At 39.4% G+C, this 57,106-nt stretch overlaps 2 protein-coding genes across 4 annotated transcripts; both read right to left on the bottom strand.

Annotated features, from left to right (window-relative positions):
* Window positions 1-9,626: 9,626 nt before the first annotated feature.
* LOC139639332 (putative defense protein 3) lies at window positions 9,627-11,777 on the bottom strand. Its single transcript, XM_071513420.1, is given in 4 exon segments — window positions 9,627-9,638; window positions 9,801-9,913; window positions 10,953-11,153; window positions 11,768-11,777. Coding segments are annotated over 4 exon segments (336 nt in total).
* Window positions 11,778-19,111: 7,334 nt separating this feature from the next.
* LOC139639441 (pikachurin) lies at window positions 19,112-56,811 on the bottom strand. Of its 3 annotated transcripts, XM_071513533.1 has the most exons (27): window positions 56,702-56,811; window positions 52,529-52,530; window positions 50,582-50,691; window positions 46,923-47,009; window positions 46,393-46,419; window positions 45,965-46,082; window positions 45,315-45,450; window positions 41,829-41,995; window positions 37,800-37,874; window positions 36,314-36,426; window positions 35,786-36,039; window positions 33,136-33,323; window positions 31,434-31,534; window positions 31,248-31,348; window positions 30,299-30,443; window positions 29,572-29,761; window positions 26,878-27,003; window positions 25,376-25,619; window positions 25,069-25,180; window positions 24,102-24,218; window positions 23,478-23,658; window positions 22,130-22,153; window positions 21,789-21,867; window positions 21,237-21,380; window positions 19,764-19,847; window positions 19,363-19,466; window positions 19,112-19,263 (listed from the first exon to the last, which is right to left on the bottom strand). In XM_071513533.1, the coding sequence occupies exons 1-27, from the start codon at window positions 56,809-56,811 to the stop codon at window positions 19,112-19,114; spliced, it is 3,291 nt and encodes a 1,096-aa protein (XP_071369634.1). The 3 variants fall into 3 exon arrangements, with proteins under 3 accessions (XP_071369634.1, XP_071369650.1, XP_071369641.1); XM_071513549.1 differs by lacking the exons at window positions 37,800-37,874; window positions 52,529-52,530 and having other exon boundaries at window positions 56,706-56,811; XM_071513540.1 differs by lacking the exons at window positions 37,800-37,874; window positions 52,529-52,530 and having other exon boundaries at window positions 56,694-56,811.
* Window positions 56,812-57,106: the final 295 nt, after the last annotated feature.

Genomic DNA, 57,106 nt, shown 5'->3' on the forward strand with positions numbered 1-57,106 from the left:
GTCTTTGCACTGAGCTCAATGCAGTGGAGATGTACCTGCTTCAGATGCGATGAAATTAAGGTCTACAAACATCAAGATTTAATTTATTGATCCTTTTCAAAGCCAAACTTTGTCCTTTTGGAAATCCCCACCAAGAACCATCCATTCAACAATATTTGCTAATTAGGAAGGACAAGGTGATCTCCACTCTGCATTAGTGATGAGATATGAGCTGCCAAGTCCATATGTAGAGAAAGTCTTTCAGAGCCAAGCTGCTAACCAAAATGCAGCCAAAATGGCACACATTGTTTTATAATATAAAACGTTACCCGTTGTTCAGCGTTACATTTTTCGAAAAATCTTTAATGTGATAAAATGCAACAAATCTGAAAGAAAGGCTCTTGGCTAATGACTTAAATAATTTTACATTGTAAATTTCACTTTAGTATATAAGCATTAGAAATTGTCCAGTTAAAAACCTGCTGTTGGAGACGCCAATTTGCCCACCATAATCAGAACCATAAGCGCTGTTAGGAGATACCATATGAAGTCCACAGCTGTTCACATACTGTTATCTCCAACGTACTTTAGAAGCAACATCCATTTTGTTATTCCCTTCTGATCTGCATGCAGTTCAAAACTTGTCTTGCACAGATAGTCTCCAACTGTCTCCTGTTTGATAGTTGAATTGCTGACAGTCTTCTCTCCTCTATGTTAGATCCCAGGACGGAGGCACTCCACTGTAGATTAACTGTACATTGTCAACGTCCATCCGCTCAGCGTTAGCCTGCAGCCTCTTCACCCGTCACACCAGCTGTGTTCCCGCTCTGATTCAGTGGCCTCACTCTGATTATCTTGCCAACTACTGACTCTTTTCCTCTCATCTCTCTCTTAGTCGCTCTCTCTCTCTCTGTGTCTCTCCCTTACTGTCCTGTTATGTTCTCTGTTGCTCTCTGTCTCCCCCTCCCCCTTGTCGTACACTCTCTCTCTCTCTCTCTCTCTCTCTCCCACCCTCCATCCACCCCTCATGCAATATGGCCCAGCCCTGAGCTCTAACCCGTTAACTACTAGATTCTTATGTAACAGACATGATGGTCTCACTACCAGTACTAACAGCCAGTTTAGCTCAGACATGTAACAGACTCTATAAACTCGACATGCACACAATGATGTGCACGTATTTCAACTTCCATGTCTATTGATTTCTGCCTGTCAGCAACTCATTTAAAGCAGTCATTGACAAGCCGACTGGTGCATGCATATGCATGCAAGCACACATGCACATACATGCATGAACATTATGCCGACGCATGCATGTATACGCATACATATGTACATACACACACACACACACACACAAGCGTGCACACACAGACACACATAGGGAACTTATGTAATATTCTTGTCGGTAAATTTGAGGTTCCCATTCTCCAGTGAATTTCAAAAAATCTCAAGAAAGGACACAAAGACAGGGAGAATTGGAGGCAAAACAAATAACACTGTAGAGGGATTGAGCTGTAATGCAATCATCTTTATTATGTACTGTAACTGGAGCACATGGCGTCAAAACCTTGACTTGTATTGGCTTAAACGATGCACAATGTGGATCTGAGAGAAGCAGGGAAATTGGCTACAATAAGTGGATCTCAGTAAGGAGTGCTGCAAATTTCCTCACGGTCGGTTACGGGAGGCATTGGGGAAAAAGTTCTGGGAAAAGCATTGATCTGAATGATATTCTTATGACTCCCAGCAGTACACAGGTTGAATGAACCCAAAGTGCTGCATCTTCACTTCACTACTTTTTATGGTGCTAGATAGAGAGATGAAGGGAAGAGAGAGAGGAGAGGAATGCAGAGCTTAGACAGAGATGTCAACTAAGCCCCCACAGCAAGGGATAGCCTTAATCTGTACATTGTGCATGCATGTGGATCACTGTTTGCTCTGTGTGAAATAAGACCTTATGATACTGTGCATGTGTGTGCGTGTATGTGTTTTCTGTGTCTGCCTGCATGCATGTTTGTGCACATATGTGTGTATGTGTATATACAGTATGTCCATGTGTTTATGTATGTATGTATTTGTGCATATTTATGTGCACGACATGAGCAGATGTTTTCAGGGATTACAGTTGTAGGCTTCCGCTGGCCTTGTTGACCTTATCATAGATGTACGTTAATGTTTGCATGTCAGTACAACAGGGGAATCTACAATTCAGCAGGGCATCAGTTGTTACAGGAGAAGACAATATGATATTATATACTATTTCCCATTTTCAATTAGTTTCAGCTAATTTCCAAACCAATTAAAACCAATTAAATTCAATATTTCTGATAAATAGAGCCTAAATATGCCCACTGTGCAAGCTAACTATCCTGAAAATGAATTCAAAATTAAACATAAAATCAGTTAAAACTATTGAGAATCCCAAATAATGGTAAACAATATAAACTTGTTTACCACTGTTAAAACAAAATACTACAAAATTAAAAATTAAAAAACACAAAGAAATTGAGCACTTCAGTGAGGGGAGTAACCTTTTTTTTATTAAAGACATCAGGTCAAATCTGATGTTGATTTGCTGTGCAGTACATTGTGTGACAACAAGGTCACTTGTGATGTTAATACCATCTGTGTGTGCAACAAGCCTGAGCCTGGATGAGGAGGATGACTTGCTTCTTTCATCTTTCTCTAATCCCTCGCCAACTCTCATGTACTGAACAGGATGGCAGCTCCCTCAGATGTAAGCAGCAGGCAGCGGTAGAAAAAGTACATAATGCTTTACTTGAAGAGAAATACAAATACCTCAATACAAAGCAGCAATCTGATAAAATGTCTAGATTAAAGTACTGAGTGTAATTAAGCATCAAAAGAAAACATACTTGTGTAGGGTACAATGTATTTGTATTTTAGCAAGACGAATCAAAGTTTATATGAACAGCACATTTGATATGCAACGAAACTCAGTATGTTTTACATAAAACAATTAGAGCATAACTCAGAAAAACCTGACATCAAAATACATATCACATAGAGAAAATGTAATGAAATATACTGAACCTTTCCCCCAGAACATGCACACACACATACGTCCACACACACACACACACACACACACACACACACACACACACAAGCCAACATACAGTATATACAGAGGGATAAAACCTAGTCAAAGGCTTTAGAGAAGAGGAAAGTTTTTCGCCTTCTTTTAAATTAAGTAAGAGTTGGGGCACCTCAGGTCCCCTAGCAGGCTATTCCAACAACTTGGAAACATAATGCTAAAAGCAGCTCATCAACTCTTGATTTAATCCGTGGAAAAAACTAAGAGGCTAGTGTCAGAAGACCTGAGGGACCTAGTTGGTTCATATCTTGTGAGCCAGACAGAAATGTATTGTGGGGTCAGGCCATTTAGAGCTTTGCAGACAAGCAGCAGAATCTTTAACTCTAATGCACTGAAAGCCAGTGCAGCGATGTCAGAACAGGTATAATGTGTTCAGCTCTTCATGTCCAAGCCAAGACTCTTGCTACAACTTTCTGAATAAGCTCCACATTTTTTTTTTTTGGCTGACTGGAAAAAAGGGATATCACTGCAGTCTAATCTCCTTGGAATAAACACATGCAGAAGTTTTTCTGACTCTGAAAACTTCCGATGTTAGAAAAATTTTTGAAATGACAGAAATCTGTTTTAGTGATGCTATTTATGTGAGTTTGTAAGTTGAGATCAGCATCCATAATCACGCCAAGGTTTCTAATATGCTCACTGCGCTTCAGAGACAGGGAATCGAAATAAGCACCTAAAACAACTTAAGTCGTATCTTTGCTTTGCTGAAGAAAATTCTAGGACATCCACAGGTTTATATCCTAGTCAATCAGTGAGCTAACAGGACTTGAATTCCCAGTAGACGAAGATAAAAAAAAGTTCTGAATCGTCTGCATAATTATGATAACGAATAAAGTTTCTATTACATAATCAAGAGGGAGCATGTCCCAAATGAGTAATAGGGGCAGCAGAATTAACCTTTGTGAAACACCACACATCATATCAATATTTTCAATTTTTTTATCTGCAACATTTTTGTTTAAAATAATAAATATAAATGTCTGATACCATACAATAGTGATTCAACCTATACCCAGGTCATGAACACTCACATTTTCTGCTCCTCTTCAGGAAGTGATGAGGAAGTGCATTTTACGTTTCTGGAAGCAGCCACAGCAATTTGTTTTGAATAAACAGAAGAAGGGCTGGGTGGTTAGCATCAGTTAAGCCACCATGGCAGACAAAGAAAAAGCGCTGCCTACAGAAACTCAAACTTCATCAACACAAAATCCAAGAGAAAAGAAACAGATTAATCGCTCAGATGAAGGTAAGCGTGAAAAAAAGGAAAGCAACCGTCTCTGAGCCAAAACCACAGTGAACATCAGCATTGCCTTTTCAAAATGAAAATCAGATGCAGATGTGGCTCTTTTCTTTTGGACTGGCAGGTTTTGCTGTCATTTAACAGCCTCAGTCTACATGTGTCTTCTATTGTTATGTTGGGCCAGCGCCTACACTGAGTGCAAAACACCAAAGCAATGACCACTTATCACCAAAGGTGTTGCCAAAATCAAGAAAAACAAGACTCTGACTCGGAAAAAAAGAGAAATTCCTGCACTTCAGACTCAATATTAACACATCAATTAAAATATTTAACCTCTCGATTAAAAATAAAATCCATATTTGTCATTGTTTTCTCTTCATTCTCATGTTTTCTCGACTGGAAAAACTCACTATCGCTCTCTTATCCTTCTCTGGGGGTTCCCGCAAGTCATTCTGGGAAACATAGGAAATCTCTAACTGGAGTAGAAGTAGATCAGGCAGGTTGTAAGAAATTGCAACAGCAAAAATGTAAATAACACTTCATAAAGTAACTCCTGGAATGCACTGAACATCGGAAATTGATGATATCTAACAGTAAGAGTATCGGAGAGTGGAATTTTCCTTTAAAATGTCATGATCAACTCAAAGGCTGTGCTCAGGTCCAACAGTACTAACTTGAAACATTCCATCTTTCATGCAATAACCTTTGTAAGGAAACCAAAAGAGACGAGTGGCGCAGATTGTTCTGGCTGAAAGTTGGTTGTCTGACGTTGATCTACTTTACATTGAAAGCTGTAAAGTAAACAGGTCAAACATATTTAGGAGGTGATTATACATTTTTTTTTGCAGTACCTCTTATCTGTCAAAATAATAGATTCTGTAGATGAACATAGAATATTTGCTTTGAAAGGTAGTAGAGTAGAAATATGAAGTTCCCTAAACCCCTAGGATCCTAAAGTGTACTTAGGATAGTTTCCACGAACATTTTGTCATTCTTTCACTTTTCTCAACTTCTCAATTTGTTCTTTGGTGTGATCAAAATGTGTTTGGAAGCGTGTCTGAAGGCACACACACTGAAGAGGTTTCTACTGGAATAAACTTGTGTAAGGTTTTTTTTCCCATGGAACAAAACGTGTTCAGTCCATCGATCAGTCTACCGGTGCTCTCTCACCTCAGATTTATACTCACTCGACTCAGTGTTGTCTCGCATAGCTTTGCAACTGCAGGGGTTAATCAATGTGTAACAAAAACAATTTTTTGCTGATGAATATTTTAATTACAACTACACTGAGCTAGCAAAGTTGTTTTGCATAAGAGGTGTGCAATTTAGTGAAGTATTACGTAATTTCAATCAGGAAGACTACTTATCATTCATTCATGCTTCCCTTTACCCAATCAGAGTTGGTGAACACTTTCCCTCTTTTTCCAGAGAACCAATCAGAGTTAGCCGTCACTTCCCTCTCTTTTTCAAAGAGCCAATCGTCTAAGTGACGGGAGTATATACACGTCACCTTCTATGCTACTGTCCTTCTCTCAGATCTATGCCGTATGCTGCTGTCATTCCAGTTGCTGTGCTTACCTTCGTCCCTCCACCACCCCATCACCACCAATGTCCAGGCTCCAGAGGAACTCCCCAGGAACTCCTACGTCTATCCCGGATGTACTCCTAACTTCACGAATGGGAGGAGTTCCTGCATGGAGCTTACGCCAAAGTTTACATCTTGTTTCATGTCATGAATAAACTTTTTCATTTGAGCATTCATCCTAGTCTCTCCTGATTGAATTAAGTTTGGGCAATGCTAATGAAACATTTTGGCTAACAGGCTACTATGATACTAAAATACAGCTAACCTACCGGAGTGTAGCAATATAGCAGAGTGGATCTCTCCTTCTTGATAATACATAATGATGTGGTTATCCTGATTATTCCAGACTGTAGTAATTTCTGCTACTACAGCAACATTTGATGCTGCACACTGAGCTAGGCACTGTGGGACTGGACAGCATGTGGAGCACAAGTCTATCCTGCACATTTTGCAGGAAATTATACCCCAGGACAAATAGAACAAACACAGACAGAGCACACATAGAATTCACACAATACACATAGAATTAAACAATTTTCACAGCAATGGTCTCATTTTTCTACAGTCATTATACTATTAAAATGAATCTGAGAATTATATATTGAGGTATATGTTCTACTCGTAGGGGCTTTAAGTCCCAGAGTGCCAGGCTCAAGGGCTTCAATCCACACCATCTACACAAATGACCTTGTCTCTATGGAAAATACATCACTGGTGTGGCATTCACAGAGGAAGGCCTGCATGGTGGAGGACAGTATTCCACAGGTCAATGAGATAATTACTATTGGACAGTGTTGGCCCTGGTGCTTAAGTTCCAGGCTTGAATCCCTTGGTTAAAGATTCGGGGCTTTTGGCCCACAGTGGAAAGAGACTAATTAGTATCGAGTGGTGTTGGCCTGTGACCGGGGGTACAGGCCCAGGGCCATGAGTCAACTGGAGAGATCAATACTCTCCCACAACAGGGCAAAGAGGTAAGGGATCCTGTACAGTGAGCCGGTCATCATCACACAATAAGCCCCAACAGGATGACTATCAGGTCTTGATTGTCCTGAAGTGGCTTATTTTGCAAAAATGACCGGATCACTCCACATTATCCTGCTTAATACATGGCTTCTTACCAAAGACAATCATCTGAAACAAAATATTGATTTAAAATTATTTTATTACAAGCCAAATAATAAGCCAAAGCTTCCACCAAAAAGCAGTAAGAAGAAACAGACAGACTGGCTTTAGGGGTTGATTGTAGCAAAAACAAATTTGTTTCTTCAATTTATTCAGCTTTATCAACATTGTAGATTTGTATGATGACTTCTTTGAAAAATCAGCTACCTTTTATACTTTACACTGAGTTTTTCTTAAGATATTTCCATTCATTTATACCTTGCATCTTTCAGAAACAAATAGCTCCAACAGCTGCTGCTGTACTAAACCAGGACAGATCCATATGTTGGAGACGGGACGAGGGACTTCCACCACTGAACTAGACTTGGCTTTGTAACATGACTGCATTTGTGGTCAGAGTAAGAAGGATTACAACTCCACTAACCCTAAGCCTGTAATGTAAATGCATGATCTCATATTCAGCAAACTGCTATACTGAAAAATGGACAGAAAAACAAACAGATTGACCGGGAGACAAAAGATAATGTAATAAATCAAACAGGGATCACAGTCCCCTGATTTATGTCTTTACATTAAGCATGTGTCACTGTTTCATGTTACCAAGTATTTTAACTGTAGTTTTTTTGATTCTCTTCAGGGGAACTTATCAAAGACCCTTATTGAAAGACATTATATAAAACACACTTTTACTTAAGCAGAATTCTAACTGGAGCACTTCTAATCAGTCTGCTGTTTATCTGTCCGCCAATATACTCCAATTGAAGGATTTGAATATGGACATTCTCAAAGAGAATTGCAGTTGATTTTGAAGTTTAACTCTTGTATTACCCTCTTCTTGTGATTGCTCCAGGTGTAATGTGTGTGTGTGTGTTCCACATTGTGTCATCAAATTGTACACACAGTTCCCTCTTCAGACAGCTGAAAATCTAATGAGACATGACCTACCTGTGTCATTAAAAGGACTATTACTTATAGTTTCACTTAAATGTGTATGTGCGTTAAGGGGGCAGGGGGATTTCTATCAATGGTTTGCAGTTTATCAGCCTGGTTAGCAAATTTGTATGCAGGTAAATAAAAACAAAGCATTCATCTCATTCTTTTTGTAGTCATTCCTCTGGTTTAGGGCAGTGATGTTACGAGGCGAGCCGGCATATGGGGCAGAGAAATGCGAGTAAAGGAGGAAATGATGGATGTGGGAAGCGGACTTTAAAATTCGCAGAAACGTCAGCGGCACATGTAATGCCTGCGTTAAGCCTCTTTATCATCCCCAGGGTTTCTGTTGACCATACCATACTGGAAATCTAGGTTACAGATCGCATGATGTGGAAAAATCAGGGCATAATATGCGCTTAGTTAAATGGAATGAATTTTAGTCGGGGCCAACCACCAGACTAGGACTCTGGGTCTCCCACCTCTCTCTCTCTCTCTCTCTCTCTCTCTCTCTCTCTCTCTCTCTCTCTCTCTCTCATTGTCTTTCTCTCTCTATTTCTTCCTCTCTCTGAAATTAAATGGAGGCGCAATTAAACTGATGTCTTTTGTTATTGTGAGGAGGGATTAACCTAATGTATATTCACCAGATATATAAAATGTTGCATATAACATAACATGAAAGAGCAAACTTGCTGAATGCTCTACAATCAATCATATTTCAAGATACAAATACTATAATACCAATAACTAACACAAACACGAAGAGTACTAAACCATCTTGCAAAAACCTACATGTTCTCACAGCTTGGCATAAAGGGATTTTTTGTGTAAATTATGTACAGCAAGGGAATAGGAGGCTATAGCTCAGTGTTAGAAAATCTTTATGGTCTAGTATTAAATATCTCAAGGGTGGGAGTGACTCACCAGAATGACTAACCATGTCTCCTTGAATTTATTTATTATGCTTAGAAACTTTAACTTTATTTAATATAAGATGTCTCAGTGCTGAAAGGATTTAAGGTCTGAGAAGGTGCCCTAGTTTCTCTCCTCAGGGACGCCCCTGGGTTTCGCTACAGATTCAGTGCGACAGAACACATACTGTAAAAGCAGTGGACAAGACTGCATAATATTTTCAAAGCTTGAGGTACATTCATAATTTATGTCTGTGGTGGGTGGAAGCATACAGTAGGTCCATTGTTCAAGGGGACAGAGTGCTAATTATATCTATGAAGTCTAATGGCCCCATGAATCTGTACTACTCATCTAGGGGCTCCAAAGTTTTTGGGCTCTACAGTAAAATCTTAAAAATCCCTTCCAGTAGCAAGTTGCTACTAGTTACTACAAGTAATGCATCAAAAGCAGTGAACAGGGGATTAATTAACTAACACAATAGAAAGCATCTTAAAAGAAGATGTGCAATGAAGATCATTATTGCAATTCATGGGACTATGACAAATCCTTACAGGTTACCCTTAATTTTGTACAGTTTGTTCACTTTATTTTCCAAAACTAATGAGCCATAAAAGTTAAGGTACAAAAGGAGTGCCCACAGTCAAATAAGTTTCAGTGTGTTTAATAGTAACAGTCAGAGGCAAATACATTTCAGGAATTGTTTTCTGCTGACTAAGGCCAACACTTTTTAAATGTGTTTATCTCAGCACCTGTGACGTCACAATACACATGGCGAGGAGATGCAGAGGTTTTCCTTCAGCCAATCCAACGTCTCCTACCGCAGCCAGACCAAACCCTCACTCCTGCTAACACTTGAGCAGTTAAAATGCCAGCCACGTAAAGTAGAAAACTGGAAAGTAAACGAGACACACTTCAAGCAGTTTGGCGTCTGGAGGAGGGAGGTGCCAGCTCCCCAGCGTGTTGGTGCTTTAGCTCCTGGTCCGAGCCTCCAGCAGCACACCGCTGTAATCTGGCCCATTCTGGTCTGTGGGGGAGAACACAGTGGTCTCACTACTGATCCGACACAATCCCCAAATCAATTAAAAGATTCGGTTTCACCTTTTTTGAGAATGTTCTTATGTTCTAAACTATCCAGTATCCTAAATGACTTGTCACGCATGAACATTTTGTGACTTAAAATATTCATGTGTCCTCATGAAAGTACAACAATTACAGCCTCTAAACTAATATCACTGAAAATAGTAGTAATTTTATATTTACAGACCAAACACACTATATGCTTTATAATGTTAATGACTTTTTTAAACTCTTTAGTTTCACTAATTAAAAGAAAAAGACATTCACCAGAAGAGGCAGGCATGTGTATAGATAAAGTCCAAAGGGGACACAAGCCCTTTCCCCTTTGCCTCGCCCTGGTACGTCAATACTCTGTCCTCATAATGTATCTGCTTTGAAATATTAAGGCCCTGGAGTCATTAAAGATTTTAATCATTTCTGATTTTTTTACTCTTTGACATTGATAGCAGGAGGCAAGGATGACAGTGGAAGTTTAAGAGCTCCAGTGACCTCTGTGTTTCCCAGAGTGGGATTAATAAAGCACTACTATTACCACTACTACATCCAGCAAAGATGTGACTGAGGAGCCCACAATCTTTCACTGTTAAACTCAATTTAGGCACTGGTGTCTATTACTGCACATATAGTAGCTGTACAATGGTTCTGCAAGGTGCACATTACTGATCTAATCATGTCTTTTATGTAATTTACAAAGTATTTTACAAAGATGCATATACATGATGAGTCAACTGTAAAAAAATAAATAAATAAAAAAATAAAAAAAATACTGTGATAAATTTTATGGATTTTGAATTCCTGTTTAATTCTTTGTGAAGTGAAAAAGTTGTTTTCAAGCACTTTGTAAATGTTCTAATCATGAATTCATAATGTAATACAATACTTATTACTCTATATGACTATATATTCCTGTATACTGATAATAATAATTTTGGTTTTTTTGTTTTTTTTACTTATCTCTAAATGGTATCACAGATTGATGTCATGGCCTGGCTGAAATGTCCTGGTGTTGGTGAGGACAGTGCAGGGTGCTCGTGAAGGCAGTGGCTGCACCCCATGATGGGGCACCATGTCCTCACAGACAGAGCAGGGCGCCCCGGTGGGATAGCCACCAACAAAACAGAGCACATGAAGCATAACCAAACCAGGCAACACAGCTCCATCAGGTTGGATCAAATTAAGCAAGTGCCCTGAAAGCAACAACATGAAAAAAACATGGTGGGATGATGAGAAGAACATGGACAGAACTGAGCCAAAAGATGCCCTTTTGAAAAATACTGTTGTTGAGTCACCCAACCAAAAAACTTAAATTTTCTCCAACTATTAGTTTTTAACTTTTATCACCCATGAATCTGACTTCCTGAAAAAATATATACTGATATTCATGCATTTTGTGGCAAAACAAAGGCAGCTTTTCTTTTCCACCGACAACAGCAAAACATTGTAATTATTCTAACTCATCTCATGCTGTGAAGGTAATTGTGACCAAGGGAAGTTGGATAACACTTTCTATAAAGATTGCATAATTAACTGGTCAAAAGGAAACATTACAGTCCCAAAAGTATGCTATTATAAGGTACTATAACATAGCAGTACTACAGTGAAAACATCTGTATTGAGCTGTAATATACCTTCATCTTATGGCAGTATAGCCATACATTAGAGAGCATGAGTATTACAAATATGTAGAGATATAGTATGTTTATATCACTGTTCCCATAAAACACTATGGCTACTTAATAGATTGAGTGTAGGAAGCAATACTTTAATATCAATACTGATTTAAAAATTTTGAAAGTGTTACACATATCCATGTTCTAAACAAGAATAATAGTAATCAAATTTGCATTTAAGATGACTTTAGCATCTTCTGGGTCTGATTCAGTACTTAACAGAAAAGGTTTTCTGAGGAAAAATCACTTCTCTAAGTTCATGGCCATGTAATCTTTTATGCCTAAGGGATTAGTCTCTCTTTTTCTATGTCACAGAGTATTTTATCATTTCTAGGCCATAAGAGGAGTTGATTGTGTCTTCACATCTCCTTAAACTCGTTCTAAATCTCTTGGATATTATACTGTTGGATAAAAGGAGTTGTCAAATAACAAAGTAAGAATGAAGACGTGACAAAAAAGAAGAACAGAATGTTTCTTTGAGATCCTCTAATACTTTGGGAAAAGGTAATGAAGTATAAAATAACTTAATGGTTAATAACTCAGAACAAATCCTCGGAGCCAAAAAAAAAAAGGTTTGTCTCTCAGTTCTACACAATGCATCTCTGGTGTCTTATATTGTATGTATAATTTATTTTATCAAAAATACACTTGGGTGTCAAGTTGACACTAAGAGGCAAAAGCGGACTGTTCTTTTTGCTCTTCTAAAAATAGAGCCAGACACCTTAGTGCTGAGTGGTTAATATACTTACCTGAGAATATCTTATTACCTGACCATATAGGTCTGAAACCCAGCTCAAGCTATGCTCTCTCTCTCTCTCTCTCTCTCTCTCTCTCTCTCTCTCTCTCTCTCTTCCTCTCTCTCTCTCTCTCTCTTCCTTTCTCTCTCTCTCTCTCTCTCTCTCTCTCTCTCTCTCTCTCTCTCTCTCTCTCTCAGTTCTCAAGGAGGATAGACTGAACTCACCTTTAACAACAAAAGGATAATGATAAAAAATTGTTGTGGTTTCCAGAGTGTCGTGTGTAGCTCTGAGATCAGACTGTTGCTGGTCAGTGGAATCAGATCATTTCAAAGCTTTTTGCAGACTGACTTCTTCCCTGTTGAGTAATAACATTATCCTCCAGCCTATTAATGAATCATTGATGGGGCACCAAGCTAACTGCTCATTCAGTCCTACTACATTAGCTTTGGAACATAGTGTTCTGTTATAAATAAAGTTTATGATAACAACAACATTACAGCAATATAAATACATGTGATGAACAAGTTATTTTTTTAACATTTCAATTAACACTTGCTAAAAGGGACCCGTGCATCAGGTGTGACTGTGACCTGTGTTTTATTGTCATGAGAGAACATGCTGCTAATTGAAAAAATGCAATCTAGTATGCTTGTTATAAATGAGATTTGCTTACTGTTATAAAAAGCCTTGGAGTGCATTTTATAACAATGATTGACAACATAGCCATGTTGCTACAGCATGTTTTTGAAGTAGGTAACGCAAAAATGTAGTCATTTATGGTTTTAATCAATCCATTTTATGAAGCACTTTGAGTTGCATTCTATGAATGGTGCTATATAAATAAACGTATTAATATTAAAAGTATGAATTACTTTTAATAAAGAATAACTTTGCAAAGTAACTAGTTACTTTTTAAGGTAAGTAACAAAGTAATCACTTTAAAAAGTACCTTTTCGCAACACTGGTCATAAGGTCTGTGCCTGGTCTTGCAAAAGCATGGTATCAAACAGGAAGTAAATGCTCTTGAATGATATTCAGATAAGATACTGGCCAGTGGAAAGAGACTAGGGTGCAGTCTAAAGCAATGAAAGCTATTGAACTAAAACAAATCTCTATTTGGCGGTGCTCAACTGTATCCAGCCCTAAATATGTTATCATAGGTAGAGATTACAAATCCAATAGTCATCCCATCTTGTTTGGTGGTGTTTCAACATTAACAGCAGCAGTCCCCTATCTTGTCTATGAGTAAAGACAGAAAAAACAAGTTAAGCATGTTGATGGCCCGCTCCGCTCCAGCAGTGTGTACCAAGACAAATGTCCAGGTATCTTGGTGTCACCTACTACTGGAGTTGGCCTTTACATTATTTTCCTTCCGTCACTTAGATTTAAAGCTTGTAGCCTCTGAGTGAGAAAAGTAGCTTGGCACAGAGACACAAGAGCCACAAGATGATGCAAAGAGTGCAAATTTCTGCTCTACTCCATCTCTCCCACTACAGCTGACTTATCACTTCTTCCCTTAGAGCAATAGCAAAGCAACAGCCATGCAATATGTGGTGCATATGAAATGCTTCACACCTTTATTCTATCTCTAGGCAGCAGATATACTATAGTATGTACATATACTCATATATGTTCCAAGATTTTAATTTAGATTTTAATTTAGCAATTAAAAATAGCTGATATCATCATAGCTGATAAATTAACATTGTGATTGAATGAGGTATAGAGATTAAAACAGAGATCATCATCCTCGCTGCTTGCATTATGCACTTTGCGACTTTATATATCTCAGTTAAATCATCTCTCCTTAGTATCACATGTTGCCATACAATTGTTTTTCACTAGGCTGCTTGCAATGATGGCGTTCACCAACACTAACCCTGCTGTTTAATTTAAGGAACATATGATCAGATCAGACCAATTTATGACTCGCTCCAACCAGCATTCATATTGGGTCATTATCACAAATCAAATCTGAGCAAATCAAAGGGCCCAAATCAAGCAATTCCTTTAGAGATTAACCTTTAACCTTAAAACTATTATAAGCTGTGAATGACCTCAATATGGCTTCCAGCGGTTTTTGCCTTAATAAGCTCCTTCGGGTGCAAAAAATTCAACAGTTTACTATAACTTTAGTTTCAGATATAGAGTAATATTGGTGTTCAGTACTGCTGGTATTACTGGGCAGACAGCAGGAGAGAAATGGGGCCAGACATGGGTTGTGTGTGTGTGTGTGTATGTGTGCATGCATTTATGTGTAGCTGTGTCCTTCATGTGTATGTCTATGTGCGGTTGTGCGTGCATGGAGGTGCTATGTGACAGGACAGAACAATAGCACCAGGACAACTGAATGAAATTCAATATAAACTTCCGAGTGACATTCAGAGACCAATTAAATGTGTCTTCTCATTCCCAGCTCTGTGGAACTGAGGTGGTAACAGATGCTGGGGCATGTTAATTTTGCTCAAGCGGGGTAACCGGGGGAAACCAGATCTAGGTTATCTGTAATATAATAATGTAATATTTAGCTATTAGCAACTTACATCACAAGGGGAACTCTAATCACTGATATGATTACATTACCGTGATTGAGCTGTGTGCTGAATTTAACCAAGAAAATTTAAAAAAAAAAAAAAATTATCTCAAAACCACATCTGAACAATGATCCCTAGCTGTGCTAATACATGTTACAAGATTTGAACTCAATTGAGTCCCAGTTAGGTTGTTAACATGCATTTAGATAACTGGAGTAAAAGCTGTGCCAGCCATTTTAGATGTAAATGAGGACAGAAGGTGTTGAAAATGAATGAGGAAGCTGATGGTGTAAGAGGACCTGCCATAAGTCAACAGATTTCACACATCACAATGCTGATGTTTTTATGCATTCAGACCATAGCAGTGTGTGCAACAACTGTCAAGTCAACTTGTTCTTCTTCTTGTTGCCGCTACTGGGGATTTGTCAGCTTTGCCATAAACAGCATTCAATTTTGTTGCATACTGGATGTCATTTGTATGGTGTCTCTTCACAAAAAGGCATGACTGATCAATTGACAGGGGATTGTAATGAAGTGACAACCGCAGCCAATGAGCAGTGGTTAGGTTGTGTCTGTGTATGCCTGCATGTGTGTATGCGTACATGGCGGTAATACGTGACAGGACAGAACAATAGAACCGGAACAATCAAATGAAATTCAATATGAACTTCCACTGAGCAACATTCAGCCACCAATTAAATGTGACAGAATGAGATACCTCTTGTTTTCTGGATGATTCCTTTGGCTTCTTGTTGCCAATAGTGGGGATTTGTCAGCTATATGCTAGAATAAGAATTTAATTTGGTTTCACATTTGATATCAGTTGTATGGTGTCTCTTAACAAAAAGTGTGACTGATCAGTGTTTATGTTAATGTGCCGTATGGGTAGGACATGCATGAAACACTATGTGAAAACTATGAATACTGATGTAGTGTTTTTGAGCCAGTGTTAAACATGTTAGTTGGGTCTAGCAATTGTCATGGCTGGGGAAAAGTAGCTTTCTCTTTCCTAGAAACAGATTCTAGTAATGGGAGATGGTTAGAAAGGTGAAAGATGTGTATCAACCATGAACACAACCTAGGATTTCCCTCCCCACTCCAAACTTTACCCCTTTTCCTTGTAACTTAAAATGTGCCTTCTTAGAATTTATTTCAGTATCAAAGATTTTGTTTATTATCTTGACTGGGCAGGATAACCATAAAAAAAACAAAGAAAACACAAAGCCTACTTAAAAAAGGACAGCTGACCTTTCCATTACGTGCATACACACCACACACACACACACACACACACACACACATACACACACACACACACACACACACACACACATACACAGATACTTGCATGTGAATATCATGGTTTCATTTAGAACTATAAACAAAACTATCCTGCCCCCATAGAGATATAGCACACTGCCCCCCCCCATTCCATCCTTCCAGTCGCATTTCCCTGTCTGCTTTATATCTAGTAAAGCGTAAACAACTTTAAGGTCATGTCAAAAAAATATTTGCTGCAGGAGAGGGTGTTTTCTTTACTGTGATTATGGATACAATCATGATGTGGAAAGGTATGAGGTGCATGGGCCAACCACTCTCAGGATCGTAAAAATACTTGTGATCACAGTACAGAGCATCCTCTTGTGTGTTGATGTTCTAGTCTGGGACATAACAGATTGAACTCACATTCAAACAAGCCCCACCAATGGAACCCCTGATAATTAATGACACAACTGTCTGCACAGTAGAGTCATATACATTTTGAAGTACCACCATCTCACGCACACTGACCCGGGAGGAAAAATGTCTCATCAATCACCAGGAAAGCAAAACGACGCATGTTCTTTCTCCGTCAATTTTAAAAAATCCCACATATCACAAACAGAGGTGTTGACAGCACAGCACAAAAGCTAACTACTGCAACTACCAACTATTTCTGTCCAGAAAAGTAAAGAAGGGAATTAAGTTTTTTTTTTCATCTTTTTATTTCTTATCTCTGCCTCTCATGTCTTGATTCAACACCATCCCAAAATGAAAATGTAGAGTGATGAACATCACATACAAAAGAAACATTCCTTGCTCTTCTACCTGTGACGAAGCCAGATGGGGTTTTTTGGTTTGTGTTTACATCCAGACTCTGGTTTCCGACAGGCAGCTGTCACAATAAGCGGACACATTACAAACACAGTCAACATTCTTTGCACTTAATTTCAAATAAAATACATTTTTTGGTAACATCCTTATCAGTTATTTGTTGTTTGTATTATATGACATGGCAGATTTAATCTTTTTTACAAAGCAGTTTTAACTACTAATTTTAATTAACAAACTGTATTTCTCTTTAGGGTAGCTTTACTGGAGTTCCTCATCTTCCAATGGGAAGAAACTTAGCGCAGCTTATAATGTAGCTTATAAAACTATACTTTCAAAGTAGCTTACCCAACACTGGCAATCCCTGCCCAGTATTTTGAAACTGAAAATCTAATTCCTCACCATCTAACAATGTTGCCTCCCAGAATGATACACTGGATCTACCTCCTTTGAGGTTAAGCAGACAGAGTTCTTACTGGTGTTAAATGCTGGTGGAAAAAACATGCTCCTTCAGATAAAATGAGTTATACTATATGTGGAGTAGATGGTCAGTCTCATTCAGTGGACATCATGTTCATTCACACTGCACAGTCGCATGGTGTATGTAATAAGATACAGCTCCTGTCATCTGCAATGCTTTGCAAACTAACTGGGTGAAAATGCAGCAGCCAACAATAAGATCTGATCTTTTCCCCCTCCTAAAATTAACTCAAGATGTAAGTTCATTGAATACATTTAACTTTTAATGCAAATGTTATATTTTTTTAATCAGATGATTCATCATTGGAAATGCAATTGAATATTCAGCTGTTAAATTCAAAATGTTTTCTTTATCCCCAAATACCATTAATTATTCTTCTTGGGACAGTGGGAGTACAGTGTCACCTTTTTTGTTTTAAGCAAAACATTTTCACAACAGCAAAAAAAAAAAAAAAAAAATAAAATAAAATATGGACAAGATGGAACATTCGCAGAATGTCCCTTTTAGGAGTAAAGCTCTTATTGCAGGAAGCCTGGGCCTGGGAGAGAACTAAATTGACAATTTTGTATTTGAAGCATGGAAATGCACAAATAGGGGACATGATCTATTTTCATTGGCGCAAAAAGAAAAGCTACAACAAAACTCAACTGAAAAGCTGAGGTATACAGTACAGTGCATCATGTCAAATTATTATAACAGGCTGTCACACACACAATTTCTCCAGTATTTTGGCTGGTTTACAGTGTCAACAACAACAAGATTTTCATGTGACTAGCATCTGAGAGACCCAACTGAAGGAGTTATATGGATACTAAAAGAAGAAGGTAAAAAGAAACAAATATTCTATGCAGTTGATGCCTTCATCTTCCAAAACTAGCAACCTTTAAAGAACTGACAGGAATTAGATTTTAAAAAAAGTAGTCTATAGACTGAAAAACAAAAAAAGATCACAACACAAACAAGAATACAACCACCACAACAACAAAAACAACGGAAATCCTATAGGGCCAAAATCCTCTACAAAGAAGTTTAAAGAATTGTTCTAGGTCAGGTTCGTGAAAAACGTCTTATGATTCCTTGGATCATTTGGTTCTTCCAGCAATCAAATAAGGATTTACAGTAGAAAAAATAAAGATAAGATTGAAATCATCCCATGAAAAAATGTCCTTCAAAAGCTTTTTCAAAGACCCTCATGTACCATGATACTAAGTTGTTTTTCTCCTTTCACAGAGCACTTGTGCTTTGTTATGTCCTTTGGTGAACTTTTGTCATTTTTGCTGTGTCCATGGGTTGAAACTGTTTTCCAGAGCAATTCATGTAGTTGTTAAAAGTGTTAAAATAGACCTTGCATTTGACATCTTGGCAGGTTAGAGTTGAAAACTCAAGTTCTGCACATAGGAGCCACTTAAAGATATTCCAGTGACTCTCAGCAGTGTTGGTCTTTCTCCAGTTCGAGCTGATACTCTGTAAGAATTGAATAGATAAAGCGTGAACTGGCAAGGTTGTTTTAGTTTAGCTTTTACTCGTTTGGTCCTGGTAGTTCAGCTTCAAGATGACAAATGAGCTGGTGAAGATGTTCATTCCTGTTGGAGACGATGTTGAAAATGGACCATTGTCTGTTCAGGTCAGTTTCTAGTTGGAACAGGTGTTGATGTTCTTTCCGTCAGCAGCGTCCTCCACTAGTGCGAGGTGGTAGTCAGTGGAGAGTGTGAAGTGGGACACGCAGCCAACCAAGCCTCCCATGTACTGTCTGTTGGTGTGCAGAGCTATTTCCTTCATGCCACCTTCACAGGGAGATGAGAGGGAGAATAATGAGACATAGAAGTCAGCATTATTGTAATATGTACATATATGTGGGGTCATCAGATGTGAGCTGCACCTACCAACATATAATGGCCCGTTGATGTTGAGTTGTCTCATCTTGCCAGATGACCTGCCTGTCTTTGCTCCGTAGTCATCCACAGTCAGCTTCCCTGACTGTCCGTCCCTGGAGAGGTGAGGGAGACTGGTCAGCGGATCATCAAACTTGAGATACATTACAAAAATACTGGTTTATAATTCATGGAATGGCACAATAGCTTGCTTTCACTTGCTCTATTTTGCATCCACAACTGAATTACATGTTTGACTTGAATGGACAGCAAAATGCTTTTTAAGAGGAATGCAAAAAGGCCTCTGCATTATGGCTACATGTAGCAGCTGCAAAATCAAAGCAAAACATAGATGTGTTACTTTGCTATCCTTCATGGGAAAATGTACAGTAAATGTCACTGTTAGTGCTTACCTGACAGCTTTGACTCTGTGCCACTTCCCATCACTGAAGGACCCGTTGACAATGATGTTAGCCATGCCACTGCCCAGGTTATAACTAGAGCAACATGGAAACACATATTAATTAGTTTTGCTGAATGTATAGTTACAGTGGGTTCACAATCCCACAGACAAATCCTGGTGCTGATGTACAAGGCTGCCACTGGATCTGCACTTTCATAACTCCAGGTCAGGGGTCAGCCTGGGTGCTTCGCTCTCCCTGCCCAATGGTGGAATGAGTGTCCCACTCCATCATCTTCCTCCTCTACTTGCTCAAATTTACGCCGGTCTTGTTTAAACAAAAACACTCTCTACCTTTTCCCCCTAGATCATATTACTTCACCTAGCACAGGGATGGGAAGGTGTTGGATGTGGGGCTGTGAGGGTTCGGCTGCACCACTATCATCAGCTTTATTGGCGCTGGTCTCCTGGTTTATGTGTCAATATGCAATTATGCATGGTTGGCTCTCCATTTTAGGCACCGCATTTGAGGACAGTGAGTAAATTCACAAAGGCGATGACTTGCTTTCACAACGTTTGATGTGTAGGCTGTGAACTGTTACAATCCTTTTAAACATGAGATTATTAAAATCGTGTCCGACTGTGAAAAGTAAGGAAGATGAAACGTCTCCCACAAGTAACTGCAGCCTGAAGTGATTTCAGCAGCAAAAGGAAGCAACACCAGAGAAACCTTTGTTGAGGAGCTTCACATCTTCACAGCAAAACTAAATTCATAAATGTTAAACAAACGATCATCCAAAACTTTATAACTCATCTAGCCGCACATTAAAGTCAGGTGCTCCCGAGTAGTTTCACACTGTTTCAGGCTAGTCCATGAGCTTTTGGATATCATCAGTAACAGTTGTGGCATTTTACTAATCTGTTGAACTAAACGTCATTTTTGGGCTGAAGTCAATTTCCCACTGCAACGCACTGAGCATCGAATGGACAAGCTGTAAGCTACTGTATTACATTTTATGGTCTACCCCAGTCGTTCATTTGGACATTTATGTGTATTAATCTACGCAGAATAGATAAAATACAGTGATTTCATAAAGGTTCCACATGTTTTTATGCATATTTTAATAATCCAGATATTTCAGGTCCTGGATGACCTCCATTCCTGATGTTAATAGTCTATACTTGAATTTACTTTACCTGCTATAGAGAAACATTCCAGACATTGAGAACCATGGAGAGTGACAAGAGTGTCAAAGGACACAGACACGCATACACACTCACACATATCATACTGACAAACATATACACTACACTAAATGAAAACAGAAGAATGTCTTTTTTACGCAAACCAATCTTATAAAATCATTCTCTTAAAATTCACCAAAAACTGCTCATTTAAGGAGTGCAATGCAAACATTTCTCCTTGCCCCTCCCCAGCCAGACAGGACAGCAGCTGACTTCACTGATTAGCTCCTCATACACACACCTGAAGATTAGTGCGCCATCCTGAAGCCCCATGGACAGGAAGTCACTGTTGGGTCTCATTGGACTCTCCCCTCGCCATAGCAACAGGCCATCCTTGGCTGTGCTCTTAAAACGCATGAAAAGGTTGTTCCTGGCCCCAGACACCCTGAGGACACAGAGAAATTCACTTGAACAAATAACAAAAGGAAACACTTTAGTCAGGTTCAAACCTCAAACCAGCATATTTCTGATATATTATATAATTTTCTTTCTTGCTGGACAAACTGAGGATAGCCACTCTGCCTTTCTTTTTCCACAAAATTATGCAGCAGGAGACTTTGGTGTGTGTGTGTGTCTGTGTGTGTGAGTGTGTGTGTGTGTGTGTGTGTGTGTGTGTGTACACTGTACCTTTGCACATTGGTGCATGTAATACATGACCTTTTCAGAATTTGTATTCTTAGAAAGTTAAATGTGGTGATGTCATTGGAGTTGAAGGGAACTTTAAATATTCAAAGCAGAAACAGTATTATTATTGTTATTATTAGTTTTATCTCAGAAGTGTTTAAAGACCAACCTTTTCAGGATGTCTCTGTTGTCATAGGTCAGGTAGCTTCGGCCAATGAACTGTGGAATCTCAATGGCCTCAGTCACAGCTGGTTTGGAGAAAACATTGCACTTACTTATTATCATCACAAGGTGGCAGCATGAGCATGTATCCATTAGCTCAGGCCAACCAACTACATACTAAATTTACAGTGAAGCATTACCAAAAAGATATGAGGGTAAAAAAAATATTAATATTATATTTATGATGAAATTTATTACGGATTTGTTTGTTTTAAGGTTTGTTAATTTCTTAAATTCAGTAATTTCTTTCAGTAACTGCTTTTTAATTCATACTAAAAGAAAACTTACTGTTCAAACAGTAATTTCCACATTCTGTTCAGCGAAAGCATTAAAAAAAAAGCAAAAAAAACAAAAAAAAAACAGAGAAGGCACAGATAGGCTTAAGGGATTAAGTTGTTCAATACATTACATTATATTGAATTACATGACAATGTACAAAACACAATATTTAATCCCCGAGAGCAGGAGAACACAGATTAGAAGGGAGAAAGAGCTGGCTTCATGGTGAAAAACAAATATTAGATACTAACAAAATAAATCACACATTAGTCACTGCTCTGATGACTTTCTTAGACAATGAATTATAACTTGAGTTAACTGCTATAGTTCTGCTCTTATTCCTCACTGAATGCACTGCGCACAAGTCTCTATTCCGGTCATAAAGAAGTATACAAGTGTAAGACGTGTACAGTTTTAGTTTCACTGCATCTACAACAGACAGACATGGCAAAAACAGAGATTACAAATTCCCAATAGTCGTAGAAAGCACATGCCAACAGTTTCAAAACATCCTTTTTCATAAGCATCACATAAACCATACACAGCTTACAGTGACCAGTTGATCCCTGATGCTCATTAATCACAATCCAACACACTGTGATATGGCAGTCCTTCTTAAATTAACCTGCTTCTACACATATACACGTTGCTGAACGCGCATGATACTGCTGCTACAGCGTCCCGTCAACCTGTGGGACGTTTGCTGGTAAACACTTCAGCTCAACCACCATTTTGGTTCTGCTCTGTATGGGAATTCGAAGTATTGTGCAAATGCCTATGAAACTCAAGCACACTTGCCTAATGTAATGTAGCGAGCGACTGGGAAGAGGCATCAAAGCCAAGTATAAGTGTATTACGATCTTACAAAAAAAATGGTAACATTATGACCAGAGTGTTTGCTGCCTAAATAACAAGCCGGATAGATGCTGACCTCCTTGCTGCCTTTTAAACTGTGGATATTTTTAAAGACATTAAACTTTTTTCTATGCTTTACAATGTTTTTCAGTCAAGTTTGAATCTCTACTAATGCAATCACATTAATTTTTTTTTTCTTGTAAACGTCCATATCAGTATTACACTTTACCTTTATACACATTTGTATGTACAGTGAGTTATAGAAGAAGTTGGGCAGTGAGCTGAAATTACAGTTTTTTTTTTCTGTCAACTTGTATCAAAACATGAGTTTGGGGTATAAGAACAAAGTGTCACCTTTTCATTATGGGTCTTTCTTGGTTTCTGTGTCAAAAACTGTTCAATGTCATTGGCAAAGAAACCCAACTTTAGATCAATGTACCAAAACTAAAGCCAATAACTGTATATTGTGTAAAAATAAGACATTGAAGCATATGCGGCTGACCTTTCTGGCAGTGCCTGCCGTCGTACCCTAGGGGGCAGTCACACTCATATCCATCCCACTTTGGCCTGCAGGTCCCTCCGTTGGCACAGGGGTTCTCCACACATGGGTGTGGAGCATTCGCTATGTTAACCCCACCAGCAGAACCAGTTGCTATTGGGATGGTGCGGTCATTGAGTACCAGCTGGGGAGGTGAAACGACGTGAAAGATGAGCGGGGAAGAGACAGAGAGAGAGAGATGGTAGAGGTGGGAGAGAGAAAAACAGAGCCAGAGAGAGAGAGAGAGAGAGAGACAGGCGGAAGGAGAAGCATGAAAAGGTGTAAAAATTCAATGTGAAACTTGTCATAGCTTATCAACATCAAGTTTATTGCTGTATAGAGGGCATGATCCTCCTCTTTAGAACAGTTCATTAAACTGTTTCTGCCTGGGGGTCAAATTTAAGAAATTCAGTTATTGCCCTGACACCAAGGCTGATGTAAACATACAGCGGGCTCCAATTCAGAGTTGGTGCATGTACACTTGCATCCTTCAGCCAAGACAAAAACTATGTGAGACAACATCCTCGTATTCTGAACTAAAGATTGTCTTTTTGCTGTCTACTCATCACCAGTGTAATGTAGTCATACCTTTTGAATTGTTCCAGTGAAGGGCTGAAGCACACCTGCAGTGCTCTTGGTTTTATCATATGCTGGTACTCCACCGACATAGAGAGGAGAACTGCATTTAATCTGAGTGAACGCTCCCTTAAGAGAGAATATGACAGAGGGATATAGATGAATTACGTTAAACATTCAGAAATTTATATAAATGAAAAGAGTCATACCATATAAAAGCACAATAGCATTTAAAGTGGCTATTTGTTTTGCTTATCAAAGACTTTGTGACTGCTGGACTGTTTGCATAGTTGTATGTCCCTTTAGGGTTGATGCCTTCCATTTTCTCTTTGTATGAGAGTGTCACATGAAGCATGCTGAAATTTGTCAGTTTAATTTTGCCTTGCTTAGGGATTCATGTTTCAGCAGGCAGCACTTATTTGAATAAAATGTCTTTTTTTTTTTTTAAATTGATTCGCACTGATGCTCACTTTGCCCCTCAACAGTGTGTATTTGGGGAATAACTACGCAAAGTACTTTTGAAAGTTGAAACTTTGCTTGATGGATCGCATGTATACATAGATTCTGGATGAAGCAGTGGAACCTACTGTGAGAATTGGGAAAAGGTCTTAAGTCATGGGGTCTATGGGGTATGCATGTTTGTCAGTAACATAAGGCAACATTAAACTTCCAGATTTTGGTATGGAGAGTTTGACATTACATTCTCTTCCATACAAATAGATAAAAAGATAATGGTCCCTTTACTCCTACAAGCATGCATAAATACATGAACCACTCAAGTTTAGCTGCCACATACAGCCAATTCTTGCATCAAAAGCTCAGATAATACATCTCAAAGTAAAAATCCAATAAATCACTCACTGTAAATAAATGATGTGATGGGGTGGCATTTTTCCAACAGAAAGAACAACACTGCAATTCTAATTTTAGGCCTTTTAGCAGAGATAAATGCGCTGAACAAGTGACAGAATTAAAATACCTCTGCGATTGCTTCCATCGGCCTCTGGTTGTCCACCTGCAGGATGCCGCTCTTTGCTGTCCGAGAAACTCTCAGCTCATGCCACGTGTCCATACTAATCTGCTCCTCACTCCTGCAGGACAAATCGTCACATACATACAGGGCATCTAGTCAGAAACTATAGAAAAAGAAACTATAGAAATGGGCTATTTCATGGCAAGAAAACAAAACAGAAGTGGAAGTCTGAAGATCCACCGTCACACCAAAGACATACAATTAATTATTTATTTTTTACTGACACAGAACAGAATGAGCATCCATCCAGCACCTTATCACAGCGCCTCCAGAGCCGCAGTCAAATCTGAACTCCACGTATCTGTCCACCAGGCTGATGGCCAGGAAGTCTCCGCTGGCCGCGTCATCGCTGTACAGCAGCGTCCCGTCGGGCGTCGCCGGCCGGAACGTCAGCTCGAACTCCATGAAGGACAGATAACTCTGGGAGGTCTGAGGCCACGGGACGACGGCGTAGGAAAACACTGTCGCATTGAAGAGGGGCAGCGACAGCGAGAAACCTGATGGGGTAGTGGGGAAGTGATGGGGGGAGAGAAGGAGAGAAAGATGAGATGAGATGATATGATATGAGATGAGATTACACTTACATTTTCATAGAAATTTCTTTTGCAACCAGTGCCAGAACAACATACATCACACATCACACCAAACGGGTAAGATCATAAGACTAAAAACAACCAAAAACAATATTGCAGTAAAAAATTACAGTGTCCAGACAAGATACATATTTCTCACCCTGCCTCCTGCCTCCATAGACCAAGTCTTAAAAGTGTGTACATGTGTGCTTATGTGTGTATGTGTGTACTTGTGTATGCCTATGCAAAGACCTAACGTGAGTCCCAGTGTTGGTTTAGAGTCCTTAGTGAGTAGGGAGCGAATGAGTTCTTAAATTTGTTCTTTTTACAGTTCAGCAGTCTAAACCACTTCCCCGTTGGTGAGAGCTTATATTTGTCATGTAGGACGTGGGAAGGGTCCATAAAAATGTTGTCTGCCAGTCTCAGAAAGAAAGAGCACAGGCAGGAAAGTGAGGAGGAGGAAGACAGGGAAAGGGTAGAATGTACAGGTGATATTGTGTGGAAGAAGGTCTTACATTCACTCAATCCCTTTGCCTCCATAGAAGAAATAATAATCCTTATTTCAACCAATTTTTCCTCATTTTGCACTCTACACTGAGGCCCTTAAACTGTTCAGTAGCTACTTTAGCTCATCTAACTACAACAAAGGTCTGTGTGACAATGTAGTACAGCCATTATGTTGGATGAAAGGACAAGGGGATTTTACTTTCCGCCTTCACAGAGTGCACCTCCGAAACTCCTGCTGCAAACCCAGACAGGTGTGTGTGTGTGTGTGTGTGTGTGTGTGTGTGTGTGTGTGTATGGAAGAGTATTAGAGCCATTGTTGGTGAATTTTTTTTGCAGTGAATTGTATGAGGGAGGTAATATACTGAGAGAAAACTCTTTCTGAGATTAAAATCAGAAATTTGCGAGGAAAAAAAACTCAGAAATTTGAGAGAAAACATGAGATTGTGAGATTCTGAGTTTTTTTCCTAGCAAATTTCAGAGTTTTTTTCTAGCAAATTTCTGATTTGAATCTCCAGAAGTTCTGTTTTTTTCTCACAAATTTCGGAGTTATTTCTTCTTATGATTTCTGATTTTAATCTCTGAATTTATGCTCTTCCGTAGTAGCGTGTGTTTTTGTGTGTTTGTGTGTGTATGTGTGCGAGAAAGAAAAAGAGAGAGAGCACAAGCACCGACTCACTCTCTTCGCAGAGCGTCCCCCTGAAGCCGAGCGGACACAGGCAGATGTAGCCGTCGGCGCGGTTGGCATAGCAGGCCCCTCCGTTGGCACAGCTGACCAGGTCACACACACTGTCGCTGCACTCACCTGGCACAGAGCAGATTAGGACACACACACATATGGAAAGACAGACCCGGCATATGTGCACTGTACATAGATACAGATGAATACAGCAGGGTTTCAATGGTTGTATTATTTCTATGGAGTGCACATGCTCCAAAATTGAAAAAAACACAGCGACACAGAGAAGAAATTGAGGAGCATGAACTGTGAAATAATTCAAAAGGCTGATGTCTATTTTGAATAATAAGTTGCATCTCATCTAAAGTTTCTTTTTCAGTCTTTGAGCTAGCGTGAATTTATTTTAATAACATGGTAACACTGAAGAACCCTGGGAAGACAAATACATACACATCCACCCACAGATACAGGCAGGCAGAAGTACAGACATCATTTGTAAAGATTATAAACTCTCACAAGAGTGATTTTGTGATTTTGTGGGCAAGTGAGGAGGGGTCATGTTACAATTCCTCAACCTAGAACCAATGCAATGAAAAAAACTGTTACGTATAGAGCCATTTCTCATTGGAATAGTTTGCCATACTTAATTACTCAAGCAACAAGTAAAGACAGTTTTAAAAAGCAACTAAAGAGGTTATTCTTGGGTACAGGCAAATTATAATAATATAAAAAAAATAATAATTTTGGTCTTGTTAAATTTGTCAAGTTTGCTAAATTGGTAGCTCAAGGTATTTGGTAAAAATAGTCATAGATACTGCTTGTTATGTAGTATGTGTGCATGTGTGTGTGTATGTGTGTATGTGTATATAAGTGTGTGTGTATGCATATATATATGTATACATATAGAGAGAGATGTAGCCTATAGACAGAGAGTTTCACATGGTTTTGTTGAAATTTATTTGGTTTTTGTAATGGTTATACTGTTTTAATTGGGGTGGGGTGGGATGGGGTGGACCGGATTATTGCTGTAATTGTATTAATGGATGCATGTATGTGAAAGCATGTGTATACATTTATGTTCTTAACGTGGACCCCAGGAAGAGTAGCTGTTACCTTGGTAACAACTAATGGGGATCCAAATAAACAATAAACAATAAACAATAAACTGTGGAATATCATCTAAAAATATTCACCCTATATACTTGAGACTTTTATCCTTTGAGTCAATAGTATTTTATGAAATCTATGTTAAATTTCAAGCACTTACTATTGCAGCAGAATTGAGATGGTAGCTTATTAAAAAAATGAACCCAGAATTTGTCATACATGCCTGCTTCCTGCTGCACGGCCAAACCGGCCAGAGTTTATTCATTTGTTATGCCACTTAATTCCCCTCAAAAGCAATTTTTCTGTGATTGTGATTCTAATTTTAGAGGGTAATGATGATGACTTTGTTGGTCTTTTTACACACGATGATGGTAACTTGTTTTTCCACATATCCCTACCAGATAAACAGATGTTTTTGCGATGACAGCATATAGTCACCCATTGTGCAGTGTGCCTGGATGGGGTACAATACTACTGTTGACAAGGGTTTCTTTATTTGTTTGTTTGTTTGTTTTACATAAACAAATAGAGATTTAAATCTTTTAAACATTTTGAGTCGGCCCTGGCAAGCCGCTGTACGGCTCTGTTGTAGAAGAGCGGCTGGCTGTCAAAACCTCTAAACCAACTCAGACTCCTCTGTCAGATGGCATTACTGTTGGCTGTGCTTATTGAACTGCAGAGCAGAGATAAATCCACTCATCAATACTCTGTCTGACTGCTGACCCACCGGCCTGTACAGTAACCCAGAGCGTGCCAAAGACAACCGCACATAGGGTGGGTTCAATTTACTGTCAAGTCAATTCAAAGAGAGTTTACATGATGAAATTTTATCCATCGAACGGATTATAAAAGTGTTATACCACCGCTCTCAAACAGAATGAAATTTCATTCGGAACGGGACAGTTCAATTCATTACCAAAGTGGGTTCTTCTCAAAAATATTTTTGTTTTTGCATGAGAGGGTTGTCACAGTCATTAATAAAGACTAAATACTGTCATTATCATATGAATAGCAGTTTTCATTTGCATTTTATATAGATTGAATTGACAATAGCCCCATGCTGTACAGTGAATGAACACTGTGCCATCCAAATTCAAGCTAAGGCCTCAGACCTGATCAGAATTATTTATGTCAGAAGCCCAAAACTATGTGGTTCTCAAGACCGCAGAGAGACCTGTGCAATTCTCTCAGATGAATTCTCCTACAGATGAATTCTCTCTGAGCCGCTGGCCAGCAGACCCGGCTTGTACAGCTGTAACACATCTCCCATAATAAGGTGCCAACTATACTGAGCACCAAAACCTGAGGAGAAAGCCAATGCATAATGGGTAACATGGACGTAATTACAGTCCAACGGCAACAACCAAAGAAAAATACTGAAACACCCATAACACAAACTAAAAAACTCAATTACTGAACTAAAGTTCCACAAAAAAAACCCCAGCCCCGCTTCCCCTTATTATAATTTCATTTATAACTTTCTGATGCAGTCATGACTCTAGGGGCTTGTTAATGCTTGTAGCTGTGTGCGCATGTACTGTATCTGCACACACACACACACACACACACAAACACATAGCTCCTCACCTATATCGGCCCCACTCAGCGCTCTGCCCAGAGGCCACGGTCTGATGTCTGTCGCCTTGTTGTTGATGGTCAGACTCTGAACGCATCCCATGAAGCCGCGGTTCGCCCCTGTTGCCCTGACCAGCCAGTAGGCATTCGGGGATCCGCCCACATACAGCGGGGAGCGGAAGGTGATCTTGGTGTACTGGCCCTGCAAGAGCGAGGGTGAAGAGAATAAAATGTGTTTCATCCTTCACTAAAAACATTCTTCTATATTGGGATTTTGAAGGAGATCCAATTCCTGAACTGACTACATTTAAAATGAACTACAGCCAATATTGTTTGTAATGGACAAAACATCCTGTGCAACGGGAGAGGTGAAACTCCGTTAGATTCTTCATGATGGTTCCTTAGAGTGATGAGGATATAATGATCTCTAAATCAATATTGTAATTAAAATATCTACAATATCTACTTAAATGTGTATATAAGGCGACATAAACAGTGTGTGTACTTTCACTAGGTGGATTTATCCACAAGGAGACTCAATTATTTCCATATGTATAGAATGTTAACAAGAAATATTGGACCAAAACCGATTTACATAATGAAACATACATGCTGATTGATTCAAAGAGTCCTGAGTCTTTGAATAAATCAGCATGTATGTTTCATTATTTGCAGCTGAAAATTTTTTCCCTTGCCCAGCAAAAAACACTCATCTGTATGTACTGTATGTTGCTGTTACCTGTGAGCGTCCAGATATGGGAGTGTCGTTGTCCATGCGGAGCCAGCCACTCATGCCGTCTCTGAAGACGGTCACTGTGTGCCACTGGCCAAGCACAATACGACTCTCACTGACGATCTGAGCTGCTCCTGTGCCACAGTTAAACCTGAAGGAGAACAGAACAGACACACAGTTTTAATTGATGTAAACTGTCAAGAAATAAAATGGTTCAAATGGTATAAATGTGCCCTAAAAGGTACACTGCTCCAAACATGTGTAAATATGCACACATTTGGTCCTAAATGTGGAAAAGTATGTATCCCTTTTAATAGAAAAGGTTTAAGGGACAGAAAAAACATGAGAAAGCCCAAGTAACAAACGTTTAGTGAAAAGATATGCAGGGTTTTTTTTCTGAGGGGGTATATTCTCTTTAAAAGCAATTTGTTTTTCTCAAACTTTATATTAGAAAATATTTACTTTAGCCTGGCAGGTATTCATAATTGAGTGCTGAAGTGAGGCCAATATACCTGATGATGTTTCATGTAGAATTCCACTAAATGAAATCCCAGCTAAATTTAGCATTACAATGACCATTGGTGTTTTGTTTATATCCCCTCTGAGCTGCTCTCTATCATCAGTTTCCATTTGTTTTCCTATTTGTTGCTTCAGAAAATTTGTTTACCAGTGGAAAAATGTTCCTGAAACTTTCAACTTTGTTCCAAATAAAAGCTAGAACCATTTTATTTTGTAATTACAATCAAAACAATTGAATTTGCTCTTGGCTGACAGTATATGACAGATAACATTAGTAAATGTATTTATTATGTTTTGGTTATGGTGGGATGTCACTGTTGCATAGTTTAATCCCGATCAGCAAAACCTTCAAGAATCTACAGAGCCATAACTCACACACACTGGATTGTGGGTTTAACATAGTACAAGGCAAAGAGTCAGTTAGTGTTGTACTCACCTGTAGTGCAGCTTTCCTCGCACCAGGGCCAAAGAGGTAAAGTCTCCACGACCGTGTTCGTTCTCCCCACAGTACAGCAGCAAGCCATCCTCAGAGTCTGACTGCACCAGAGAGAAACTACTTTAGAGGCTTTTTCAACCTTTTAAGAAAAAAAGGTTCTGGTGGAGAAACTACACAGTGCCTTACCTTGAACTCTATAGTGACCTGAAAGGTCTGGTAAGAGTTCTTCAGGGGTTCAAAGGTCATGTGCGAGTAGCCAAAGAACCTGGGAAAGTTCACCAATACCGCTGGAGAACACAGAGGATGAAATAATGACAAATCATTTGAAAATAAGGAGATACGATATTTTATTCAATTCAAAATGTTACTCAACAACATAATTTGACTATAAACACGTTATTATTTACAGTAACAGACCTGGTGGGTGGAGCTTCAGAAGGAGGAAGGGCTACATACATACAGACAGCCACAGCTATGATGGCCACTAAGCAGTTTTACTGCAGCTTGTACCCATCTAAAGGGCATGAAACATGTATAATGGGCACTTTGACAGTAGTTGTTCAGGCAGGTAAGAGCCTTTTTTTTTTTTTACTTCCCCTCACTCAGATTTTCTTAAACTGTGTGATTTGAACAGGCAGATGGAGAAAAAGAGCAAGGATACAATCACACAACAATACAATGGGACAGCAGAAATCCAACTGAAATGCATGGAGGAATGTTGAATCCAATAAGGTTACAATCCTGATAAGAACTGGGAAATCACATCCCTGCTGACAGACAGTGGGAAGGACACACTGTAATCTCTAAAAAAAAAAAAAAAAAAGGACATCTGGCTGCAGACCCTCTTTGAGATCCCCTCTCCAGACAACTCTCTATTTCTCAACAATAAAACATCAAAATCCTCTGATTACTGAGAGGTAAGCCCTTCTCTCTGACGTCAGAGAGAGTTGCCGATTTGTAGGACACATCACCCATGTGCCTATATACGTCAAACACACACATGCACACACACACACTCCTTTGTAAAATCGTAAAAATGTATAAAAAGTTTGAAATGGTGTAAAATGTGAAGTTTTTCCTCAAATTCCTCAAAAATTGACTTTTTGGAGATTCACGGGATGCTAAGAAAACTATGGAGCTGGATGAATATAAGTTTAGTTTTTATGTGATAAATGTCTATAGGTGAGAAAGGCAGATTGAAAGCCTACTCTGCATTTCTAACATATTAATATGACGTGATTATTGCTATACAAACACTTGCTAGCACAGGGAGGTAGAAGCAAACAGAGTATATTGTAGCTTGTAAGAAGCCAATAGAACAGAGGGTGAGGATGCAGTGATAAACACCATCAAAGGTCCCAAATCTGTATCAACCCGGTTTCTAGCCTCCACAAGTGATACTGCAGCAACTGCAACCTATTTTTCTCAAATGTTGCATAAGAGAATTCAATATGCATACTGTAACACACAACTCATGCCTCTAAAACAACAGATTGCCAGATTATTCTCTCTGAAGGCTGAAAATGGGAACACAGTTTGAATTTCCCAAACAATAGCTTTCTACAGAGGGCAATAGTGCAGCACTATTTACTATTTCAGTGTGTGTGTGTGTGTGTGTGTGTGTGTGTGTGTGTGTGTGCGTGTGTGTGTGTGTGTGTGTGCATGTTGTGGGGAACAGGGTTCTGCATGTGATATATGTATATTTTCTCTATTTCTACTATACTTTATAGTGCGGAGCAGATGCCTCCTCACTGTCTATGCTGGAGTTCATCTGTGTGTGTGTGTGTGTGTGTGTGTGTTTGTGTGTGTGTGTGTGTGTGTGTGTGTGTGTGTGTGCTTGTGTGTGCATGTCTGTGTGTACCTAACCACACATCTATGCTTCTCTCACCCTCAGAGCAGGTGTCCCCTCTTCGCCCCAGGTTGCAGTGGCAGCGCGAGCCTCCGCTGTCGTAGTCACTGAGACAGAAGCTGTCGGGGGGGCAGACCGTGTCGTCGCAGGTCAGGTCGTAAACACGAGGCACCTCGCCCTTCCAGGGGGACATGGTGGGGGCGGGGGTGGTGGTGGGCAAAGTGGTGCTAAGGGTGGAAGGGGAGGGTTATTGTCAAAAAGCAACTTTTCAAGTCAAATTGTTGATTTGACACCACTGACTTTTGATATTTTACAATGCATTTTCAGTGGTTTGGCTAATAATAATATGTCAACTGCAAATGCAATGCTGTCTTGCATTTGTTGCATCAGTTGTATCAAGGGCTGCAACTAACGATTATTTTCATTATCGAATAATCTATTGATTATTTTTTCGATCAATCGATTAATCATTTAATCTATAAAATAATGATAAATGTCTATCACAAGTTCCCAGAGCCCAAAGTGACTCTTAAAATTGCTTACTTAGTCTGACCAGCAGCCAAAAAAACGTAAAAGTATTCATTATATAATGATATGAAACAAAGAAAAGCAGCAAATCTTTGCATTTGTGAAGCTGTAACCAGGAAATGTTTGGTATTTTACTTAATAAATGACTAAAACAATTAGCGATTAATCGACTCATCGTTTCAGCACTAGTTGTATCCTCGGGTTATAGGCTGGCTTGTGCAAGGCAGTGAAAAGCAATGGAAAAGCGTGTGTACGTGACCATCACAGAAACAGCCTACTTTATAATATTCCTGTCTGTGAAAAGTAGCCAGTTCTACAGTGTGACCGGTAGAAGAGAGTTGCAAAAAGCACAAATTCCACCAATACAAACAGCAGCTCAAATTAATGTGACATTTTAAATTTTAAATTGCCCCTTTCCTCTGAGGGACCCTTTGTTCCTTGTATTTTAGGGGTAGAATTTAACTGTAAAAAGCAAAATGTTCACCCACATGTAATGAAACAGCAGTAAGGCCAGCCTACATTGGCTCCAGTTAATGACATACCCACCTGAAAGACAGCTCAAATTGATGTGACATTTCGCTACTTCAAGCACCTCCTTTATCAAATGATTAAGTGGGAGAGTGCGGAAAAAGCAAATGGTAGATAGCTTTTAGGGAGAGCACAGAACTGAGAGAGATAGCAAACTAGCAAGCAGAGAGCAAGAGGTGTAGCAATACAGCTCCAACAGGTATTTGGATTTTCTCCTGCAGGTTTGATTTGGTGAAATGAAAACAAAAACTTATATTTGAGATTTGTGTTTTTTTGTTTTTTTTTCTCTCCATAGAAAAGTGCCTGTATATGATCAACTTTGTCTTTAAAGGTCCCATATACACACTTTCCAGGGTTTTATTTTCTGTCTTGAGGTCCATTCAAAGCTGTTTGTGTGGTGTCATGTACCAAAAACACTCTCAATCCATTTTTACATGTTGCAACAGGCTGCTTCTGTTGCTGTGCCTTTAAGGCTCATTAATATTAACGACCCCTCTGTTCTGATTGGCTAACCATTTCAAGAGTGAAACATGAGATATCACAGACCCGACAGCTGCAGACAGCAAGAAGCAGGGAAAACTCTCCGGTAATAAACATTGACAACCGCTCAACCGCTTGGAAAAAACACTTTGTTGTACTATTATTTCTTACAAAAATGATAATGAGCGAACCTTTGTGACGCCACAAAGTTACGGAAGTCCAAACGGCTCATTAAGAGGCTTGGTTTTCTAATATGGATTGTGTGGATTTAAGGCTCAATTATGCACAACGTGAAATACGTATACGGATACGGACGGAGCCTTCTGTCCGTACTCTGCGTTCATTTTGTCCGTATTTGTGCATGTTTTCTGAAAACTTACAGATACGGACGAAACAGAGCAGTACCACCGCAGTACCACCGGAAATCGTGGGGGCAGTGTAGCCAATAGTTCAAGCGAGACCAGCGAGACCAGCAAGACACGACGAAGACATGTTGTTTGTTGTTCACAACAAACATGGCGACGGTGGACAGAAACGTTTGACTCTCTACTGCCCTCTAGTGGATGTATTGTTTAACATTCATGCCAACGTAAAGGACGCATGGAAATATGTGGGCAGTGATGGTTACATTGTTTGAAACGGACATATTTATTTTCGTACGTAAAGGGAGCATAAATGAGCCTTTAGTTGGCAACCGTGCGTTTTGCTACTTCTACAATGTTTGGATAGCACATCCAACTGTAATCAAAGAGGCAAGAGAAAAGGGGACTGCCCATTGTACCGACGGCCCATTATTCCGAAACCCCAATAGTCCGAAAAATGTCCACCCATTGGGCCCAAAGCCCATTTGTCCGACAACCCGTTATCCCGGAGGTGGTTGGGTTACGGCATGGGGTCACTGAGGTTAGGGTTAGGGCAAGCTTACGGTCAAGGCTGTCAGAAGCCATGATTGTGGATGGAGCCAGGCATGGAGTTTTCAGACTATTGGGGTTTCGGAATAATGGGCCGTCGGAACAATGGCATGGCACCAGAGAAAACACGTTTTACACACATTTTCAACATACAGCACCTTTTTAATTCTAAAGTGGGGTTTCCTTCAGAAAAACAGATATCACTAACCTGGAAAAAAGAGTGTTTCCAGAGTGTGTCTTACCTGGTAGTGGTGGGTGTGGCAGTTGTTGTGGTGCCCAGGACGGTGCTCTGCTCTGAGGTGGTTGAGAAGACCAGATCTCTGAAGTCTGGGAGGATGGAAGAGGAGGTGGAGGTGGAGGAAGCTGGGGCGTCAGTGGCGTTGGGAGGAGCGACGGTGTTCATGCGGTAAACGACGTTCCGACCGGACGGCGGACCGGAGCGGGAACGGAGCTGGGACTTCCTGTTGTCTTCATTGATTCCTGGGAACGGCTTCAACTAGGAAGAAGAAGAAGAAGAAGAAGAAGCAGAGAGGAAAACACAGATGAGGAAAGTAAAGACATAGAAAACTATGTGAGAAATGTGTTTAAGTGAGACGCTGCAGTGTAACTCACCTTTGTACTCAAATTAATTTTCTCCCATGCGTTCATGAGGCAATTATGAAATCTATCTATTTATCTATTTGTTTGTTTAATACGATTTTTGAGGCTGCTGATAAAGTGAATATGAATGCACCTGAAACTTACAAATAATTGCATCATTGATAACCCACCTCTTCAATAAAGACATCGTAGTCAGAGTCGTCAACGTCAAAGCTGTCCTCATCTTTGATCCTTGAATCTGTGTAACGCTGCCCGTAATCTCCGCTGCCAACATCTGACGTACCTGTTGAGAATGTCCATGATGATAATTAAAGTTAAGCATTTATTTTGTTGATGAGAGTTAAAAAGATCCATAATATTTGGAGTGGGTCACAAAGATGATTTCAGCGGGTAAAATGAATATACATATGAGTTAATTAGGTGTAGCAAACAAAAAGGTGGTTACAGTGAAATGGCTGAATGGTCAAACACAGATCCACAGTTGGTTGAATGGTGAAATACAAGTCCAAGTATAATGGATGCTGGTCAGAGGATCATTAGAAAACAGGAAATAATGCATGTGGCGCTGTAGACTTTTAGCCGGAATTTATGGTACAGGTGAAAATAGTAATCGACTTTAAAACTTTTTTTTTCACTTTGTAGCATGAAATTCCCAATGGGTTTGTGGGCAGTCAACCACTTAAACTGTCTGCCCCAAATATCTGTAGTGATGACACTCATTTGTTTTTATTGTTCAAAAAGTCAGATGTCCTCTATATAACATCTATACAAAAAAGGAACAGTGACCCGTATAATACTTCCCTGTGTTCTTAAACTTTTCAAGTGGTGATTGTGCCTTTTTACTATTATCAACAACAAGAGTTACTAAAAAAATGCATTAACATTGTTGGTTAATATTCATGGATTATATTAATGGATTCCAATTAGGTTATGTCGGATGAAAACAGTGAGTTCTATTTGAGTGAAATATCACTTTAAGGGAAATGGCATTATGTGGAAGACAGTGATGACAGTTATCCTGTAATGCAGAGTGTCCACTGACACAGAAGAGTGACAGCATCTTATAGGAAGGGAAAGTTGTGGTCTACTGTTTGCTGTGCTATAACTAAAGGAGAAAGATTGATGTCTCCATAATCCATTAATATTTCACAAAAAATATATATACATTTTGTAATCAATAGTCAATAGTAAAATGCATCAGAATTTTGTCTTGAACGAACGTGACCACCATGGGTGCTAGTTCCCACTTTCCCTCCATGCAGCATGACCATGTATGTGTGACGACATTAGTGATCTTTCAATGACACAACGACAGCCACAAATATTGATGATCACATTGTTGTTATGACCCAGACAATGAACAGCAACTGCAGTCACAGATACAGCCATCCTAGAGGTCCCATTTTACACGCTTGTTGAACTGTTGCTGTATTACATCCCATCAAACAAGAGGAATAGTTTGGAAAATCTTGTAGTGCTGACACACACAAGATGGTAAAGAAAGATGGTTGACTGTTGTGCAATGGCTGTTCCTGTTGGGCATGATCATGGATGTGTGATGATGTGTCACTGATGATGCTTCCATGATATTAGTTGAACATCATGGGACAAAGACACTGAGCAGTAATACAGCTGTTGGCGGCCTGATGGCTCTACCTGTTCGCCTGTATCCAGGCTGCCGCACCATGTAGTGAAAAGTGTCTCCTAGATACACATCAGCACCAAAGGCTGCTCACAGTGTACAAAGACAAAGCCAGACAGTGAGTACAGTAGGTAAGCACAGTGAGCATGGCATGAAACAATCTTTTTGGTCAACTAACTGCAGTGGCATGAAAAGACAACTTAATTATTTAGCAGCAAAAAGCAGTGTTTAGGATAGAAATGGCTAGCTGAATAAAAGTTGATGAATTCTGCCCAAGATGAATAAAAAGAGAGAGAGGTTTTCAACAATAATCCCCTTCGTTTTCGTAACACTGAGAAACTGACATTTTACCTTCCTTAAACTTAGCCTAAATATAGTGTTACATATTTGGTATATGTTTGATTTGTTGGGTAATATGCTGTAATATATAGATTTGACATTTTAAGTATTTATCTGATGCTTTAATCCAGAGCAATTTTCAGTGAGTGAGCAGGTAGGGGTTCAGTGTAGGAACGTAGTGCAAGATATTCTAGATACTGTCGCATAAGTGGCATAAAATGTGTTCAAATTCACAGCAATTGTTAGAGGAGATGTTCAAGTCTTAGCAGCCTACAATAGGAACACAGTACATCAAAATAAGTGTGAACAAGTTGTTTAATTGTGCCATAAACTATAGTAAAGGACACTGAAGGTTTTGACCTGTTCAAAATGACAGTCCTTCCCCTTTGTCTTTAAATATTGACCATAAGATATTCATAAAATAATAGGTGGACAATCACAGAGCACAGATGCAAGGTTCCAAATACAAACTAGGAAAAAAAAATCTATATACTCAGATGCAGAGTATATGTGATACTGAATATTGGAAATATTGCCTCGAGATGTTAAAAATGACAGTCATTTCCACATAAAACACTAGAAACAGTTGGAAAAACAGAGAAGTGCCTGTTCAGTATGACAGCTCTCCTCCCTCCTCTCCTAACCCCAGAGAGCCTAATCTTGTGTTACATAACAACATCCCCTCCCTCCCTCTTGTCTCCTTGCCCTTGTACTTCCCCATTCAACTTATTTACACCAAGTTTCAGAAGTTAATCTAGTTATTGGACAAATTGGGGGATTGATATGTAATATATAGGGATATTACACAGCATATATAGATAGTATACTGTATAATTAATCAGATATGCCACAGAAATAGTCTTAAATAGCTTGACTTTTAAGCCTGAAATGGATGCAGAGGTTTAAACTGTTAATTAGCAAAGCCTAATAACATTAAATCCTGAATACGGAGCGCTGGCATACAGAGAGGGGGAATGCCCAAAACAGCCTCAAGCAAGCTAATCTGCTGTTGTGTAACAGTCCCCCCTCGTCCCATACTACCCCCCTTCCAACCACTACACACACACACACACACACACACACACACACAGATCTACCAAAACCCCTCGTGAAGCCTCTGCTTTTTGTGCGAAATGGGGGGTGGAGCAGTTACTAGAGAGAGGGACAAGAAAAGTATGTCAGTCGCGCCCACCCCCGCAGTTCACTGGGGCGGCGGTGTGTGGCGTGTGTGTGTGTGTGTGTGTGTGTGTGAGCGTGTGTGTGTGTGTGCATTAGGGGCGTGGATGGGCAGAGAAGGGGTCTGCCATCCCGCCCTTAATCCTGTCTGATGAGACTCGGACGTAACCCGCTTTCATCCCCTGCTGAGAGACCACGCTTCTCTCTCTCTCTCTCTCTCTGTGTTTATGTCTCTCTCTCTCCGTCTGTCGGTTTCTCTCTCTAACCCACTCATTTTTATCTCGCTTCACGTAACATTCATCGACAATATCGCGACAGCTTCTCTCTATCATTGTCTCTCTCTTTCTGTCTCTCTCGCTCTGACCAAGACAGCATAGCTTAAGGTGCTTAATTCAATCTGCCCAGTTTAACAGTTTGACAGCTAGCGTAGCGTGTGAAGCAGCGGCCTGTGTGTCCGCCCACATGGCTTTCTAGAAAGAGCAGGGTGGTCAACAGGTCTCCAGGTCACAGGAAAACCCAGGATATAATGTGTGTCTGCGTGTTTGTGAAGTGTATGTGTGTGTTTGTGTGTGTGTGTGTGTGTGGATGTGGATGGGGACTGGGGGGTTGAGAAGAGGTTCATTTTGATGATTATGTCTAATCTACTACCATTCCAGCTCATTATGCACATGCATGCACATACACACACACACACACACACACACACACACACAGGTCATGTGCATCCTGTCAGCACATTTGAAACAGCAAGTTGAAAAACACACACATACACAAGAAAAAGGGAGGAGATCAAAAGAAAGGTTGTTACTATTAATAATATAGCGTTTAAAACATTTTCATTGGAAAGAAAGAGAAGATATTGCAAACATGATAAATAGTCACGGTAGACCTATATATATATAATATGTGTGTTCAAACGAACACATTAAGCCCACTAAGCTTTGTTGGTATTAGCGCTTATGTCTGTAGTTAAACTGCTTGAATGTCATGGCCTTCAGTCCATTAAGACATTACTGTTGCTGCGTGTGTGTGTGCATGTCTGTGTGTATATGTATGTCTTTGTGTGCATCTGGCATTCACAGGTGTTTCTGTGCATGTGTACGTGTATCTGGTACACACATATACCTGTGTTTATGTGTGTGTGTGTGTGTGTGTATGTGTGTGTGTGTGTGTCCTCGCATTTTAATATCAATCAGGCCGAAATGTCCCCCTCCCCCACACACCACCAGCAGCCAACCACATCAAAAATAATAAAGTAAATGACTCTGTTGCTCCGTATCTCCATCCATGTATTTAAGGCTCCGGTCAGAAAACCCACTGACACACAAACACAGGCGCTGGCCTACATGCAAGCAAACGCTGAGAGAGGCAAACTGCATGGCAGGTCGACTCAGACTGCACATTATTTTAGAGTGAAAACATTGATTCTTTTGTTTGGTAAGTTGAGAAGATTCTGTGACCCTCAGCAACCAAGGAAAATATTGTAAAATTGAAAGAAATTGTCACTTACAATAGCTGAAAAAAAGATGATCCTACTGTTTGGGGATATGAGGTTTTCATTTGACGTCAGCGATAACTTTATAATGGATTCCAAATTTGTTAAAGATGCTACATTTCGTTTTTTCCTCATTAAACTATTGTGACATCAGTTGTGATGTTACCCTAATGCTTGCAAAAGAAAAAAAATGCTGTTTCCACTGAAAACAACACCAACAATGATCTGCTTCTTGCTTTCATTTGGTCCAGTTTGGGAGTTCTCAGGCTTGATTCACCATGAAATTGATGCCGGTAGACTTGTAAGTAAAACTGGCTGGGGGAAAAGCTCAAATTTATACTACAGTACAGAACATAGTGCTAAAGGTTGTTATTACACTTGGGTTTCATCTATGAAAATACCACAAGGTTGGCCTTAGTGTATTTGAAAGAATTTCAAACCAACTTTGACCTTCACCCCCCACAGTGCATAAAATAAGTCAATTTTCAATTCGATAGAGAGGGGTCAGAGTTTGGAATACATTTTCATATTTAGTAGATTCATCTCCCTCCATAATGTATTTAAATGAGAAATAAAAGAGGTTTTGATGTCAGATAGCTGCTAATGCTCTCAGTTATACATTTGATCAATTACCTAATACCCTGGAGATTTATATGATTTTTTTTATATTTGCTGTACCAGTTTACTAATTACTATTATGTAACTACATTTCAGTAATTGTGTTTTCATTATTGTAACTACTTAAAATGAACTTTCAAACTAAACTAAAGAAAGAAGTGTAAGGTAGCGTGTTTCTCATATGTGTGTTTCAAATATGTGACCATAGCCGTGAACACAGTACATGTTTAATTGTGAAGAGGGATTGGGTGACATGACAAATGAGCAAAGCCTGATTAGTCGTAGTTGTAGTTGTAGTTGTAGTTGAAACCAAGCCAGTGGCAAAGTCCTGGCTGGCTCTGTTTGGAAGTATAGCTGAAACCTGGCTGCCACACCACCACAGATCTTTGGCTCAGAGATGGACTTTCGATCTTACCGAGAGTTCGCACAGGGTTGTTGATTTGGCTCGGCGGGCTGGCTCCGTGAACGTTGACGGCCCGCACGACAAACTGGTACTCGGTGTCCGGTATTAACCCCTTCAGTACCATGGAGCTCGCCTCGATGGGTTCGCGGATGTACGTCCACTCCGTGTCCATTTCTGGCCTGAGAAAGAGAGAACGTTCATAAAGCCGTATAAACATTTAAATTGAACGTACCATCAGTGTATAAAAGATTGTTAGATCTTAAGAAACTTTGGAAAATTTGATAGAAGCTGTTTTCTGATATTTTCATTAACAACCATTACATTTTTGCCATTTTGCAACACATTATCAGTGGCTTAAAATGGTCCTGGCTTCATAAGCATTTTTTATTTCACTAGGAGAAAATGTCATCTAGGAATCACAGGATAAAAATGTTGTTCAAGACACTGACAATAATGTAAATATACAGTATATCCAAAGTTATCATTTGGTAATTTTGCAAGGGTCCCAAGGGAAATCAAATACATAAATGTTGCAATATCAAAACCACATGTGCCACGTTGAAGTTGCACACATGCATATCACTGCCATGCATTACTGCACACATAAAATACACTTACATAAAATCAATAACATTGTTTTGAGGGAGCTTTGTGTTTTAAGAGTTATGTTTTGTGAGGGATGTTTCAGGATTTGTATGTACAGATTATCTTTCATTTGACCTGTTCATCCTGCCGTTTCATATTCAGATACCACATTTGCATTTAAATGTGCGTACTAATTAACTAATTACAAAGAATGTAATGATTAGTATCCTATAGTTCTGAATAAAACATTTTCAGAGTCAAAACAATGAATGCTTCAAACAAAACAGAAGGAGCACTTGATTTGGCCTATTTTTCATGCGATGTTACTGTTTATGAGGCTGTTTCAATCTCCAAGTCGTCTTTGCCTCAGTCTACTCAGAGAATTATAAAAGTATAGCAAACGGCAACATCATGACCTCTTGAACTTCTCTTTTTTATTCTCCCTATCGTCTCCAACTTCCATCTGGAGCTGCCATCTTTGTCCCGACTTTGGTGACTTGGACAGGCGCCTGGAGCCACGACTATTTGTTGAATAGAGTCATCTTCGCCGCCACTCAGTGTCTCTCTTCAGCGAGATCTCTTTTGATGTGTGGGGGGAAAAATTTGCCTCTGAGATGGCTCTTGTTTGAGGAAAATGCCCCCGCATGCAAACACAGACACTGACTCATGTATACTCTCTCACAGTAACTGACAGTTTCTTTGCCTCCATCTCTCTCTCTCTCTCTCTCTCTCTCTGTTTCTCTCACTTTCTTTACGACACCCGCCTCCCCTCTCTCTCTCTTCCTCAGGATCAGGACAGTCAAGGATGATGGTTCTCTGTGTTATGCTTTTTGATCTCTCTTCCTTCATGTTTTCTATATCTTTCAGAACTTTGCTTTTGCCGTTTTCTTTAACCTGCAATTCTTTCAATCTGTATCTTTTTGTAGTGAAGGATTTTTTAGAATCTCTCTGCCTTTCTCTCTTTCTGTCTAGCGAATCACCAGAGCACTCCAGGAAATGTATTTTTCTCAACTCAACTTCCTTGACATTACAGCCTGAGGACTAGTCTAGACATGGGAGGTCCTGCATGTTCAATTCAATTCAATTCAAAAAACTTTATTTATCCCCGAGGGGCAATTCCTGAAGCAGGCATAGTAAAAGGACACAACAAACAGGACATATAAGACAAAACATGATAGACAAGCAGTGGCCACGTGCCACGAGACAGTACAGTACACAGCAAAGTGTGTGTGTGTGTGAGAGAGAGATAGAGAGAGAGAGAGAGAGAGAGAGAGAGAGAGAAGAGAGAGAGAGAGAGAGAGAGAGAGAGAGAGAGAGAGAGAGAGAGAGAGAGAGAGAGAGAGAGAGAGAGAGAGAGAGAGATAGAGAGCCTAGCTACTACTGTAATATCTGGACCCGGAAAGCTATTCAGAGAGTGAATTTCATTCTTTCTCATGTCCCAAGTGACCCTGGTGTCAAAACAAAACATAGCAGGGTTACACTGAACAGACCAGCAAGAGCCTCACGCAATTCAGAGTAAAAGAGAACAGTGCACCATGTGTAAAACTGTATTGTAAAGAAAGAGAGTGCATGAAAAATGTTAAAAAACAGCATGCAAAGATTTGAGTTAAGTGACAGTGAGTGAATACAGACTGAATATGCAGCTACCTACATACGCATGAACATGGATACAAGATTAGAAAGGGATTTCATGTAAAAATGTTGATCTTTTATCGAGATGGCAATGGTTTTTTTTTTACTTTGATGCCAATAAAACACTCTCAATTAAAAAATCCAAAATATTTTCATCTTGCTCAATCAACTCTTTCCCCAGATTGTATCCATCAAGTGTTACAGTAAAAAAAAAAAATATGATCAGGCAAATTGGCTGAGAACACACGATATGTTGGAGCAATCCTCTAGGAAAAGGTTTATCTGCATCATCTCTCTCACCAAGTTTGGCCAAAGACTTACGGCTCATCAATGAAATAAATTAATGAACAGACAGCAGATGAAGCTAGCCATCTTTCAACTGTTCTTCACACAGCCAGTGATGGAGCAAGGCTTTCACTTAGGCCTTTTCTCCTCGCCCATAACCACTTCACACTGCTCCTCACCTGCTAAGTGTCCATATGGGCGGGTTTGATGGAGATTTATGTGACCTGTGTGTGTGTGCAGAAGATCATTTCTGTAACCTTGAGCCTACGTCTGAAAAGCCGAACAGAATCACCGAGGCTGCTGTTCACGATCAGGTATCTTGTGTAAATGTACACTACCAGTCAAAAGCTTGGACACACGCATGTTTCTTTATTTTTACTATTTTTCACATTTTAGAATAATAGTAAAGACATCAAAACTATGAAATGTCACAAATGGAATCATGCAGTGACCAAAAAAGTGTTAAACAAATCAAAACTATCTTATAGTTTAGATTCTTTAAAGTAGCCGCCCTTTGCCTTGATGGAAAGGCAAAGGCTTTGGAAATAAATTCATACATAGGCATCGACTTCACTATTTATATTTGTCTAAAAAATAAAAGCATTTAAGCATAAGCTTTTAGATCAAAATGGCAGTACATTCAATCAGGTGCGTCCAAACTTTTGACTGGTAGCGTATTTGCACATTGGCTTTGTGCAAATATATTCATTGATGGATAACGGCCTTATTTAATATAACACTGCTACTGTTTGTCACTGCCATGTTACTGCCCCCCCCCCCCCCCCTCCTTCCTCCCAATTAAGAAAATCAGCTTCTGCTTTACTGTGTAATCTGTCATAGTTTTCAGAAACTGACTTATGCATGTGACCATGTGACCTCGATCTCCATCAATGGCGAAGAATGCTGTACATGTTCTCCCTTCATTCAAAATGAACATTCATTCAGTTTATTTATCATTCAATTGACTGAACATTCAATTAATCATTGATGACTTACCTGATGTAAGCTACCAGGAAGTGAAGGACAGGTGCGCTGCCCTCGCTCTCTCCTTGTTTCCATGACAACGCTAGCTCTGTGTCAGATACAGCCGCGACGACAGGCTGGGAAGGGGGCGACGGGGGCATGCACATCTCTATTGGCAGAGAAACAAATTGAAAATTATTGAAACATTACAATGACAACAGTACTATAATAAAAATAATATCATTAACTCAATGGATTCCTACCAAACCTATAAAGGAAGGAAAGGAAACATCAAAATTCAAATGTAGTAACTCGCAAAACACAAACAATACTATAAATACTAATAAAATCAATTCTATAGGCAGAAGAACACAGAAGTATAATCACACCATACTAACACTAATTACAGTTACAAGACAGTACCATAATATCACTTTTTACAGGTGAAGACGTGTGTGTGTGTGTGTGTGTGTGTGTGTGTGTGTGTGTGTGTGTGTGTGTGCGTGTGCCTGCAGATGCATGTCTGCAGGCACACGAGTAAGCACAAGAGTAAATTTACGTCTACATTTTTTGCATTCATCTGATGCTCTTATCCAGAGCGACTTACACAGAAGGTACGTGTGTGTGTGTGTGTGTGTGTGTGTGCGTGTGCGTGCGTGTGTATGTGTGTTTATTATTCCTACCATGTGCCGCAGTGCTGACGTCTCTGGGCATACTGGGTCTACCCTCCCCTGCCCATCCATACGCTCCAACACTGACTCGGTACAGTGTGTTCACCTTTAGGTTACCGATCTCCACATCCTAGAATATGGAGCAAGGGAGAGAAGAAGAAAGAGAGAGAAAGACAAAAATAGAGGGTAGGAGAGAGGGAGAAAAAGAGAGAAGTGAGAAAGGAAGGAAGTGGAGGAAAAGAGGGGTAAATTACTGATTGAGGATTCTTTCACAGAGTTTCACAAAGTTTGCTTAGTTTGTTATTATATATTATTAGAGATGAGTGGGAAGTATAACAAATCCAGACCTAAGTAAAGACACACAAATTGTCAGCTGTCATAGAGAGCGGTAGCAGGGTCTAATCCAGTAAAAAAAAAAAAAAAGGACAAATGATACTCACAAAGCTTGCTTGTCCATCAAACTGCCCCTTTGAGAAAATAAGAGCAGAGATATTCAGTAATATTTGAGTGCAAAGTGCAAACAATGTCATGCCATTTCATAGTGAGTAAGCATACTGTAAGAAATCTGCAGGTTTACCTTATTACAGAGACCTTATGTCTAGCCTTAAAGAAATATGGGAGGGTGAACTGCTGTGATTACTGGTTTTCTAAGATTTGGTCAGTAAAAACGCCAAATGCTGTTTTTTACCTGCAGATTTCATTGACTTTCTCCTGCCTCCATTGCTTTTTAGGCAGTACACTAATAAAGCAGCACTATTGAGATTTTGCTGACTATCATACCTGCAATTTCCCATATTGTCCAAAATCAAAGCCAGAAGCAGAGAGGTGAGGGTAATGATTATAATGGTTATAATGGGAGCAGACACATTTTCCCTAGCATCTTGGCCACTGATTTGACAAAGATATATTGATGACAAAATGCAGCACTTACAGCTGTTAAAGAGCTGTTAAAGAGCATAGGCCTACTCACAGTGGTCAGCATGTCCAAGCTCAGAGGAACCTCCAGCAAGGAGGCTGAGCCCAATGGACGGTTGTTCCTCATCTCTGTGTAGAAGACCTGATAACACACACACATACACACACGGATACATATAAAAGAAATGATCAGAAAAAATACAGCAGATGAATGATCTACTAATATATAAGCTGACAATTTATTCAAATGTTACATGGGTGCCTCAACAAAATTGATCAATCAACATAGGATCCAAGCCTATTTCCCAAATTGACTCCCTGACAACATCTCATGCTCCCATAAATATTGACAAGAATATCATTCTACAGTGTTACAGTGGCTTTCCTCTTCTGAATGACTTCTTCATTCCTATCCTCCTATACTATTATACTACTATCCAAAAGTGTAAACCAATAACATCCATAAATAAGTCATAGTGTTGTTATCCATAATACATACATTTAAAAAATTGAATGTGAATAGTGAATATCAAAAATGAAACACCAATAGTTGCTGTTTTTGCACTGAACTTTCCAGAGATCACTTGGCAATACTGCTGTGTACTACTTGTACTGTGACGTCTTTTCATTTGAATTTTCTGTTGAGGAACTTTGAGTCTGTGTAGGTGTCGCTCTTTTCGTTGCTATCGCTGCTCACGCTAACTACCCATTTCTTCTTCTGTTTATTCCAAACAAACCACTGTTGCTGCTGCCAGAAATATAAAATGCATTGTTTCCTGTGCGCCAATGGATTTTTTTCTGGGAAAGACCTACCTGACACCGGGTGTTTAGAACAGAAACTGTAAAAGCTTTCACATGAAAATGTTGCTGATTATTACTGTAAATTTAGTCATCAGAGAAATGAGACCTGTTGTGTCAGTGGTAGGTTTGGCAGGCGTTCATAAATGTCATGTTTGAGATGTTCAATTAAAGCAGTGAGTGTTGCTGACAGGACGGTAACCCTACTGATCGAGCACTCTGGTTGATTGACAAGGCAACATACCAGTATCTCACTGACAACAACACATTATCAAGACGTGTGTAGGCAGCCGGGACAATGCAGACAGGGCATCATGAGGAGGAAATACTATGAGAAAACAGGATTATTTAAGAACTTCCAAAGTGACTGGCCAATTGAACACACATGCTAATCTGTGAGTTGTGGGGCAGCAAGCTAGCCGACTAATCCTCTTAGTGCAGACATATGGCAGAGCACGCAGTGTCAAACTGATCTACACTTTGTTAATGTCTTCCTCAAAACAAACACTAGGAAGGGAGGGAGGAGAAAAGAAAGGGAGGAAGGAAGGAAGGTTCAGGAAGTAAGGTTCAGGAAGTAAGAGAGACTTATTTGTTATTGAGTATCTCCAACTCTTTGTTGATTAAATTATTCTCTTTGATGATTAAAATATCATTTGTTGATCATTTGTCTAATGATGGATAAAAGGGGGACTGCTGGTTACAACACTGTTAGGTGTTGTGATTATTATTAAACCCAATTATTTTCCCTCTAACTGGAAGTTTGTGACTTTAAAAGTGAGATGATGTTGAAAGGCAGGAGCAATAAAGCAACACAACAAGCTGATTTCTGTTTAGGATTCTTCAGTAAAGGTTGAAGGCTGCAAATGAGTTTGTCTAGCTCCAGCAGAAGAACAAACTGTGTTCTTGTGAAGGCTTTTTATCTATTTCAAAACATAAAATAATACAACAGAGTGCATGAACACAAACATTACCAGTTATAAACAACCCAAGAATGCTGACATAACAACAAAATGCAGACATGCACTGGAAACTCGAGAAACAAGCTACAGAGCAAAAAGAAAATTAAGATAAGCTTTTGAGGACAAATCACCATGCATTGCATACATGTTTGCATGTTAGTATCTGTTTACCTTGTTTTAAACAATAGACACAATTATGTGCAGTTCTATTAAAATACATGGGAGCTTCAAAGTTATGTTAAACCTTTAACAGGCATCTCAACTGAGTGATAGATCTGAGAGTGAGACTTTGAGAGTGAAAAAATACACAAGAAGAAAAAACAATGGGACAAACCATGATGTTTCTCCAGCAGAACATACCTTAAGCAAGAAGAATATTACAAAAAGTATGAAAATAGTCAGAAACTTTTAGTGACAGAGCTCTCCTAAAACATGTGTGACCATGTGGTTGATATGTCTGCAAAGGGTAGAACTCAGGACAGACTAAGACAGCATGATGGGATGTGTTTGAGAGGAACAGGGGGGTAATGACAAAGATAATAATTATGTCAGTAAAGTAGAGGTTATGAAACAGTATGTACGGTCTTGAAAAGATTGTCCATGAAAGTTTTACCATAAACAGACATCTCAACGCTACGGTAGACTAGTAAACATCAAAATGAAAAAAAAAAAAAAAAAATGTTGGAGGTTGGTATTTGGGTTGCTTGTGATGAGAATGTAAAGTAAATCCTTTTTTTCCTTAGCTCTTTCCAAGGGTTACTGTAAATACATTTAAATTCAATCAGTTGAATCCACTTTACTCTACAGGTACCTAGTGTATGAACCTACTGTAGCTAGACGTCCCATTGTAAGCAAAGAGAAAGAGCAACTGTTTATGTTGCCATCTAAGCAATGGAAGCAACAATATGGAGAGAAGCAAATGTTTCTGTATCTGTTTATTGATTAAGAACATATTGCTTTCTATCAACAAAAGTAAACACCACTTCTGTCCTCAAAGCACAGCTTGTCCTTCAGGAGATGTTGACTAGAGTGGAGCAAACACACAAAAAAATCAAAAATCAATCGACAAAGTACTAACTAAAAGATGTGTGACCACATCTTTCAGTCCAAGATTGCCCCTGAAAAACATGAATTTGGCTCTGTGAAGGGGCCCCATCAAAACTTTTGAAATGTCAATCCAGCCCTCAAGGCCATCTTGCTGGACAAAGAGTTTGACAGGCACCTTAAAAGCAAACAGGGGGAGCTATCTGCATCAGTGGCTGGCAGAGAAAATGGGTTTCCCATGCAGGAAAAAGAGAGGAAATTTGATGTATGATTATCTGATAAGATATTTTGATGTTTGCTGGGGTGAAAGCCTTTCATTGCATTTTGAAAGTTTTAAAGATGAACAAAGTGATAAAGATGAAGATGTGAGGTAACGCGTATGTTTTTAGCCCATGATTGAAAAGCCAAAAGTTTTCTCAAATGTAACACAAACTGTGACACCAACGGCTACGGCAAGGTATGGTTGTGAGGGATTAGCCTTAATATTACCTATGCATTTTTCACAGCAGAGGGCAAGTCATTAATAAAAATTGAAAACAGGAGTGATCCCAGACAGCTTCCTTGAGGTAAACCACATGCTAAACTACTACAATTTGATAGACTACCGTTGTAAAAGACCTTCTGTGTTCTAGAGGAAAGATAACTCTCATCAAGGTAGTCGTAGATGGACTAAAGCCATAACATTTGAGCTTTTCAATTAAAATATCATGATCAATGACGTCAAATGTGGCACTGAAATCTAACATAACTGCTCCCGCTATTTTTGAGTCATCAATCTCCCTCAACCAATCATCAGTCATTTGATAACAATCAACTTTTTAATGTTCACCATAAAACGTAGAAGTAATATTAAAATGGTAATGCAAAGTACTACCTCAGTATTTTACTAAGTCACAGTTTGTGATTAGCCTACCTTGTATCCAGTAATGGTGCTAACATGGCGTCGGGGCATCTTCCATCGTACGCCGAAGGCCGTGCAGTTGACTGTCTCCAGCTGAATGTCCAGCGGAGGACTCAGACGATCTGGTTTACACAGAAACACAGGCAAACAAAATCATCAAAAACAGTGTAGGGAAAGTGGATACAAGGTAAAACAGCTAAGTAAATATCTTGAAACAGCTTGAATTATGTTGAAACCAGAATGAATATCTTTTTTTTTGTGGAAGGAAAGGTTTAAAGGATTTCAATCAAATGCAGATATACAGTTTTAAAAGATTTTGTGTCATTGTAATGATATGTCTGAGCTTTATTTTATAATGGTGATAATAATGGAGGACACCCATTTTCAGGAGCCAATGTTCAGCGTACTGAAATGCCTGCCTATAATTGTTTGGTCATTTGGATCTATCCTCATCATGAACCAGAGTGAGTCTGCTGCAATACCTTTCTAAAGATCCCGCGGCAGCCTGAACAGAGAATAGGCTACTTATATGTCCAAATGGTTGAGGTGGCCACTGAGCCTATATTTCAAAACCCTTAAGTCTCTTTGAAGGGCGAAAGAATGGCCACTTGAGATGACGCAACCTATAGCTTGATGTAATGGCTTATGATAACAAGGGGCTCTGACTGTAGATGTTATTACTTTCATGGTCTGAGGTAGAAAGGCATCAAGCCCTGGCTGCTTCTGTGACACTTCAAGAGGTCAAGATGGAGCATCCAATGTCCATCTGTCTGTGTTTCAGTCTGTATTTCAGTAGGAACAAAAAAACAAAAAGGAGCTATCAAGACCATGAATGCCCCTAATGACCTGCATGCATTACCTGGCTCCAACGGCGAGACATGACCAGAAAGAGACTCTCGAGACTTCAGCCTCATAGCGGTGCACTTTATGTCATAACATTTACCCATAACTACTTAAGAAACACTAGATTCTGATAAAGCTGAGCATTATGTGTTCTTGCCTAACGTTTCACAAAATTTATTTCAATTTTTTCCAATCATCATTTAACCAGACAGGTGATTTAAGACATTCTTATATATGGGTATGGCCTGGTGAAAGACGCTTAGTGTAGGCTATCCCTTAAAGGAATAGTTGCACCCAAAAATGAAAATTCAGTCATTATCTACTGACTCCCATGCCAGTTGAAACTCTGGTGAAGCTTGTGAATCATAATCTATTTTTTTTTTCACTCACAGAGCAATCGTATGGCATCAGAAGACTTATTATTATGCTGTACGAGCTGTATGGAGTCATTTTATGGTTATTTTGTGTTATTTTTGGAACTCTAAAGATCGGTCCTCAAAGACTTCAATTGTTTTGGAGAAGGCTGCTACGGAGTCATGCTGGGAAGCTCCGGGACTGTTGTATGGACTAACAAACTTCACCAGAGTTTCAGCTGGCATGGGGGTGAGTGAATTTCAGTCATTATCCTTTGATATCCCTTTAATCTAACCCTAACTGTTGATCATTCTAAGATAATGCAGCAACTCAGGATTCAATCCAACACCACGATATCAGCGATGATCTGACCTTCCCCTGTCTGAGTGACTTAAAGGACAGAATTCACTGGTGTAGATTCTAGTAGGGATCAGACAAGACCAAATACAGCAAAGCAGAGCTCAGTAAATGGAAATCTCATGTAGGGACGCCACTGCTCCTCTCCACTTATCTTTTCCTCTCCTCTTTATTCTGCCTCTTTGCTATTCCCCTCTTCTCCCTTCCACTCCTCCTATGCCTCTCTCCTGTCCTCCTGAATCCTCCTTTCCCCTTTCCCTTCTTCCTGCTTTTCCATTGGAGCGGGTAATGCAGTATGTCAGCTGAATTCCTTGTTCATCCAGCGTGGCCCTGCTAACCTACAGGTGAACTTAATGCCTAGAATTAAAACAGATAGAAAAGGAGCTTCCTCATCTCTATCAAGACACCTAAGATGGAAAGAGCATTGTTTCATGTGTGGGGTAGTATGAATCGAAAGTTGTAATGTTCAATACAATGAGGAATCAAATGATGGAAAGGTAACTTCTTGACTCTCTAAAGGTGTGTTCATAAATGCAATATGTCATTTCATAAAGGAGAGCATTCTGAATCCATAGAACAAGTGCAAAATATCAAAGGGCAGGTCAGATAACAGATTTAATGACAACTCCCGAATCGCGGGTTCCTCACCCTGTCGTGGAGACAGTGATCCTCCAGAGAAACTTCATTTCAGCCATTTGTACCTGCAGTCTGATTCTGACACCGCCCACAGCTTGTGGCCACAGGTGAGGGTCAGAACAAAGATTGACCAGTAAATCAAGAGCTCTGCTTTGTGGCTCAACTCTCTCTTCATGGACACAACGCCCAGATTACTGCGGCCACTGCACATAACCAGTGGTCAATCCCATGATCCCTTTTACCCTCACTGGTGAATAAGACCCCGAGAACTGAGCCTGAACTCCTCCGTTTGAGGCAGTTGCTCACTCCCCATATAAATGGGACAGGCCACCTCAGACTTGGAAGTGATCATCCTGACTGCGTCACACTCAGCTGTAAGCCGCTCCAATGTGTGATGACAGCCCAATGAGGTAAAAAAAAATATAATCTGCAAGCAACATGGATGCCACTCTGAAGTCAACAAGTTGCACACTCTCCAGACATCAGCTGCACTCTCATATCCTGACCATATCTTGGCATCCTAGTAAGAGTCCAACGCCTCCATCTTGACCGAGCTTGACTTGATTCAGAGAATGCAAACATGTACAGGGACCAGATGGCCCCAGCATCCCGTACACCACAGCTCCCACCGGATACCTCAGAGAACATGGTCATAGGTCTGTTCCAAATCCACCAAACACTTGTAGTCAGGATTAGCAAGTTACTTAATTATCTGTGAGTGGGTAAAAAGCTGATCCACAGTTCCGTGACTTGGACAAAATCCCCATGGTTCCTCCTGAATCTAAGACTCAACCATCAGCTGGAGTCTCCTTTCAAGCACCTGGCATACGTTTTTGTGTGTTGCACATTAAAGCTAATAGTCCAAATATGTTGTCATCTAAAGACTGATCTTTACTGTTGTGGAGTGACAACTAGCTTGCAAGGAAGTTTAGGCACTTAGCTTTTCATTCACTAGTATTGTAAACATTTCAAAGCTCTGTTCAACCAATGCTACTTCTTAGCCAAAAAAAATCAAAGATGAACTCATAATACTTGCTGTAAATTTATAAACAATTCAGTTTGGACTGCCTATTTCCGAACACAGCACAACTATACATTCTCTTCTATCATTTTGATTCTGTGACTGCACTTTAAGACCCAGTCATGTGGAACTGCTGCTCTTGCCAGTTCTGACTTATCCCAAAGTGAACGAGCAATAACACACACGCCACTGTGTTGCCCTTACATGCGGCTCAGGGAATACTATGAACATTGAATCTGAAGGGAAGTGTACTTTCAAATGTGTCAGCCCCATGCTCATAAAAAAAACAAAAACGGATTCAAATACTGATCGAATTTTGTCATCACTGCCTTTCGGAAAACAATGTTTATGTACTATGTTTGAGTGTGATGTGATAGAGAAGATAATGTCAAACTCATGACCTTCGTAACAAGTAAATAAAGTTAGCATATGCATTGTATTACATAGTAGATAATAGTAGTCGTAAAATAGGTTAATATATTTCAAATATTTGAAAAAAGACATGAGGAGGAATTTATTTGTATTTACCTGGAAAATTATGTTTCCACTAGTGACTAAATTGCACATATTTGAAACATTAAATTCAAATTTCTGCATCTGGTTGCTAAGAGAAAGCCTCTGAAATATTAGGATTATCTAAATGTGTTCCAGTATTCATAATTTGTCCAACCGGAGCAAAAGCTGTCAAAATCTTGAAAAAAATGAAACCACCCTAGGGCACGAGCACTGCCATTCGATATTTGCCTCTTTCCTAGAACCACCAGTCCTGTCAGTTTAGGCCTGATGTGATTCGTCTGGACATAAAGCCCAATTGACATTCTCCCCTCTTTTTAGAAAGGGACCAGAAGGACCTCAAACCATACAGCCAGAGTGAAAAAACACAACTACATATGTCACTGGCATCAAAACAGAACTACAGCGCTCTGTAAGGCAGCTCCAACTGTGGTGAGGTTTTCTCTGCTGACAGACAGCTGCAACAGTCTGCCTGCTGTGGCCCGCGGGTCAGAGAGAGAGAGAGAGGGAAAAAGAAAGAAAGAGGGAGAGAGAACAAGAAACTTATGTATTACATATGTATTACAAGTATATTATGATTATTTTTTGTAATGATCACTGTTATTATACAAACATACTTTATGTAAATAATCTATTGATTTAATATGCAGCTTATTTCATTGTATTTTAATTTATTTAGATTTCATTTGTGTTTGAATCTATGGTTTGGCAACAGGTGGACATGTACATCATGCCAATAAAGCTTTTAATTGAATTCAATTGAATTGAGAGAGAGAAAGTACATTTGTCAATAGCTTGACAATGTACAGACTCAGTGACCCATAGGGACAGGCAGATAAAGAAGAAGCTGGATGCCAAGAGAAGAAAGACTAGAAAGAAAGAAAGACATTGTGAAAAATGGAGGGAAATAGAGAGTGAAGAACACTTCTTCTCTCCTATAATAAACATTAATTCATCAGAAGCGCACACTTCTGAAAGAATAGAGCATTTTCAAGATTGAAGTATCAACGACGAAATGTGGGTCTCCTTGAAAATCTTGAAACAACGGTGCTCAGTATGTGATGTCATGCCCTAACTTTAAGAAACTCATCAACTCTGTAATCCCTTCTTTTAACTTTGCCTATTACAGTATTTTATGATTATTTTTTGTAATCACCAGTGTTATTATCCAGATATATATTGATTTAAGTTTATTTCACTATTTTATTTTATTTTATTTCTATGTCATTTATGTTTTGAATGCTTTGGCACATGTACATAGTGCCAGTAAAGCGAGAGAGAGAGAGAGAGAGAGAGAGAGTAGACTAACAAAGAAAATAGAAAGTGTCATTGTGGTCCTGAATGAATCAACATCCAGGTTTTCATACCCATGTACCCATGAGGGCCAAAGGAGCACAGTGACATGTGCAGCGCTGGGAGTCTGTCAGTCTAAACTACAACCTTTGTTTCTTTGGCACCTAGTTACACATGCTGTAAAATGTATGTCAGGTTTTTCAACACAAATTATACAGTTTGTTTAGAAGAAGAAAAAAAATCATCTGCTGCACTCTCTGTCCTCTTTTCCATCTCTTCCCTCTTAAGGTAACTGTCATGCCTCCAGTATTAGACATGGAGAGAGTGTTAAAATTACAGCCTACTTGGACAGGTTTGACATATCCACACTTCTAACATTTTAATGGTGGCTGTCATTGTGCAAAAAGTGTTCAATTACTAGTTTGTAGCATGGTGCTTAGACTGAGGTAGAATACAGCTATTATGTGCTGTCCAGTGCTGAAAAGTACATGTTTTAAGAGGGTAAACCCTATAGGTAAACCCAGGTTAACCAAGCTGATAACTGTAATGATGTATTGAATTGATGTAAGTTACATGAAGATTGGGTCTTTTAAGAAGAAAACAATACTAAATTAATCTGAAAATCTGTTTGCCTAATGTTGAGCACCGACTGCAGGTGATAGTTTTCCCACCTTAGTCACTTTGATTAATATTGACATAGCCTTGTTGTAAGTTTTAATGAATGGGAATTTCTGCTAAAATGTTATGTTCCATGTAATAATTGAAATATTACGCTACAAAATATTAAAGCATGCTTAATAACAGTGCAATGGTACTGTTTGCAATGGCAGTTAAATGCATTGTCTACAGAATCACTAATGTTATCGACAGTGATAAGGCTCTGGTGTGTAATCAAACTAATGGAAAGGTGGGGTTTGTTGCACATACATGCACTATAACTATAACTAACTGCTGCCCTCATCCCGCATGTTTCATATTCTACCAAATGTAATTCCACATAGGCTACATGGCGTTTATTATTATTATTTTATATATATTTTTTGAATACTATTGTTGTTGTTGTTGTTATTGTTATCACCTTGTCACCTCTCTGGTTTTAAGGTCAGCTGGTGAACTTACCAGATCTCCGAGCGTTTGATCTTTTTGCACAAAAGCAAACGTTGGCCGTCCATATTGCGAACAGAAGTAAGTATAAAAGACTCCTTTCTTTACTTGCAGAATCCATGTCTTCTTTCGGTCGAAAGTTTAAAACGGTCAAATGCTCATCTTAGTCACACATTCAAACGTCCCTGTAACTGTAAATGTCGCTGATTCCTTGGCTGCTAAAAGTTTCCGCAAAAAAAACAAAACGGGTTTATCCAACAATTGGCGCAAACGCCATCCAAAGAGAGCCCAAACTGAACAGAAACGGCTACTGTCCGAGAGGAAAGGGCAACTACGGTTTGACACTGATAAGATTATAGTCTGCAAAAGATCAGTGGGTTGGACACACTAACGAACGGACGGATGGCCACTCTGCC

This window comes from Centroberyx affinis, unplaced genomic scaffold (genome assembly GCF_046629955.1).
Source record: "Centroberyx affinis isolate AG114_WGS23_722 - 3 ecotype Tasmania unplaced genomic scaffold, CSIRO-AGI_Caff_v1 ptg000281l_1, whole genome shotgun sequence".
NCBI lineage: Eukaryota > Metazoa > Chordata > Actinopteri > Beryciformes > Berycidae > Centroberyx > Centroberyx affinis.

Coding starts and splice junctions, on each gene's coding strand:
- LOC139639441 (XM_071513533.1), bottom strand. CDS start 56,811: ATGGATTCTGCAAGTAAAGAAAGGAGTCTTTTATACTTACTTCTGTTC. Junction 36,040..36,313: donor ACGATGTCTTTATTGAAGAG/GTGGGTTATCAA, acceptor TCTTCTTCCTAG/TTGAAGCCGTTCCCAGGAAT. Junction 21,868..22,129: donor TGGAAATTACTGTTTGAACA/GTAAGTTTTCTT, acceptor TCTCCAAACCAG/CTGTGACTGAGGCCATTGAG.